Source organism: Lathyrus oleraceus, chromosome 6 (assembly GCF_024323335.1).
Source record: "Lathyrus oleraceus cultivar Zhongwan6 chromosome 6, CAAS_Psat_ZW6_1.0, whole genome shotgun sequence".
NCBI lineage: Eukaryota > Viridiplantae > Streptophyta > Magnoliopsida > Fabales > Fabaceae > Lathyrus > Lathyrus oleraceus.
This window is the reverse complement of record NC_066584.1, coordinates 434,374,951-434,447,039: the sequence shown is the minus strand read 5'-3', so window position 1 is coordinate 434,447,039 and position 72,089 is coordinate 434,374,951. Positions and strand designations below refer to the sequence as shown.

At 35.5% G+C, this 72,089-nt stretch overlaps 1 protein-coding gene across 1 annotated transcript; it reads right to left on the bottom strand.

Annotated features, from left to right (window-relative positions):
* Window positions 1-46,979: 46,979 nt before the first annotated feature.
* Window positions 46,980-47,330, bottom strand: LOC127096116 (uncharacterized). The gene has a single exon (XM_051034730.1). It carries the CDS (start codon window positions 47,328-47,330, stop codon window positions 46,980-46,982), a length of 351 nt encoding a protein of 116 aa, XP_050890687.1.
* Window positions 47,331-72,089: the final 24,759 nt, after the last annotated feature.

Below are 72,089 nucleotides of genomic sequence, written 5' to 3'. Positions count from 1 at the left end.
CTTTTAGAATTATGAAATTTTGTTCAACATAACATTTGAAGTAGACATCTCAAATTTTGCAATGCACTTGGTCCCACCTCAAAATAATTAAAAATGAGTGAGTTAGGTCCTTGCGAACTTGACCCAAAATTAGGGTTTCTGTCAAAACATGTGTATGTGAATTTTGCCAAAAGGGACCAACTTCAAGCCCTTATGTTTGAATGATAAAACCCTCAAATGACAAAACCTTCAACATAAAAGTTGTACATCTTTTCAAGACAATGAATTTGGACTAAAATTTTGCATCATTTGCAAAAAAATTTAGAATTTTAGTACCTTTCTCAAAAAAATTGCAAATGATGCAAAATTTTAGTCCAAATTCATTGTCTTGAAAAGATGTACAACTTTTATGTTGAAGGTTTTGTCATTTGAGGGTTTTATCATTCAAACAGAAGGGCTTGAAGTTGGTCCCTTTTGGCAAAATTCACATACACATGTTTTGACAGAAACCCTAATTTTGGGTCAAGTTCGCAAGGACCTAACTCACTCATTTTTAATTATTTTGAGGTGGGACCAAGTGCATTGCAAAACTTGAGATGTCTACTTCAAATGTTATGTTGAACAAAATTTCATAATTCTAAAATAAACACATGGGATAATGCAAAACATTATACGTCAGATAACAGTTGAAATGTCAAAGAGTCCAAGTTCAGGTGCCCATACCTTTCTCAAAAAAATGCAAATGATGCAAAATTTTAGTCCAAATTCTTTATCTTGAAAAGATATACAACTTTTATGTTGAAGGTTTTGTCATTTGAGCTTTTTATCATTCAAACAGAAGGGCTTGAAGTTGGTCCCTTTTGGCAAAATTCACATACACATGTTTTGACAGAAACCCTAATTTTGGGTCAAGTTCGCAAGGACCTAACTCATTCATTTTTAATTATTTTGAGGTGGGACCAAGTGCATTGGAAAATTTAAGATGTCTACTTCAGTTGTTATATTGGACAAAATTTCATAACTCTAACAGAAACACATGCGATAATACAAAACATTATAGGTCAGATAACAGTTGAAAAAATCAGAAGTCCAACTTCAACTGCCCATAACTTTCTCATAAAAAATCCAAATGATGCAAAATTTATGTCCAAATTCATTGTATTGAAAAGATCTACAACTTTCATGTTGAAGGTTTTTCCATTTGAGCCTTTTTTAAGGGTGTCGTCAATTGAATTGGCGACTCCTCTTAAAAATTACACATAGGCGCCAATTGGATTGGCTAGGGCACCTGCCCTAGCCAATCCAATTGGCGCCTCCTTGTAATTTTTAAGAGGAGTCGCCAATTCAATTGGAGACACCTCCTAAAAGTGGGGTAGATTGGGAATTTTGCTGAAAACTGGGTTATTTTGGGAATTTTTTCGAAAAACTGGGTTATCTCGGTAAAAAAACCTAAATATTGTGCCTTGATAATTTCTGATACATTTTTCTAACAAAAAATATTTGTACAATTGTAAAAAAAATATATTTGTTTTGGTATCATTTTTTTTACACATATTAAAGAAATTAATCGTTATTGTTACTTTTCAAACAATAATTTTTGTTTTATCTATAACATCCTTAATTATATATTACATTCATTTTACTTTTTCTCTTTCAGTAATAATTATCTGATTTTTTTACGAAAATAACTCAGTTTTTCAAAAAAAATCCTAAATTAATTTTGTTTAAAAAAAAATCTCAAAGTATCCCACTTTTAGGAGGAGGTGTCAATCAATTGACGTCTCCTCTTAAAAATAGAGTGCAGACGCCAATTGGATTGGCTAGGGCACATGGTGCAGTCAATCCAATTGGTGCTCATGTGTATCAGTTGAAAGGAGGCGCCAATTGGATTGACACCTCAGTGTATTTTGCAAATTTTTTTGTTAAACGGTCTACGTGATATATAATTCCGAAATAGGACCAATTGATATTAATATAAATTCCCGTTTACACAAAAAAGTCTAATGGTGACGACCGGGATCACCTAACCGACCTTCGGTCCCACATCCTCTAGTTACCCGAACCCGTGGCCCTAACCCGCGTTGATGATTCACCACTGGTGTTTGAGCATCTGAGGGGCCAAGAGCATCACTACCAACTACAAGAGAAGCCTTGTTGAGATAGTCAGACAAATCAGCATAGTCTTTAGTATGCATTGAAGGTGTACCGTCATAGGTGAGTTCATGACCCATGCCAGAGTAGTTGGGTTGTGTTTGACTCATTGGTGGGCGACTGGGACGGTTGAAGGGAGACATGGGTGTGAATGATGCGTCGAAGAAAGATTGGAAAGATTGTTGGGATGTTTGGTAGAGATATGGTTGTTGGAGGTTTCGGTTTTATGAGGTTTGGGCTTCTCGGCTATGGTAGGAGGACGGACGGTTAGTGTCGAATGATCGTTGAGTGTTCTGGCTAAGGCAGCTTTGGTAGGGTGATATGTTGGGTGCAAAGAGATGTTGGGTCTCTGGTTGATGATCAATTTGTTGGTGGTGGTATGGGGTATGCTCTTGGTATTAGGGTTGGGTGTATGGCATGTTTGGGTTGTATGTTTGTGTGTTTGTGAAACGGAAAGTTTGACGGACAAGGGGTTGTGTGTATCCGGTCTGACAATGTTGTTAGGGGTTAGATGTTGACGCGTCTGGTGTGTAAGTTTGTTGGTGTAGGTCGTACAGGTACATATCCTCGGCGATGAACTGAAAACCAACCGATCTGTACCAAGCCATATAAGTACGACTTGGTTTTTTTTCATTTGGCATCACTGCGTCAGTTAAGACATGGTCATGGCGGTGCTTCCATTTGCGGCACTTAGATCTTGCGAAGCTTTGCCATGGATTGAAGTTCCATTGGTCGTTAACTTTACGCAGATGCCATTCTCCTAGGCTTGCTAGGGGATCTGGGATGTGTTGAAGCATACCGAACTGCAACTTCACACGATCACTGTTGTGCATCTCCACAGTTGTGAATCTTATTATCGGTGTGCATGCAGTCCATACGGCTGCGTCTTCTTCGTTGACTTCATGGTCATGATCCAAATTTAGGTATGGACGCCAAATGAACTGAAATGTGAAAGTAACTTGGATTATAAACTTGGTAGAAGAAGTTAACAAATTATAACGAAATAATGAGGTTATTATCCATACGTCTGTCAGTCAAACGTTATCCAAGAGATTGCGGTACTGGGTAATACAGTGTCTAGGACATCTGTTATAACTCATACCACGTGCCGACCATCTGCACCAAAAAGGTAAAAATATTAGTTAGAGATAATAATCGTTAAAGTAAGTAAATATATATCAATTTAAACAACTTAATTTTGTGCATACGGGAATGTGAAAGGGTTGTTGTTTACGGGTGCTAGGGACAGTAGTCTTGACCAATCCCATGCTTGGAGCAAAACAGCACATCCAGAAAAGGTAGATGTGTCTTTGTGTGAATTTTTACACAAAGAGCTATAAAGATAGGCCAGACAAGCAGATCCCTAACTGTAACTTCCTATTCTATCTACATGTCTTAGTAAAGGTAAATACATAATATGCATACTAGAACCACTATCTTCGGGGGGAAAAAAGAACCAATTAAAAGCATAATATAACACCTAGTTTTTATTATTCGAGCCTCTTCGGTAGAATGCTCATCTAAATGTAAATTGTTATAATATGACTTAAGGCGTGAAAAGAGTATACCTTGACCTCTTAAGTTATCATCTAACAAATCAGTATCCAAGAGGTCCATGCAAATTGAATTCGCATAGTTGGTTTTACCATTTACAGTTTTACCTTCAATGGGCAGTCCCAAAAGCATGTAGACGTCTTCTAACGTCACGGTACACTCACCGGTTGGAAATCAGAATGTGTGTGTCTCGGGACGCCATCTATCAACATCCAACACTCAACACACATTCATCTGCAACAAGAAATTAATTTTCATCTGCACCAGAAATATTACAATGTCATCTTCACCGAAATATAGTGTCAATACTGCAATGGTGAGACATACGAGTCTGAGTTATACGGATTTTGTTTTCGAAACACCGATACCATTCGACTTACGATCAAGAGAAATGCAAACTTCTTGCATTTGAAAAAAAGAATACAATCTTGCATAGGATCGGATATTGTGTCAAAGATCACATATCAAAATCCAATATTTTTTTAGAACAGTCAATGCAAGTTTTTCCCGCTTAAGGTACGGGATGATGAAGATATTGAATACATGTTTGTTAGTCATGAACATTCAGGCTGCAATTGTATTGAGTTGTATATTACTCTTCAACCATGTATACCATCTCAACAATCTCAAATAACCAGTCAGGATGAATCTGGTGAATTTCATTCACAATGCTCAGATGACGTCGACCCAGAAGCAGAAGCAGAAGTCAATGTCGTTGATGAAGAAGAAGAGGAGACTGAGATACAGGTCAATCATATGTTGCACAACAACATTGAAGTTGATGATCAACCAGCGCCAATACCTCCTAATCATATCTACAATCCGCCTCAACATATGACAAACATGGATCTACATGACGATGAAACATCCAACAATGTTTTCTATAACCCGTATCCATGATCAAAAGGTGAGTTAAAGGTGGGAGACATGTTCCACACTAAAGAAGAATGTGTGGGAGCTATCAAAAAATTCCACATGAACAACTCTGCTGATTTTACAGTGAAACGCACTGATTCGAGAAGGTGTGTCATCAAATGTTGTAACATCCTTTGTAAGTTTCGGTTGGTTGCGTCTTACAAAAATAAAAACAACTCTTGGGAGATAGATTTAATAGACACACCTCACAGTTGCATTGCAACTAACATTGAACAAGATCACCGTAAATTAAGCGTTGCATTGATATGTCAAGACATTATGCCGCTGGTTAACAAAGACCCATCAGTGAAGGTGAGTATAATTATATCTCATATTAGAACAAGATATAATTATACTCCATCTTACAAAAAAGCCTGGATTATGAGGAAAAAGACTGTTGAACAAGTATTCGGCAACTGGGAGGATTCGTACAAAGAATTGCCACGGTTTTTATGGGCACTAAAAACATATGTCCTAGGAACTATGGCAATTATGGAGACATTGCCAGCAATGATGCCAGGTTGAACCTGTGTTACAGGTAATAGAATCTTTCACCGTCTCTTTTGGGAGTTTGACCCATGCATCAAAGGTTTTGCATTCTGCAAACCTATTATTCAAATTGATGGCACTTTGGTTATACGGCAAATACAAGGGTACTTTGCTTATGGTGGTTGCACAAGACGGCACAAAACTTCTACCCATGTCTATTGCATTAGACATATTGCACAAAATTTCATGTGTGCAATAAAAGATAAGAATCTTCGCAAGAAGGTGGTGAATGTTGGGTATGCTCTAACTCAGTCATCATTTCAATATTATCGTGATGAAATTAGACTGTCTAATGAAGACACAGGAAGATAGCTGAATAACATACCAATAAGGTAGTGGACAAGGGCATTTGACGGAGGTTGTCGATGGGGCCACATGACAACAAACCTTGTGGAATGCATGAACGGGGTATTCAAAGGAATTAGAAATCTACCAATAATCGCCTTGGTCAGATCGGCCTATTATAGGTTGGCTTCTATGTTCTCAACCAGAGGTGAAAGATGGAGTGCAGTGTTAATGTCTGGGAAAGTATTCAGTGAGTGTTGCATGAAAGTCATGAAAGAGGAGAGCATCAAAGCTAGCACACACGTTGTAACAGTCTTTGACCGTCATAGGCAAAATTTCAGTGTCCAGGAAACAATGGACCACAAGGAGGGGAGACCAAATTTAGCCTATGTTGTCAGACTAAATAGAAGTTGGTGCGACTGTGGAAAATTCCAGGCCTTCCGCATTCCTTGCTCCCATGTCATTGCATCATATGCATATACTCGCCAAGATGCTTACATCCATTTATCTGATGCGTACAAGGCTGTCACCGTCATGAATGTATATAATAAAAGCTTCTCGGTGCTACCAATGGAGGAATACTGGCCTCCATACGAAGGTGACATAGTTTGGCACAACGACGAGATGCGTAGAAAGAAAAAAGGAAGACCAAACATCACACGTATCAGGACAGAAATGGATACGACAGATAAAATGATAAGATTATATAGTATCTATCGTCAACCAGGACACAACAAGAACAACTGTCCCAATCGAGAAGCATCATCTAGGTCATAATCTTTTTGTAACATAGTATTTTTGTAACCTTCAATTTTTATATATCATTAAGTTTTTGTTACAACGAGGTTCACAACAAACATCACTACAACATAAGCAAACTGAAAATAAAATATTTCTAACTGATTACAACAATCACAGTGATGTCATCTCGTCCGAACATCATTTCCCTAGCATCCTTATTAGTTTTCATTCGCACCCAACCAAAGATATTGTCGAGTCTCTCAATACTTCTAATTTTTTCCCCTTCTGGTATTTTCCATCTAACCAACGAACCAACTCCCTCTTCAGTTGATCGAAAGTAGTGATGTTCTAAAAGAGAATCAGCATCTGAGGTTTGTCTCTAGCATAAATCACATTTTCATAGCGGCGACGAACACCAAACATGATTGCCAAATGATGAAATGAGATGTGGAAAAATGATTCACACAACACCTCTATTTATAACCAAAAAATTGCAAAATACAATGAGGTGTCAATCCAATTGGCGTCTCTTTTCAACTGATACACATGGGCGCCAATTGGATTGACTGCACCATGTGCCCTAGCCAATCCAATTGGCGTCTGCACTCTATTTTTAAGAGGAGTCGCCAATTGGATTGACGCCTCCTCCTAAAAGTGGGGTATTTTGAATTTTTTTTTTAAATAGGGTTATTTTGGAATTTTCTTGAAAAATTGGGTTATTTTGGTAAAAAATTCTAACTATCTAATGATAATTTTGACAAAATTATAATTAATATTCCCTTAAACTTTGCAAATGATAATTAAAAAGAAACCATTTAAAAAAAATAGATATTTAAAAAAAGAAACGGAGTATTGGAGAAAAGTCATGGATACTATTTATCTTAATTAAAATCTAATAAATCTAATATATACAATTATATTTGGAATTCCATGTTTCTGCATATACAAAATTTGTAAAATATATTAATTGAATATGCACTATATTTAATTAATATAGTGAGACGAAAAAAACTTCACATATGGATATAAATAAAATGATAAATCAAATGAGTGATTTTATTTTAAAATTGATCCTAAAAACTTTTACAAAATTCAACTTATAAAATAAAGACTATGTAATGATAATAAATGAGTGACTTTAGTTTTTAAAGAGATTTTTAGAGTTGTTGTTGAGTTTTACTCAACTTTTACAAAATCCAACTAATAAAATAAAGATTATTTCTATTATAAATATATGTTAGTGACATATATTGTTGAAACTCTTTCTAACTACTCCCATTTTTCACTTAAAGGTAACAACAGTTTTCTCAAAATAAAATAAAACAAATGTAACAACGTGATTCTCGATTAGACAGCTAGTGTCACGATGAACATATCTACAGTAGTCATTGACCTTATAAGATCATGAAAAAAAGTTTAGACAATATCTCCATTCCAACAGCTAGATCACAAAAGTTTTCTTTGTCGCCAAGTGTCCCATTGGAGACGAAGATACGTATTCGTCTGGAATAAAAGACAGATTAGTGTAAAAAAATAATATTAATATTGTTATACATTAAAAATCTAATACAGTTCATTAATTAATATAGGCTGGAATATCAATATTAAAAACAAAAATTAATATGAACTTAGTGAAAAATATTAGAGTCACACGTGACAAATAATGTTGGAATTTCAATTAAATGAGATATCTATCATTTTTATTTTTGTTTTCATATATGAGTACTCATGATCGAGAAAATCCATAAAAAGAGTAATTATTTAGGAAAGTTTGATGTTTGTTTAAGACAAGATGTCAACGTGTTGTTTTTCTAATTTTAATTAATGTATAATTCAATTTTAATTACATCTTGATTTATTAAGTAATTGAGATCAAATGATTAATAAATTAGGCCTAAAGGCAAATTGTTTAAGAGAACACGAGTTCCAAACCTGAGTGGAATAATTTTTAAACTATATTTTATTTAAATTTTATTGAATTTCAGATTTCTACTTTTTTTTTTCTTCAGGAAGTGGAGAGTTAACAAAGATGGAGCAAATTGTAATTTATGTAAAAAAAGTAAAAAAAGTAAAATTAAAATTGTCTTTATTGTTGAACTTAAAAATTAGACAAATTGACGATTATGGATTTCTATTAGAGATAAATTTAATAGCTTTTTATTAGTTTGTTAAGATTTGTTAGGATTTAATAATTTGGTATTAGTTTGTTAGGATTTGTTAGGGTTGATCATATATTTTAGAGTTTGTTAGGGTTGATCTTATTTTTAAGCATTTGAAAGATAGATCATATATAAAGGCATATCATGTATCACCGATATCAATTAGAATATAATATATTTTCAAGTTAATTTTCTATTATGGCGTCGGAACACGGTTCCGATTCGGAAGATATATTCAAGAAGAAAAATACCTCCAAACTTGAAACAAAGAACATACCAAAGAATACACAAGCCTATCATCTAAATAACTCTGATAATCCTAGAGCTCCCCTCGTGACAGCATTGTTGAATGGAGAAAATTATTGCACATGGGTAAGATCGATCAAGACGGCTTTGTGTGCGAAGACGAAACTGGGTTTCATTTATGGAAGCATCAAGAAACCATCAAGTCAATCTAAAGCGTACCATGACTGGGAGAAGGTAGATTCAATGGTGACAAATTGGTTGATCAATGCGAAAGAACCAAATCTACACAACAACATCTCACATGCTTCAACGACTCGAGATGTGTTGGTGGATCTTGAAGAACTTTTTGCTCAAACCAATGCACCGTGAATCCATCATTTGTGGAGAAACTTATGTTTAATGTAGAAACAATTAGAAACAAGTGTAACAAATTATTTCACTTAATTCAAAAGTCTTGTTGATGAATTGATTGAATTGCAAACTCTACCTGAATGCAGTTGCGGAGCTGCTAAAGTATTGACACAAAGGGAAGAAGAATAACGAGTCCATCTTAATATTGATCCACTGCCTTCTCTTGGGTGTGTCTTTAATCAAATGTAAAGAGAAGAATCTCGTTTTGCAATAGAGAAGGAAAGAGATTCCAAGGTGGAAAATACATTTGTGTTTTACTCAGATGCAAATAAGAAGAGAGGAAAGGAATACCACTCAAGATTAAAGTTTGATCACTGTGGGAAAACTGGACATGTCAAGGAAAAATGCTTTAAGATTATTGGATATCCAGCAAGTTGGGAGTGACGAAGAACTCAAAGGTAAGAACCTGATAAATTAAGAGGGAAACAAGTAAAAAATTTTGCTCAGGCCACTAATAATATCCAGAAGCACCAACATTAAGACACACCCTGCATGGAGTTCGTGCCAAAAATCATACAAACGCACATGAAAACATGACTGGTAAATTTGAATATTATTTCAATTGGATACTTGATAGTGGTGTTTCACACCACATGACTCCTTTGACCTAAATATTGAAGAAAATCAAAAAATCAGATAAACCTTTCTACATAACTACACCAACAGGGATTTCAACCTTAGTTGAAAATAGGAGATGTGAATTTATCAAGTTTCCTTACGCTGAAAGATGTGTTATTGGTTCCTGATTTTAAATGCGATTTGATTTCAATTTATAAACTAACGTATGATTTAAATTCTTGTATGATTTATAATCTAAACTCTTGCACAATACAGGACCAAGCCTCGAAGAGGAAGATTGGATCAGGTGACCTGCATGAAGGGGTTTACGTGCTCACAAAGCAACATCAATAAGGCTTCATGGGTGCAGCTAAGAAGGACATGATAACCTTATGGCATATCAGAATAGGACATTCGTCAAATCAAGTTCTTCAACATATTTCACATTTAGTCAAATGTAATTCTGATAGAGAAAACTGTTGTGATGTATGCCACAAGGAAAAGCAATATATAAACTCTTTCCCTTTAAGTATTAATAAAGCTGCAACACCTTTTAAGTTTATTCACTATGACTTATGGGGGAAATATCATACTGCCATAAATAATGGATAACATTACTTTCTAACCATTGTAGATGACTAAACTCGTGGCACATGGGGATATTTAATGAAACACATGACAAATGCTTTACAATATTTGATTAGTTTTAGCAATCTAATCAAAAGGAAGTTTAATATGAATGTCAAGAGGATTAGGAGACAATGGGACAAAGTTCACTAACTCTGATTTCAAATGCTTCACTAAAAACACAAGGGATCATGCATGAAACTTCTTATGTTGCCACACCTCAATATAATGGACGTGTGGAACGCAAGCATAGACAAATTTTGAACATAACATAGGCCTTGAGTTTTCAAACAAATCTCCCATTACATTTTTGGGGAGGTTGTGTATTGACATCAGTGTATCTAATCAATAGAACCCCTACAGTGGCAAATAAAGGAATCACTCCATACGAATTACTTTTTAAGAGAGCACCAAACTATGAGAACTTGAGAACTTTTGGCTTCTTGCGCTACAAGAAAAATTACTAAAAGGGAATGAGTAAATTTGATCCCATAGATGAAAGATGTGTTTTTATTAGTTATCCACAAGGACAAAAAGGATGGAAAGTTTACAATCCAAAGACTCGTGAGTGCTGCATATCGAGAGATATAGTGTTTTATGAGCATATATTTCCTTACCATGTGCAAGACAATAATGAGTCTACTAATTTTATAAATAAATCATCAAGTGACAAACTCAATGATGAGTCTTCATTCTATAATGATGCATAATTGGAAGTACAAAACCTTGAGAAAATCCTCATAATGACCAAACATCATGTCCTATAGAAAGTTTACCCATTAAGGAGCCTGAATACACAAGTCAAATTGAGAATGAGCCTATAGATCAAGAACATGTATCCATAGATAACGTGAATGAGGAAGTCACCAATGATTATAAAAAAAATCATCAAGTGAAAATGAAGGAAAAGTCTCAAATGAGGGGTAGCCTCAGAACATGTCATGCATATGACGACCTCCAAATTATATAAAATATTATGATTGTGGCAAATTAAACATAAACCCCAAGTGCATGGCATCAATTCCATAATCCTCTTAAGGTATCACATATCCCATCTCAAATTTTTTAAAATATGATAAGTTTTCACAAAAACATAAAGCTTACATTGTAGCAACCACTAGTGACGAAGAACCTCAATCATATACCCATGCAGTCAAGCACACAGTTTGGAGAGAGGCCATGGCTCAAGAAATCAAGGCTCTAGAAGACAATGAGACATGGGAATTAAATTAGTTGCTGCAAGGAAGAAAATTAATAGGATGTAGATGGGTGTACAAAATTAAACATAAAGCTACATCTGAGATTGAAAACTATAAGGACGGGTTAGTTACTAAAGCTTAAACACAAATAAAAGGTGAGAACTTCAATGAAACTTTTGAACCAGTGGCCAAAATGGCCACAGTCAAATGTTTGTTAACAGTTGCAGTGGAGAAAGGATGGAAATTATATCAAATGGATGTTAGCAATGTCTTCTTACATGGAGCATTGGAAGAAGAAGTATATATGATTCCTCCACAAGGATATAAATTTCTAAACAAAGATTTGGTATGCAGATTAAATAATTCATTGTATGGCTTGAAACAAGCATCTAGAAATTGGTATAGCAAGTTATCTCAATCTTTGATAAAATATGGTTTCCAAGACAGCCAATCTGATCATAGTCTATTTACTTATTCACATGGATACATTTTTCTTGTTGTTTTGATCTATGTTGATAACTTGATCATTCCTAGTAATGACCTTGAGGCCTGTGACCAGTTCAAGCAATGTCTCAGTCAATGTTTCCACATGAAGGATCTTGGTTCGCTTAAATACTTCCTAGGCCTGGAACTAGCACGAGGGTCATAAGGGATATTCCTTTGTCAAAGAAAATACACCTTAGACATTCTGCAAGAATATGTAATACTTGGTTGTAAGTCTTCTTTGTTTCTAATGGAACAAAATCACAAACTTGCCTTGGCCAAGGTACCTCCACTCTTAGAACCGTCAAGGTATAGAAGATTGGTTAGACGCCTAATTTACTTAACTATCACTAGGCCTAAATTAACCTACTCTATTCATATTCTAATTAAATTCATGCAAACTCCATTCCAATACCATTGGGATGTTGCTATGCGAGTCTTACGATATCTCAAATGTTATGTTGATCAAGGTATCATTCTTCCATAACATAATGATCTATAACTAGTTGGATATTGTGACTTAGATTGGGCATCATGTCGTATTACTAGAAAGTTCATCTCAGGTTATCTAATGAAACTTGGAAATGCTCCAATATCATGGAAAATAAAGAAACATGCCACGGTCTCTCGATCCTCAAGTGAAGCTAAATATCGTACAATAGCACATGTCACAAGTGAAATACTATGGCTACGTAATTTGTTAGAGACTCTGCAAGTTCCATGCATCAAACCCACAGTTATGCATTGTGACAATCAAGCAACTCTTCATTTAGCTGCAAACCGGTCTTCCATGAAACAAAGCACATTTAAATTGATTGTCATTTTATCAAGAAACATATGCAGTCAGGTTCCATAAGCATAACTTACATGCCTACCAAACAACAAAATGCTGACATTTTTACTAAGTCCTTAGGTGTGAAATTTTTTCAAGATCTCATGTTCAAGTTGGGTGTTCATAATCCTCACCCTCCAATTTGAGAGGGAGTATTGGAGATAAATTTAATAGTATGTTATTAGTTTGTTAGGTTTTTTAGGATTTAATAGTTTGTTATTAGTTTGTTAGAGTTGATTCTATTTTCTAGGATTTGTTAGGGTTAATCCTATTTTCAAGCCTTAGAAAGATAGACCATCAGCCTATATAAAGGTGTCTTATGTATCATCGATAACAATCAGAATACAACATATTTTCAAGTTAACTTTCTATTCATTTCTTTTGTTTAAAGTTATTATGCTAAATAAGAAATTATGTCCCTCAACTATGAATTAGTGTGGTACTTATAGGAAAACACAAATAGTCTTACAGACTAAAGCATTGCGACCTATACTATTTAACATCGCTCGGTATTATTTATGCAGACACTGTCTGATTCTTTCCATTGTTGATAGTATGTTGATGGGTTATTTGACAAGTATACCAAATTATTGCAAGTAATAAGACTGGGAGAATTTTTTTTTAAGTATCAATAACAAAGATTACAAATACTTTTTTTTATTGAATTTAACATGTTATCTTATGATATGACACTACAAGAATAACTTTGTGCAGTCACGTGATTTAGTGACGTGAAATGCACGTGGCAAAAAATGCCAATTACGACGTGAATTTCACGTGGCTAAAGGTAAAATATAATAAAAAAATGGAATGACAACTTTTCAGGTTGGGGGGAAATGAAAATAATTAAAATTTGGTAGTGACATGCAGATCACGTCGCTATTTTAAATTTAAAATTCAAATAATGTTTTGTGAAATGTAATTCACGTCGCAACTAGTGACGTGCTGATCACGTGGGTACATGTGGTGTAATTTAATTTCCGAAGTGACAATCACGTCGCAAATAGCGACGTGACAAGCATGTGGGTACTGGGTTCAGAGAGACGTTATAGATGACCGTTGAATGTTTTGTGGCGTGTAAATCACGTCGCAAATAGCGACGTGTTTACCACGTGGGAACCTTTCCTTTAACTTCCCTCTTCTCTCCCTCTTCCCTTCACCGTTTCATTCTTCTTCGTTTCCTCTTCAAGCTTCCACCAGACCCATTTTCCCTTCAAGTTCCTTCAACCCATTTCTCTCCTTCAAGCTTCAGATCCATTTTGAAATTGGAAATTTAAAGGTAAATACTTTTATTATTTCAACTTAAACCCATTTCTGTTTAATATATATGAATTTTATTTTAATTATTGTATTTTTTTTTAAGAAATAGCTAAGAGTGAATTATTCATTCAAGAATTTGGAGCAAACAGATTCAAAGTCTTCATCCAGGTATATTCAAAATTGTGAAATTTAATTTTTTTTTTATTATTTTCAGATTAGTTAAATGTATTGAGTTTGGACTGGATTATGTGTTGTGCTTATTATGTATTAAAACCGAATTTGTTTGGATTGGATTTTGTTTTTGTGCACATTATGTATTAAAATAGAATTTGTTTAGAAATTTAATGTATTATATATTTAGAATTTGTTTAGAATTTGTTTATAAAACATATACCCTAATGTATTATTAAAACAGAATTTGTTTAGAATTTGTTTAGAAATATAATATATAATAGTTTTAAAAAAACAGAATATTTAATGTATTATATATTTAATGTATTATACAAAAAAAACAGAATATTTTATGTATTAAATTTTTATAGTTTAGAAATAGATTTTATATAATATACTATTAATACCAATACTATCCTCTCTATTAATACCCTATTTATAAAATCATTTTTAATTATTTCTAGAGAAATTATAAATTTCAAAAGAAAATCATGTCAAGCTTGGAAATATTAAAACTTTGATATTACTTTGTTTAGAAACTATTTAATGCCTTTATATATGTGCACATTATATTTTTTAGAAATATAATATATAATTTTTTTTAAACAAAATATTAAAACAGAATAATATTTATAAAAAAAAACGAAATATTTTGTTTATTAGAAAAAGTAATATGAATCATGTCTAAAAATAGAAGTTGTATTATTATTTAGATAATATGGTTAGTTTAAAAAATATAATAGATTAGTGTTTTGAGTAAAAATTGATAAGTGTGTATATATATTATTTAGATAACTAAATAAATAGAAGTTGTATTATTAATATTATGTTTAAAATAATGTATAAAAAAACAAAACATTAATTTCATATATATTTTTATATTAAAAATATGTTTATAAAAAAAATTAGTATGAATAATATGTATGTCTAAAATGTTTTTTTTTTAAATAACACATATTAGGGTATATGTTTTATAAATATATGTTTAGTTTAAACAATAAAGTATATAATAGTTATATTATATATTTATTAATAGTATAATATATTTTTTTAAATTGTACGTAATAATTAGTTGGATGTACGATAGAACGATTTTTAAATTGGACGATAGAGGAATATCACTTTTGAAATTAAAATAGTAACGATTTTGTAAATGTGCAGTATGGAATATTTTCATTACTATCGTAGTTGGATGTACGATAGAACGTATCCAGGAAGACGTGGACTTAAACCGAACTTTGAGGAAGGAGTTAAAGGGTTTATCACATGGGCTTTCGCTCAAGAATGTTGTCTAAGCGAAGGAGGAGTAAGATGTCCTTGTCTAAAATGTGAATGTAGACCTATAATTAGTGACCCGGAGGAAGTAGAACGTCATTTGAAGAGAAGGGGTTTCATTAAAAATTACTGGGTTTGGACATATAATGGAGAACAGTTGCCGAGTAATGTACAAAGGACTACGACTACACATGCTTCTAGCAGTCGATCACATATGGAACACCGGGAAGAATTTAGTTTGATCAGTGACATGGTTGGCGATGCTTTTGGGGTTAACGTGACCTATGAAGAATTTAGTGTAATATTTATTTAGTTTTAAATATTAATTTTTGTATAAATAATTACTTTGCTATTTTTATAATACATTTTCATATGTGTAATTTTAATTTAAAAATATTTCACTTAATTATTAATTATTCTATATTTTATTATTTATTAATTATTTTATCTTTTATTAATAATATAATTTAATAATAACAATATATTTTATCTTTTATTTTAATTTTGTTTTTAAGTTGTGAAGTGTAAATCACGTGGTATTCATGTGGCAAAGTTGTGTCATGAATATCACGTGGCAAAGTTTAAGCGCAGAAGCAAGTTAATTCACAATGTTGCGACGTGATTTGCCTTTGGCAAATTAGCGACGTGTTTATCACGTCACAAAAAGTTGCCACACGCGTTCCAGCGACGTGAATCAACACGTCGCTATTTTTGACTAGTGAAGTGATTTTCACCTTTGCCACGTGATAATCATGTGGCAGGGGGGAGTTTTTCTTGTAGTGTGAGTTCAATAAAAAGATTTTAGATTTGTTTAAGTGAGAAAATAGTAAAATAAAAACTTATAAAATTTAATAATAAAATACATCAAGGATGAGTTTAATTTTGGACTTATCACTATTACAAATAATACATTTCATGACAAAACTTTCACCTCATCCAACCAAAAATCGAGGTAAAATGTCAAGGCACGCCATGCCTTTTTCATTCAGGACATGCTTTGAATCCCAAGAACATCAGTTTATGTTTTTATTTCTTTAAAAGTGGTGTATTTTTTATTTTTATTTTTTTAAATTAATGATTTATGACTTCGGTTATATTTAATAACCAATGGATTATATTATCATATTTTACTATAAAAAGCTCTCGTTAGTAAGATTTTATCTTAAACCTAACTTATAGTTAACCGCTTCAAACTTGTACATATTATTCTTTGGGACGGATTGTAAAACAAAAAAAAAATCTTTAATGTTCTTCTATCTTGAACAAAACATTTTTCTAGTCTTACAATCCATCCCAACATAATGGCATTGATGTTGTTGTTGTATTTTTGGAATAACTTCATATGTTGTCAATCAAAGAAAACATTGAGAAATTTATTGTTTTCCTCGGCTGACAACATTGAGAAATGTATTCCTAAACATGAGTATTTTATTCTCTTTCATGTGAAAGCATTTTCCATGAAAATATTTGCTAAAGATAATGAAATCCCTCTTGGATGTATTGTAATTACAGAAAAAAAATTCTCTAGGTTGGAACAAATATCTTATCATAAAGTTGAAAAGATTTGTTGTTCTCCAAGAATCCATTGTCAAAATCTGGATTTGTTTAAACAAATTATTTTAATATTATGCGTAAACAATGTAATTTAAAAAAAATAGATTTTTCTCGTCGATTTTTTTTATAGAAACCGAGAGGTATGTGGCGTTTTGGATGAAACATATTGTAATTTTTATCTAAAAGAAACATATTTTACCTCAATTTTAAGTAATAACCAATGTAAAATATAAACGTGTTTATTCAGTTACTTCACTGTTCTTAAACAAATATTTGTCGTCCATTTAATAAGTATTAACGCTCAACACACTGCCATTAGTGATCCGCGTGAAACCTAAAACCCTCATTATAAAAGCATTATGAATATTAAAGTTTGTATTTTTAAATTATCATATAATTGAATATTTATTTTATTTATCTAACTTTTTGTTTTTGTTTTATATCAGACATTTGAGAAGAAAAGAAACCCTTGAAAGTGAAATGGGGAAAAGAGAAATTAGGATTTTGGGAGAAAAGAAAGAAGATGAATCAAATTCTGCAGAGTTTCTCTCTATGTTTATTCTAACTAACTTTCTTTTATTATGTACTTACAATGATATGGTATCTCACTATTTATAAAAGAGATTACTTGCACATCAAGTAATCTCTAACTAACTAACTATCAAATGCTAAATTTTAACTTTGTCAAGGTTAACTCATTCAACAATAATAACAATGACATACTTCGACAAGTTGTATTTGACTTTCTACCAAATATAATTAATACAGATTTTGTTCGACTCTGTCGAACACACGTTATTTCAACTATGTCGAAGACACTTATACTTAACATAAATAATTACATGTTTAACCATAACTCTCAATTCTGATTTCTTTTTTCTTCAAATCCTTACGGTTAGGAAGAAGTTTTGTCCCTCTACTATATATTTCTTAACTCCTCCAAAGACTCTTAATTAAGAAGTTGAATATTTTTTGAGTTATTAAACAAATGCATTAATATAAATTGAAAAAGAAAAATAAATGAAATAAAATGCATAAATATCTTTTGATTGATTGTCTGTGTTTTGAAAATTGTATGGTATTAGACAAAGACCAGTCCTACAGGCCAAAAACTCTACTATCTATATAATTTAGCATTGTTCGACTATTTGCATGGGAAATATGTTCGACTTTTTCAACAAATATTTTATTTATTTTTAAGAGTGAACATTTTTTGACAGGCTATATAACATCACAACCCAATCTTAAAATTTATTAAAAGTGGTTAATTAGTCAAATGCTACGATTGTTGGAGAGGATTTTTAATTATATTATTGATGCAATAACTGACTTAAGGATTTCAGGGGCCCGAAAGTAGTTGATTCTATAATTAAAATACAATAGCAAACATGAACATAAAATAAATAAATAGGTGATATGTTGATAGACATGTCACATGTGCATTGATTATGAGTCTGTCATTAAGTGTGAACTGTAAGAGTATTTGTCTACCTAATTAATTTGTTTATCTAATACTCTAATATACGTAGTAATTTATTTTTTGAAAATTCATATTCTAATATTGAATAGAAGAAATGTCCAAATGCAAAAATTTTGGGCTTTAAAGTCTTTGGCAAATGGTTGAATACATCAAAGGTTTTTTTTATTTGTTACTCAATCCTCACGACAATTTGTCTTGCTGTCACGGCAACGGAAACAAACAAGTCAAACGACAAATATGACTGATTTTTTTGGGATCAAATGAACTTGTTTGGATTTATTAAACGCTTTTGTTATAAACGCGCTTTTTCTTAAAAGAATATAAAATTAAATTATAAAATGTTATAGATTGCTTACAATTTTTTTGAAAGGGAAAGAAATTTTATTAATATTGGCATGAGCTATGCCAAGGAAAACAGATGCAAATGTTTAAAGCTCCAACTGACCAAGCAACACAGCAAAGTAAAACTAGCTTCAAGATAACAGGAAGCTAAAACTATAAATATTACACCACATCAAAAAATACAGTATACCAAAATACTAATGGCATCCAATCAAGGATAACAAAAAAAATTCCAATAGACCAAACATCACATCAGGAAACTCCAAACCAGCAGTATGCTGAAATTAAGGGTTGGTTTGGTTTGACTTTTTCTTAAAATGATTTTTATAGTGTAATATAGGGTCCGTTTGTTAAAAAAAAATTATAAAATTTTTTTTCATAAAAATTTCAAATAAAAATTTGGTTTGAATAGTTATTCTTAAAATATTATTTTAGATATTTCATCATTTTATAGATTTTTTTTTAGATATCAAAATTTAACAAAATCACTTAATTTTAAAGTTATTTCAAATATCTGTTCATAAAAATCATTTTTGAAATATAACTTTTTGAAACAACTGTGATTTTGACTATACTTTGATCTTTAATAATGTAAGTTTATGTTATAATATATCAAAATTAATCTTTTAATCTATAAATTTTTTTTAGAAAAACTTGTAATATTTTTGTAAAATTCATTTTTAAAAATATAAAGAAAAAATCCATTTTTTTAAAATTAAAATAAACGGACCCTAAATGCTCAAAACAGAATCTCAAACTGCAAAGAGAAAACACCAATAAAACTCCAAAATGCAAGTTTAGACAAATGAGAAAAATAATGAACCGCTCCCTTAGCGAACCGAACAAAAGCCAGTCGGTATCGAAAACTAACACATCTAAAGCAACCGAAAACACCACAAGGAATCACATTGATCTAATCCTGGTAATCTTGGTTGCAGCAGACAAATAGCCAAGGCGCACCAACGAAGGTCCGCTCAACAGAAATAGATGCGGACCAAGAAATATGAGGCTCCAAGAAATGTCAAAAGCTAAGCAGATACAAACACATTAGGCTTAATGGCACTCCTAAGGATTTATAATCCATTGACTCAAGGAATAAATGAAGCTTTTAAACTTAAACTTAATCCACTTACAAGCTAGCACTTGGATTTTATCAAAGAAAGTGTCCACTACCTAACAGACTGACACATTGCGCTAAGTGAGTTATGGAAGACTTACACATAACAACTGATATGTTCAACGACAAAAGAAATTTCTGCCACAAAATGGAATATAGCTGGAAATCAAAAAATCTGTACGATGCACTTTCAATCGAGCCACAATCTGCAGAACATCCAAGGTGAGACTCGGTCAGAATGCCTTATTTAAATAGAGATTCTGAAAAAGCCTCCAAGCCAAGACTGACACTTTAGATTATTCCAAGCAACAACAATAGGTCTATTGGATTCAAAATTTACTCCTTCTATGATGGAATCATAAGTCTATTTAATCGAGTATTTATTTCTACACAAAATCCAAACAACTTTGTCATTCCTAATTTGTGAATTAAGGCTCCTAGAGAACCAATTAGCACTAAAGCCCTATAATCCTTTTTCAATCTTTTGAAGATCTTTCCACCATATTGAGGAAGACCTACCCTCCATGATGATATCACCATTACAAACTTCATATTTACTCTCTAACATACTTTATCAGAGGCTATTCTTTTTTGTGCGCAACCTCCATTCCTATTTCCCTAATAGAGCTAAATTGAAAGTCTTTATATTTTTAATCCCAAGACCCCATCTTCCTTTTTACGACATATTTTCTCCCATTGGACCCAATTGATTTTCGTAACCTCTGAGCCACCACCTCATACACATTTTTTAAATAAAAATTCTAGTTTAGAGATTCTACTTTATGAGATTTGAAAAAGGAAATAAAATAGACTGGCAGAGCGAGCATGACAAACTTTAATAGGACAATTCTTCCTCCACTTGATATATAATTGTGGTTCCACCCGAACATCTTACTTCTGAATATGTTTGTAACCAGTTTCTAGAAACCTTCCTTACGCGGGTCTCCACCAATCGGCAACCCCTAGTATTTGAAAGGAAAGGCTCCAATTCTACAGTGCAGAACCGATGATGCTTCCTCTATCTAGAATTGAGAAATATTAATGCCAACAAGGAGGCTCTTATGTAAGTTAGCCCGTACTGCATTACAAAAAGTTGCAGCACTACTTTAATGGCCCAAATATTTTTCCAACTTTTTACGCAAACAATGATTGTGTCATCCGCATACTGTAAATGTGAGACTAACGTTCCTTCAATTCCAAATTGATAGCCATCAAATAAATTTCGCTGGACAACTTTTGACATTAATGTATTAAGACCTTATGTCGCCACTAGGAAGAGGAAAGAGATAGAGGGTCACCTTGTCTGAGACCTCTTTCCTTTCTAAATTCTTGTGTTGGACTTTCGTTCACCAACACCAACATACTTGAGCTTGAGAGACATGCATTGATCCATAACCTCCATTTTCTATGAAACCCCCATATTCTCCGATACATGGTCAAGATACTTCCGGTCTATTGAGTTGAACTCCTTCTCGAAGTCAACTTTGAATAAAAGAGTTTCTCTTTTTTTTTTTTTTTATTCTTCTACAAGTTCATTTGCTATTAGGATGTCGTCTACCATTTATCTATCTTCCAGGAAGGCACTTTGTGGTGATGATATAACCTTATGTAACACTTATTTCATTCTTTTAGCCAAAATCTTGGTCAACACCTTCATCATACAACCAATTAATGAAATTGGCCAAAAATCATCCATTCCAGTCAGGCTACCATGTTTCGAGACTAACTCTATCCGATGTGGGACTCTTAACACACCCCCTCATGCCCAAGACTGGACATCTGGAGCATGGAAATAAATGGTGGGTGGCCCGATAGCGGAAACCATAGTAGGTGGTCCACCGGATCTTAAACCAGGCTCTGATACCATGTTAAGAAGTGTGGTTGGGCCTAACTCGACCCTACAAAACCGGTTGGTAGAGTGAGGGTTGCCCCCACTTATAAAGTCATGTTCAGGCCATATATTATCCGATGTGGGACTCTTAACAAAGTCAAATCTTACATCTTTCATACCTGGGCTATTCGAATTCTCACAATCCCATACCTTTTTTTTTATTTCTTCCTCTGAAAATTCTGCAATCAGCCTATTATTGTCATCTTCACCGATTTGGTTGAAATCAGCAAGATGGAAGAGTGGCCTTGAAGTGTTAACAAATTTGAACCTATCTCTGAAGTGCTCAAATATATCAGTTTTGATCTCTTCTACCCAAGTTAATTTTACACCATTAGCTTCGATGCACCTTATTTCACTCACCGACCTCCTGTTGAGCATACAACGATGGGAAATTTTAAAGTTAGCGTCCCCTTCCCTAATCCATTTCTGTCGGGATTTTTGGTGCAAAATACTACAATTCAACTTAAAGAGGCTGAACAGTTGGGAGGTAGCCTCTCTTTTATGAAGAACTTCAGATTCTGAGAAAATATTGAATTTTGTTGGTCAAACTTTCTTTTTCTCCTCTTGCCTTGACTTTCTCCTTGCTTTCCTTTTGTATGCAGGGTAGAGCTTCTTGTCTTTTGTCTTTCTTTATACCCTAAGATTGATTGGACGAATGAATTGTCACTTTATGCCTTTGTTTTCCTCTTGTTGCCTTTGATGAGTCTGCCTCTGATGGTTGTTCATGATCAATTGCCATTGGTATTTCCGTCGGTGTTGATATGATATATATGTTAGCAGGTTCACGACCAATTTCCCTCACTACTTTGTTAGCATTCTTTTCTGCTTGAAAAATAGTCGGTTTCAGATTGTCTCGCTCTTCCAAGGGCCCAATTTTAATGTTGGGCAAAGCTGGAGAATCCTGAGCATTTTGATGTCGGTAAGTTTTTATATATCAATAGAAACATTATACTAAAAGTTATATTATTTTATCTGATGCATAAACATATAAAAAAAAGTAGAGTAAAAAATCTAATTCGTCATTTTTTTTTCTCTTACTCATAATTTTATATTTTAATTCATAAATATTAATATTTTGTATATCAATAAACTATATTATGTCAAAAGTTATATTATTTTTTTTGGATGCATAAACATATCAAATAAAATTGAGTAAAAATTGTTCAATACATTGATCTTCCAAATTTATCTTGTACTATTATATACTGTCTAGTACTGTTGTATCCCGAACTTTCTGTTATACGAATCAAACACATCCATAATGTTGTACATCACTTGTTTTAGTTTTTACAGATTTTGTGGACCATTTTAGGCATGATTCAATTTTATGAAGTTTCATTCCTTTTTTTGTTATTTACTATACTTTATTTCTCACAATTTTCAGAAATAATCTACGAAGTAAAATTTTACACAAAGAGCCAAAAGATAAAAAGACATTACAAAATAGATCGATCCTCCAGTGAACCTTATGACACGTCTAGATTCAGAAGTGCAGAATATGAGCAAAGACACAAGCAACTAAAGAAAAAGAAGATTGTGTGTAAAAAAGGATTTTTCTGCTCTAAAGGGGAAGATAAATTCAAAAGGAGAAACGGGGGGATACCTAGCTGACCCTGAGAGAAACATATAAGTATGACATAGTGAAGAAGTTACATTCTAATGTGTATCCAGCTGCATATGAACAAATAGATATTATTTAATAGATTAGAGATTGTCAAATCAATTTTGACATAGAAACAATCAAATTATTCATGGGAATCCTTTTTGTATTTCTAAATGATGATATGGGTGAATATGGAACTACGATATACAGGTTATTTGTCAAACTATTTTTTAAGAAGACAAGCATATAAGTTGAATAACGAAGAAAGATATATATATATATATATATATATATATATATATATATATATATATATATATATATATATATATAATATATATATTATATATATATATATATATATATATATATATATATATATATATATATATATATATATATATATATATATATATATATATATATATATATATATATATATATATATATATATATGATTTCTTATATTAGATATGACCAATATGATATATGTTTTCCAACTTCTCGTCCTCCATAACATGAAGTTGAAAAACCTCGTCGAAGGTTTTAAAATGCGGTTGTAGTCCCAGATGCAGTTGTGAGTGTTATGATTGCAGTCATTGTGGTTGATGCGATGCATATTGGGTCTATTGTAGTGTAAACCCTGTGTTTCCTTAAATACTCAAATTCATATCATTTTAGATCAACTGAGTTCCTATGTGCTTTGAAAATTGTCAATTGAGACAATTAGAGTAACTAGTGAGCTCAGATTGACTTAATTAGTATTCATTAATACTGACCTTTTATTAATTGGTACAAGAAGGGAAATTTTGATAACATTAATAATAGGTCAATTGCTCTGGTAGAGAAAATATTATAAAGTATTGCTACTTAAAAATATCTTCTACTACCATTATTCAATTCTAGCCACACAAAGTTCTCTTTTTGTAACCATATATTTTCTTCTATTTTCCTCATGTCTCTATGTATCATTATCCCAACATATCAGTAACAAAAAAATGGAAAGGAAAAAAGGAAACTTGAGAAGAAAACCTTGAAAAGAAGAGAAGAAGAAACTTGGAGGAACAAGGAGCTTGGATTTATCTCATCTCAAATCTCTCTCCATCTTCGTCTAAGGTGGGTTCTAGTTAGGACCTTCATGGAATAGAAACTAGGGTTTGAGTTGAAATCATAGGATAATTGATAGTGATTCATGATAGTGTGATAAGTGTTTTATTTTAATCATGAAAGTTGCCATGAATGTATGGATAACTTATGATTACTATGACTGTTGTGGGTTCTCATGTTGATAAATGTGTTGTTGTTTATGCTTCTATATGTTATCCCATGATCCTTACATGTTAAATTGGTGTTTTCCCCATCCAAATGTGCCATGGTAGTGTTTTAACAATGTCATGTTCACTACAGTTTGCTAAGCGAAGTCACGGGAAGTCTGCCACTGACTTGGTTCACCAGAAGTTTGCTCAATGAAGTTTGTTCGCTACTAGTTCACTAGAGCCCGCTAAGCGAACTTGACAACACTGAAAAAAATACTTTGGTTCTTATTTTCATCATAACTCGAGAACCGTAACTCCGATTAACGTGCGGTCGAATGTGTTGGAAATCTTGTTTAAAACTTTATATGATCATGATATTTGATAATACCTTATAGCATATTGTTTGTGATGAATGGAATATGCTCTCTTTTCTTATGTGTGTCTTATGACATATGTTGTAATATGTATGCATTAAATTAGCAATAATTTAGAGAAATATATAATGAATAATGTGAGTTAACCTAGAGCTCTAATTAGGTTAGGAAGATTAGAACATGACTTAGATTACATGAATAACTTAGACGATAATGCTTGTACACCATGATACCTTGGTGTGTATCCTGGGTGAGTATTTTTTCAATTAGAATTGATAGGAATTATGTGGAACATGTGTTTATGATGTGAGTTTTGGTGAATGATGTCACCTAGTGGTTGACGAATTCAATCATGTTTTGTGAAACTAATCACGTATTCAAATGGTTTTACCTTTGATGGTGCGCATCCCCTTTTATGATGCTTATGTAAAGTAGGAAATGGGATGTGACTCCAATGATTCGTGCCTCAATTGGGTTTGAGTTCCAACCATGGCGGACATGGGGGAAAGGTGGATACATAAGTGGGTTAGAGTCCCATATGGTGAAAGATACTCTAAGTGGGTTCGAGTCCCACACGGGTGACAGACGCTTGAACTAAGTTTGAGTATCATAGAGGACCCGATATCCACCACGAAAGTATAATCATACGAGCATGCGTGAATTGGGCTTGGCCTAGACGTAGGTCCGCTCGGGGATTGATGTTTCGTGAATCTGAATAGTGATTTATTTGAGTTATGAGAACTCAGGTAACATGTTTCCATACATTGCAAGAATTACCCATTTCTTAAGTCTTCTTCCCCTTTTTGACTTAAGTTAGAAATTTATTAGAAACTTTGTAGAGCCGAGTGTACCCATAAGATAGGAAACACACTAGGATTATTATCTCACCCCCATATTTGTTATTTCTTTTTAGGAAGTTCTCTACAGGTGAAGGATAAGGACAATGTGATTTGATGTCCTTGACTATTTGGTATTTTGGATGGTGTTCTCTGTGTAGATATCTGTTTTGAGATCATTAGAGAATGACCTAGCTCTTAGTTATATTTTAGGCACCCTTGTATATATTGTGTCATGGTTGTTGTGTTTCCTTTTGGGCATGTAAATATGTACAATGTTGCCAATAGGCGCTTATGTATTTCAATACCAGTATTACACTATGTATAATATGTATTTCTAAACATGTATTATATATGGGTGTTACATGCAGTGTGAATTTGAGTGAGATGTGTTTGAAATACAATGTTGAAAAACAATTAATGTTAAGATTTTTTAGTACATCTGAATTAAGTTGAGTTTTAGGGATATGAAATTTTGAGATTTGATGAAAATACTTCAAAAAACATGGGTAAAATTGTCTAATGTGATTTATAATTCGATCGGACGCGTGATCTTAAAATCACACCACAATTGAGGTTTGATGCTCTTGTAGAGGCTACTCCATATGCAATATTGTGACTGCAATTGCACTTACGGACTGAAATTTAAAACAGTGAGGGCACCTCTTCTATGACTTTTGACGTCTGTTATCTACTTTGATGAATTATCACCAAAAGAGAAGTGGATGTAGTTTGACGTATGGTATTCTTAAAATGATAAGAAAAATGACGTGTTTTCAATAAAATACCAAATTGCTGGTGCTGGGATTCAAACCCATTAGCAGTAAAACTTATCCATCCGTGCATCCAAAATCGAGGGGGGAAATGGAAATTTTTTATGATGCTCTTCGTTACATCGCATATGAAACCGAGGTAAAACACCATTTTCAATTGAGGTACGATATTCTTTTCGTAGTACTCTCTCTCTCTCTAGTTTCATAAATATTAATATTATATATATATATATATATATATATATATATATATATATATATATATATATATATATATATATATATATAATATTATTTCAAAAGTTATATTATTTTTTCGGGTGCATAAACATATCAAATATAATTGAGTAAAAATTTGTTCAATACATTGATCATAAAAAATTGTCTTGTACTATTCTACATTGTCTAGTATTGTTGTGTCCTGAACTTTCTATAATGCGAATCAAACACATCCATAATGTTGTACATCACTTGTTTTAGTTTTAACGGATTTTGTGCACCAATTTAGGCATGATTCAATTTTATGAAGTATGATTCCATTTTTGTTATTTAATATACCTTATTTATCACAATTTTCAAAAAATGACCTACGAAGTAAAATTCTATGAAATGAGCCAAAAGATAAAAAGACATTACAAAATAGATTGATCCTCTAAGGAAACTTATGACACATCTAGATTCAAAAGTGCAGAATATGCGTAATTACACAAGCAACTAAAGAAAAAGAAGATCGTGTGTAAAAAAGGATTTTTCTACTCTAAAGGGGCAAATAAATTCAAAAAGAGAAACAGGGGATGCATAACTGACCCTGAGAGAAACTTAAACTATGACATACCGAGGAAGTTATATTCTAATGTGTATAAAGTTACATATGAACAAATAGAGATTATTTTATGGGTTAAAGATCGTCCAATAAATTTTGACGTAGAAACAATCAACCTATTCATGGGAATCCTTTTTGTAATTCTAAATGATGATATTGGTGCATATGGAAGGCAAGTGGCTAAAGGTAACTAGGATATATAGGTTGTTTCTCAAACTATTGTTTAAGAAGACAAGCATATCAGTTGAATAACAAAGAAATATATATATATATATATATATATATATATATATAATATATATATATATATATATATATATATATATATATATATATATATATATATATATGGCTTCTTATTTAAGATATGACCAATATGACCTATCTTTTCCTCGTCCTCCATAACATGAAGTTGAAAAACCTCGTCGAAGGTTTAAAGTTATGCAGTTGCAGGTGTTGTGATTGCAGTCATTGCGGTTGCTGCAATGCACATTGCACCTATTGCAGTGTGAATTTTGAGTGAGATGTGTTTGAAATACAATGTTGAAAAACACTTAATGTTAAAATTTTCCAGTACATCTGAATTAAATTGAGTTTTAGGGTTATGAAATTTTGAGATTTGATGAAAATACTTGAAAAAATATGGGTAAAATGGTCTGATGTGATTTCTAATTTGATCGAACGCGCATCTTAAAATCACACTGCAATTGAGGTCTTTTGCGCTTGTAGAGGATACCGCATATGCAATATTACGACTGCGATTGTCGTTGCAGACTGAAATTTAAGACCATGAGCGCATCTCTTTTATAACTTTTAACGTCTGTTATCTACTTTGGTAAATTATCACTCGAAGAGAAATGGGTGTACCTTGGGTTATTTCAAACAATATGAGAGATATTGTGTTATCTTAAGAGAATCCAAGATCAGATGTCAAGAAGCCTTTGGTATTTCCAAGGTTAATTATGAGACTTTTTCGAGTGACAATAATACCCATTTCATTAGTAGTTAGTTTAGGATCTTTGGGAGCATCGATGAAGAGTGATAATTAATTTTTTTAAATATTTATCTAATAAAATATTAGTTTTTATCTTAACCGGCACTAACTTCACTTAAAAATAAAGGATAATGCTAACTTGTATTCTTGTGCTCTAAGGGTACAAGTTAAGAGATAAATAAAGTAAAACAAAATCTTAAAAATTGTGCGGTGAATTTAATACAAATTCATAATTAATAATTTTATTATTTTTTTCAATAAAAAAATTTGATTTCTAATTTTTTTTATCTTATATCCTTATGGTGCAAGTTAACATTACCCAAAAATAAATTATAATTACTTTATTTATTTATTAAAATTTAGGCATCTCTCTTAACCGATCGACGCTACTATATTCCCCAAAAAAATCAACATTCCATAAATTCTTTTTATTTCCCCTCACTAATTTTCGTTTCCCTCTAATTTTTTTTTTAAAAAATAAAACAAAATTGTAAAACTAAAATCTTTTTATTCTCCCCAGTTTCGTTTTCGTTTCCCAACACAAAACAACCTATCACCACCATGCATACCTTGAATCTAACCTTTGATCAAAAGGGTGGCAGGATCCTGCAGCTAAATCCCCCACTGATTTTGGCGTTGTTCAAATTCATGAATTAAGGCTTATTGACGAAATTAAGAAAATAGGGTTGGTGAAGTACATATGTTTGGATATGCTTGATTTATCTGAACAACCAGTTAATGAGAGGGAGAAGTTGAGAAAATTGAGGATTTCTAAAGCCAATAAAGGTAATACGCCATTTTCAAATCAGTTGATCTTTGGTCATTCTTTATGTATTTTCCTAAAAAAAAGTGTGGGAAAATGTTATAAGCCTTATTATCATAGCTAAAATTTAATTAATCTAATATACATACAATAACTTGATTTTTATCATGGTTTCTTGCAAATCAGGTCAATAAGTATCTGTATTAAAATTATGAAAAATCACTTAAATTAAGTACTTATCAACTCTTTCCGAATTAACACTTTTTTCCCTCAAATGAAATTCCTACCAAAATTTTAAATATGGTTTAAAAATTAAAACATGTGTTGTTTTACATTCAAGGTTTGAAAGTAATCAAGAACTTTGGAAAAAACTCTTTAACCTAAGATACATAAAAGTGTAAATTCAAAATCACACATGAATCAAAGCAGGAATATGAATTGATTGATCACTCAAATTATAATTTCAAATATTCACATCAAAAACCAATCCTTTAGAATCACAATCTTCACAAATGCATTACACTCAAACAGGTGATATTTCACTTAATCAAACCAATAAAAATACAAACAAACAAAAATCTAAACATTATCACAAAATATGCAATCAATTATCTGGATCGCTCAGTATTTATCAGAGTTGTAATATGCTTAGGCTGCAAAAAAATATTTTATTTTCTTTAGATTCAAAAGACCTTAAAAAAATTGAGAGCATTTATTTATTATGCACAAATATATACCTCTAAACCTTTTTACCACTTCATAATTTCTTATAGCAAATATTTTGTCTGTGTTTTACTTGATAAAAAAAACTTATCTTTCTTCTTCTTTCATTCATTTTCAATTTCTATGCTTTTGAATGGTGCGATCAAGATAGCTTTCAAAACAATTCTTTTTCTTTTCATTTTCATCTTCAATTTGCAAAATATTTGATTTTTAATTTATTTTATATTTTTTTTAACGTAATCCACTCTCTCTAACTTGTAGATCATAAACCATCCAACAACATTGCCTACGGGTTTGCATTCTTTGTAGCAAAGTGAGTATGAATGATTACTTAGACTAAGCACATCTGCTAATTTCCTTTCTTTTACATTTTTATTTTATTTTTATTTTGCACATTTAGTTCCTTTGTATGTATGTATAGTATCACTTTAATTCTTGTATTGAATGAAATCTATCATTTTTAATCTCTTGAATTTATTTATAATTAATTTCTTTCTGAATTTTTAAGTAAATATCCGGTTAATTGATGTAAAAAACTTGAACAAAGTGAAAAGGAAGAACACCAACAACCCCAATTTGTTTTTTTATATAAAATACAATGTGTTTATTATTACTATGTGTTGAATAATGATCCTCATTATCGGCTTATAAATTTGAATTGACATTTGACACCTATTTTAGGTTATAAATAGGTGTTGAATATTAATATTTAACACCGGTTTTTAATAAAAATATGTATTAATTTTTATTTCATAGTGCAAAAATAACATATTACACTTATATTTATACATTTAATACCATATCAAAATATGTATAAAATGGATTGATCATACTAATTTTAAAATCGATTTGCCTTTACAATACCGATAATCAGATTCGTCTTTGAGGGTGGATAAGACGGACTAAAAATAAATGAAGAGGTGCCAGTATGTGTGGCGCCTGCATGGCCCTCCAAGAGGAGGCGCCCATGCATCTGGCGCCTGTGTGTGTTGCTTGTGAAAAGAAAACTTAATTTTGCAACCAACAAAAATTGAACACACAAACTTCTGATCAGCAGTCAAACACATTACCATTGGACCACAGACCCTTCATGTTAATTTATTTCATCATATATTTAATATACCGTGTATAATTACAGTAGATTAATAAATTACTTAAACTTAGTTGAAATTTTTTTCACTTAGTTTTAAAATAAATTATAATTACAGTAGATTAATTTGTTTCATCTCTATATATTTGTATTAATTATTTTCACTTAGAACTTTTATACCTATTTTAAAATTTTAAATTAACTAAATATATATTTAATTTAATTTTATCATTAAAATATATAAGTTAAGAATATTATTTAATATTTGCATTTTAATTTCTTAAGAGTATAATCGCAATTTTATATTATAACATTAAATATAAAATATAGATAATATACATTCGACATATCAAATATGACCGTAGATAGTTAAAATATTTATGTTTATTTAAAATTGATTATAATAAAATTAAATAAAATATATATTTTTTATTTTATAAAAAGAATTGTTTAATAAAAAAAAGTATTGTATAAAAGAATATTTTAATTTTATAAAAATAAACATTAAATAAAATAATGGATGAAACATAATCAGTGACAAAATTAAAGACCAATTCTAAATAAGCTATTATGTACGGTGATATATTTAGTGACAAACTCATTGACGTGATGGATTTTAATATGATTTTTCATTTTATGTAAGGGACTTGACAACTAAACTAACATCTCTATATATTAAATTAACATGAAGGAAATCAGGAAGAAATTAATTAAGGATTTACATGCATTCTTTCGACAATCGACATCAGGTGTTTGTGTGTGATCTTTCAGTAGTCGACTTGACTTTGTTTTTCCCTTTGATGAAGCTCACTCTAGAGGAATTTAGAGGCTTGGTCTCGGGGTCGGTAGGGCGACAATATTTATTTCATGATTGACATTCTCTTTCCATATTAAACTGTTGTGTTCAACTTCAAAAGATTTTCGTATCTAGGATTTTCTTGAAACCATAATCCAAAATTTCTTTAGATTTATACCTCTTTCAGATGTCGAAGTGGATCTGGATTCCTTTTTGATCCAATGGCATATATATCTCCATCCTGTTGTTGACACATTGTATTGATAGTTCGATTTAACTAGTGGTTATTTCACTGTTCCTTTCCGGGTGTGCTTCTCCTAGAGAACCTGAGTACTATTTACTTGCCATATATAGTAGAAACAAATTCGGAAGAAATGCCTTCCTTCATAGAAGGTCGACGAATTCTATAGATGCATTAGATTTTCCCTTCTCATTCCCCATCAGCTTGCATGCTGAGAATCTACCTTCATCTTCTTCTCGAGTAACATTTGCAACGGTCAAGCTCCCACTACAACTTAAGCCTTCTAAAGTGGTATGACTTTTCGCGATCATAAGGACAAATTTCAAATTCGCGTCGGAGATTCGTTTACTCTATCATGATAGCATAGGTTCACAAATTCTTTCGGTTTATCTTTTCGATAAGGTGAGACCTGGTGGTAGAAGGTCATTATTGTTGTAGTAATTTCTTCCTGATTTCCTTAATTACAGTAATCATAATGACGGTATATTAAATATATGATGAAACAAATTAACATGAAGGGTCCGTGGTGCAATGGTAACGTATTTGACTACTGATCCTTCATTGCACCAAAATTAACTTGAAGGGTTTGTGGTGCAATGGTAACGTATTTGACTACGTTACCATTGCACCACAGACTCTTCATGTTAATTTGTTTCATCATATATTTAATTGGTAGATGAGAAGGGGGAGATAATGATAGGTTAAAAGTCTTATTAAAAAAAAATTACTAAAATAAATCAAAATGAAATTTTCAATTTATTAAAAATAGAATAAGAAAAAAAATTTCAACTAAGAATATTTTATTTGAAATTTTTTTTAATTGACCAAAATTAGAAGGGGGACAAATTGTTTTTATTTTATTTGTCTTCCTATTATTTAATTGACCAAAATTTCATTTGTCTTCCTATTATTTTAAAATTTATGCCATAAATCGTATACATAGTAATATGAGCGTAATAAAGATGTTAAATAATATTAAATAATATTAAAATGCAAACATTAAATAATATTCTTAACTTATATATTTTAAAACAATGATAAAATTAAATTAAATATATATTTAGTTAATTTAAAATTTTAAAATAAGTATAAAAGTTCTAAGTGAAAATAATTAATACAAATATATAGAGATGAAACAAATTAATCTACTGTAATTATACATTATTTTAAAACTAAGTGAAAAAAATTTCAACTAAGTTTAAGTAATTTATTAATCTACTGTAATTATACACGGTATATTAAATATATCATGAAACAAATTAACATGAAGGGTTTTTGGTGCAATGGTAATGTGTTTGACTGCTGATCAGAAGGTTGTGTGTTTGATTCTTGTTGGCTGCAAAGCATCAGATGCATTGGCGCCTCCTCTTGGAGGGCCATGCAGGCGCCAGATGCATACAAAGTAGGTTATTTTGTTATTTATTTTGAAAATTTGGTTATTTTCGTATTTTATTTGAAAAAGTTGGTTATTTTGAAAAAAAAATCGTGAGTAATGTTTCATAATATATTATTTGAAAGTCATAATCGATAATGCTTTAGTAAAAATTGGTCTTTGAATTTTTTCTAAAGAAGTTTTTAAAAGAGGTGAAATTTGAAAGAATTTTTAAGTAAATGTGTGTATAATTTTATTACTTTGAGAGCATCACACTAATTTTACATGATGATCATAAGAAAGTATTAAAAAGTTGCGTTTCATATAAGAGACGTGTTTTGAACAATCATGTATGTTTCTTAATGAAGTTCATTATTGTTTGATCTTGTAACTTCATTCATCAAAACATTTATTTTCATATTTATTTTTTTATTTTAAGTAAATTCTTTGACGTTTCATTAGATTTGCATTATTATCAAATCTTGTATTTATATAGAACCATAATCTCTCTCTTTTTAACTATGCAAAAACATATCTTAAAGAGGTGTCTTAAACATATGGGTTAAGATGAAGAACAGTAGATTTTTAACTACCCTAACAAAATTATAAGATACTCCCCCACTCCCCGTGAAATTATACTTCTCTCATTTGGCATTAATAAAAACTAAAAAATAAAAAAGATAGAAAATAGGATATACACATAGAATATAAAAATAAGATAATATAAAATAATCAACTAAATTAGGAGAAATACCCATATTGACAAGCAAAAGAGTTACATATTCAAAAGAATAGAAAGCATGACAAAAACTTAAAAACATAAAATGGAAAACACAATAAGAAAAATAGGAAACTTTAGAACACTAATGCTCTACACCGTCATTATTATCATCCCTCATCTAAGCATCTTGAACCAATATTGAGGTGGAACAGAGATCCCTATGAAAGAGAGATGGTCAACAATGTTGGTTCTAAGTGTTGGCAGTAATTTTGGTAAAACAAAGAGTGTTCACAAGATGTTATGTGTGATGTCTTAACATAAGATATCTTGTGTACCTGGTGGAGTTCAAATGGAAAACATAATTATGCAGGATTGTTTCAGAATGTCATACACCAATGTCATGGCATCTGATATTATGTACCTGCTGGAATTTAAGAAACATAATTATGCAGGATTGTTTCAGGATGTCATACACAATGTCATGGCATCTAATATGGTTGTACCTGCTGGAAATTATAAATGGAATTATGGAATTATGCAGGATTGTTCCAGGATGTCAGACCCGATGTCATGACATCCTGTACACAGAACATTCAGTATGAATATCTAGTGTTTTGTGATTGCGCATTCAATGGAAATCTATGTATGATTGAAGATCTGATTTGCAGGCGCATTCAATCATTGATTACAACCTGATTTACTTATTTTCCAAAGAGATCTAACCAGTTGTCATGAGAAGATTTAATTGGAAAATAGATTTAGGGTTTTCAAGATGTCCAAGCCCAGCTGAATGCTTCTATAAATAGGACATGGAAAACCTGATTTGATACACAACCAATACTGAGCGAAATATTGAGAGAGAGCTAGGGTTAGTGTCTTGTTTAGTCGTGAGACTTGTAAGCCATTCAAGTCATCCATAGATGATTGAATTGGTCTGATTTATGGTTGTAATTTGTCACTCAAAGCTTGTAAGCAAGAGTGTGTGTCTACTTGATCAAAGCTGTTAAGCAAGATCAAGTGTGTGTCTTCTTGATCAAAGTTGTTAAGCAAGATCAAGAGTGTGTCTACTTGATTAAAACTGTGAAGTAAAATCAAGTGTGTGTTATTGAAAAGTGTTTTCTTTTCACAAGGGATTGTTGTTTAAAATCACAGGTGTGATTGTAGGGAAGTGAGTAGGTTCTCATATCTAAGAGTGCTTAGGTAGAAATTGTACGGGTAGAGATTAGGTGAGAAAAACTGTAACTTGTTGAAGTGTACGGAGAGTCTGTGAGCTGATTCTATTTTAGTGAATTTCCTTCCTGGCTTGGTAGCCCCCAAATGTAGGTGAGTTGGACCGAACTGGGTTAACAATTGCTTGTGTCTTTTACATTATTATTCTCTATCTTTATTCTGTTTGCATTACTCAGATATTAGTGTCGTGACATTACCTTCGACATCTCATATCTGATACCAAAATTTCAATTGGTATCAGAGCAGGCATCCTGCTCTGGTTCTGGGTGAGATCTAGGGACAATACTTTCTGGTACAATGGAGAGAGATGGAGGATCTGTTCATAGGCCACCAATTTTGGATGGATCTAACTATGACTATTGGAAACCTCGAATGGTTGCTTTCCTAAAATCTCTTGATAACAAGGCTTGGAAGGCTGTTTTAACAGGCTGGGTACATCCTGTAATTACTAAAGAAGGAGAGGCCATAACTGATAAGAAACCTGAAGAACAATGGTCCAAGGAGGAGGATGATCTAGCCCTTGGAATTTCTAAAGTATTGAATGCAATATTCAATGGAGTAGACAAGAATATTTTCAAGTTGGTAAACAACTGTGAAGTGGCTAAAGATGCTTGGGACATTCTCAAGACCACTCATGAAGGTACCTCTAGAGTATAGATGTCTAGACTACAGCTGCTCACCTCCAAGTTTGAAAATTTAAGGATGAAGGAAGATGAAAATATTCATGAATTTCATATGAGTATCCTTGAAATTGCTAATGCCTCAGGAGCCCTGGGAGAGAAGATGTCAGATGAAAAATTGGTGAGAAAAATACTCAGGTCACTCCCTAAGAGATTTTCTATGAAGGTGATTGCCATTGAAGAGTCTCAAGACATCTCCAACATGAGGGTTTATGAGCTAATTGGTTCCCTCCAAACATTGGAGATGGGATTGAATGATGGTTCTGAAAAGAAAACCAAAAGCATGGCCTTCATGTCAAACACAGAAGAGGAAAATAGTTAGGATGGTGATGAAGATTTGGCCAATGAAGTAGCAATGCTGGGAAGCCAATTCAACAGACTATTGAAAAAGATGGATGTAAGATCTAAGGCTAATGTCAAGAATATCTCATCTGACATCAGTAAGTCCAACAATGCTGGAAGAAGAGCTAGGTCAGATGAGAAGCCCAAAGAAGGAAAAGAAGTTCAGTGCTATGAATGTGATGGGTATGGACACATTAGGACTGAATGTGGAACCTACCTCAAAAAGCAGAAGATGAGTCTTGCTGCCACTTGGTCTGATGAGAGTGAAACAGAAGAATCTGCAAATCTAGTAACTGCCTTGACTGGAAGATGGGGCTCTGATGAAGACTCAAGTGATGATGAAGTAACCTTTGAAGAGTTGGCCACTACCTACAGAAAGCTGTGTCACAAAAGTGTAGAGTTGTGTAAACAAGTTGAAAGCCAGAAGAAGGAAATAACTCAACTTGAGAATGAAAAGGTAGAACACTTGGAAATCATCTCCAAATTGAAAACAGAAGCAGTGGTTCTGAAGGCCAAGATAGATGAAAGTCAACAAGTTGAAAGCCAAAAGATAGTACAGCTGGAGAATGAGAAGGCAGACCATGTGGAAATCATCTCCAAGTTAAAAACTGAAGCTATGTTCTTGAATTCTAAACTAGAAGAGATGACCAAGTATGTAAGGATGTTAAACAATAGATCTGACTCCCTAGACAAGATTCTCCAAACTGGACAAATAACAAGAGACAAATTTGGCATTGGGTATAATGAATTTAAGCCTGAGTGCAGTTACACTGGTTGCAAATCTTAAGCCAAACCAAAATGCAGCCATAGTAAAAGCAAACCTGTGATGTCACATCATATGTCACAACATCAGAAGAGAAGACAGCAGAAAGGAAAATACCAAAGATGGAGATGCCATTACTGTGGGAAATTTGGTCACCTGAAGCCCTTCTGCTATAAGCTGTATGGTTATCCTAGCCCTATTCATCATCAAACTCACTATCAACCCAGACCCAAACAGCACAGGCCTGTCAGCAAGAAGCAATGGATTCCTAAGACTAATGTTACAAGTTTGATAGCTCACATTCCCCTCAGAGTCTCATCCAAAGAAGAGTGGTATTTTGATAGTGGATGTTTCAGACACATGACTGGAAACAAAGACCTGATAACTGGACTTCATCCTCATGTCATAAGCTATGTAACCTTTGGTGATGGAGCAAATGGTGAAATCAAGGGGAATACAACCATAGTAAAAGCAAACCTGTGATGTCACATCATATGTCACAACATCAGAAGAGAAGACAACAGAAAGGGAAATACCAAAGATGGAGATGCCATTACTGTGGGAAATTTGGTCACCTGAAGCCCTTCTGCTATAAGCTGTATGGTTATCCTAGCCCTGTTCATCATCAAACTCACTATCAACCCAAACCCAAACATTACATGCCTGTCAACAAGAAGCAATGGATTCCTAAGACTAATGTTACAAGTCCGATAGCTCACATTCCCCTCAGAGTCTCAGCCAAAGAAGAGTGGTATTTTGATAGTGGATGTTTCAGACACATGACTGGAAACAAAGACCTGATAACTGGTCTTTCATCCTCATGCCATAAGCTATGTAACCTTTGGTGATGGAGCAAAGGGTGAAATCAAGGGGATAGGCCAACTTGATTATCCTGGAGTGCCTAAACTTGACCAGGTCCTACTGGTTAAGGGTTTGACTGTAAATCTAATAAGCATCAGTCAACTATGTGATCAAGGTCTGAATGTTAACTTCACCAAAACTGAATGTCTGATTACTAACAAAGACAATGAAGTGATCATGAAAGGAATCAGGACCAAAGACAACTGTTACATATGGAAGTCTCAAATTGATTATTCCTCAAAGTGTACCTATGTCAAAGGAATAAAGATGAGTGTATCTGCTAGAGGGACTCTCAAGAGTGATAAAAGACAAGTCTGTGGGAAATGTCAGACAAGGATGTTACACCAGGAGCTCAGCATCACTTTCAAAGAAGAAAAGCTCGTGATGGTTCAAATAGATAGGAGGTTGGATCAGATGGGTTATCATGTTACTAGTCATATGCAGTCTGAAGTTGGAAAGAGCTTTGTTAGACTTGGGCTACAAGTCAAGCAGATAAAAGGGCATATGTATCTATCTCAAAACAAAAGTGCCAAGAGCAATGTTGAGAAGATTGAAATGGAGAGTGAAAGGACACTTGGTCCTACACAGTTGAGAGATGAAAATGGAATTTATGCTGAAAATATAGCAGATTGTAGCAGCTGTTCTCAACAGAGTTGGTTGAAACTACTAATGATTGCATACAATGTCACACACGATGTCATGACATTGTACTATGACAACTTGAATGCTACAACTATGTCCAAAAATTCTATTCAGCATAGTTGGACCAAGCACATTATTTGTTATCATCACTCCATTAGAAAATGTGTGGAAGACAAATTCATAGCTCTAAAGCATGAAATGCAATTAGCTGACAAGTTTGCAGGGGATTTGAATGATATTAAATTTGAATATATAAGAGGGAAGTTAGGGATTTGGATTCTTGAGAAATTATGGCAATTAATGTGGAGTGGAAAAGGTAATAAAAATATTGTCTACCCAATTAAAAGAAAGAGCCACATTAATGATGAATCATTACCTAGTATTGGAACTAGTATCTATGTCATTTCCACACGCTACCTAAACACAACCATTTCCATCTTCATCCAACTTCTCAGCAAACCTCTGCTAGGGAAAAGATATTTTTCTCAAAAGTTCAACAACATGTCTCAACATCCCTCATCCTCTAGTTCAAAACCCACTCATCATGCAAGGACTCCCTCCATGGAGTTTCTAGATGAAGACGTGTTGGATGTTACTCCTCTCTGTGTGATACCAAGTGACGCCCCAGGTCCTTCTTCCACTGTTGGAAGTAAGCAAGGTAATATTCCTGATAAACCTCCTCATCAAAATGACATGCACTATGTTGATCGTGCCATTAGGAACCTAGTTACTAGGATTCTGAATGAAGGGCATTCAGTCAAGGGTGTTTCTACCCCTCTATCCAGAATGGACCCCTCTCCTGAGGTAGAACCCCAAGCTGATGATGACTCATCTAGATCAGAAAAGGAAGTGGTTGTTGAAGGATTATGTTCTCTAGGTAAAAACATACCTAGTAAGAAACCAGTAGATAATTCTCATGAGCCTGCTGAGAATGTTGTTAATCTGGAGGAAGAGAGTTCAGAGGAAGAGGATGACACCTTGGTTCATCATGTAAAACCAAGTGCTGCTAAAAAATTGAAGACCAGAAAAGGGAAGAAGTGGATGAAATGCTAACAGCCAGGACTAGGAAGAAGACTACTGGTGTAGGACCCTCCAAATCATGGAGCAAAGTAGAGGCTAGGAAGAGGAAAGTCAGAGATAGTTCTGACTCTGAAGAGGATGTCAAAGACGATGTCCCAGACATCACCCCTGCTAAAAAGCAGGTTGTTAAGAAGTCTCCAGGCAAAGCTGTAACTGTGCACTTAGATAACATCTCTTTTCACTTAGAAGATGGTGTTGTCAAATGGAAGTTTGTCATTCAGAGGAGAGTAGCTGTTGAAAGAGAGCTGGGAAAAGAGGCTGTTGAGGTGAAGGAAGTCATGGAATTGATTAAAGTTGCTGGACTAATGAAGACAATTGTTAGTTTACCCCAATGTTATGAGGGGTTGGTAAAAGAATTTGTTGTGAATATCCCTGAGGATATTTCTGAAAGGAGCAGCAGGGAATTCTGCAAGGTGTTTGTAAGAGGTAGATGTGTGAGATTCTCCCCTACCATAATCAACAAGTTCCTAGGGAGAGGAACTGATGGAGGAGTGGATTTAGAGACTACAGACAATGAGGTCTGTAGAACTATTATAGCTGGCCAAGTTAAGGAATGGCCTAGTAGGAATCACCTATCAGTTGGCAAGCTAACTATCAAGTATGCCATCTTACACAAGATTGGTTCAACCAACTGGGTGCCTACTAATCATATCTCTACCATCTCCATTAGTCTTGGAAGAATCATTTATGCTATTGGAACCAGGATAAACTTTGACTTTGGAAGGTTTATGTTTGGTCAAATTGTCAGACATGCCTCAACAAATGTAGTAAAGCTGCTCATTGCCTTCTCATCCATCATTTGTGGCATTATCTTGAGCCAACAACCAGGCATTCTTAATACAAGTGGCATTCCAAGCAGAAGAAAGCCCCCACTATCAATTCACTACAAGCTGTTTGAGGGAAGTCATGTCAATGATGTTGTCATAACATCTGCCAGAAAGGAGCCTGCATCTCAAGATAGTTTGATTGATCAATTAAAGGAAACCTGCAAGGAACTGGATAATGGAATAAGGGTTGCCAAGGCAAGAAAAGAGGCTTTGGAGGTTATTATCAGTAGCCTAGAGAAGTAAGAGATGGAGAAGGCTGGTGAGACCAAGGATTCAGATGCCAATACCTCAAGTGAGAGGTCAAATGCTCAATCTAGTGGCAGCTCAGAAGGCTCTGAAGGTGAAGATGATACTTCTTCCTCTGATTAGATGATTATTGGTTCCCCCTTTGTGTTGAAGACTGGTATGAAGACTGTGCTTTGGTGAAGACTGTGATGTGTGTGCTGTTTTGGAAGTTGTTCCCCCTCTCCCCTGCTGTTTGGATGCTGAAGAAATTATTGTTTTTTTTAAATATGTGTAATTTATGGCAGTCCTTACTGATGCCTTTATGTAATTTTTTGGGCTCTTAAATGAGTTCCATGGATTTGTTCATTATCTCAGCTATCACAGTTGTGTATGATGCTGGTTTGTATCTCCTAACAATTATGTTTTAACATTTTTAATGTTATAACATCTGATCTGGCATTCTCTGCTAGGCTAATTGACATTTATTTTGTCTAATTGGTCACCTTTGGTCAATTTTGACTAAAAAGGGGGAAAAGTGTTTATGTGGAGCTGGTGCTGTGAGGAGATGTATGTAGCTGAACAAATGAACAACTATTATTGGAGGAGATGTGTTTGGTGTAAAACAGAATGTTGTTCTGTTTATAGATGTCAAAGGGGATGTCTTATGTGGTGCACAAGTGATATTATGTGGTGCACAGGTGAGGATTGTTACAGGTGTTGTGATTACATGTGCTGTTATTATTAAAGGAGTTGTATGTGGTGCACAGATTTTGGGGGAGAAGAAGTACCCTACCCTTGTGCATTTGTGTGTCTTACTAGTTGCATCTATAACTAGTAATTCTGTTTGTGTTGCACAGATTTAGGGGGAGGAGAAGTACCCTTGTGCATGTGTGTACTACTAGTAGCTATAACTAGTAATTGTATTTGCTTCTACTGCTGTTTAAACTGTTGTTTAACTGCTAATAGTTTTCTTGTGAACAAAAAGGACAGATATATGTTTTAGCCAAAATTTGCCAAAGGGGGAGTTTGTTGGTTCTAAGTGTTGGCAACAATTTTAGTAAAACAAAGAGTGTTCACAAGATGTTATGTGTGATGTCTTAACATAAGATATCATGTGTACCTGCTGGAGTTCAAATGGAAAACATAATTATGCAGAATTGTTTCAGAATGTCATACACCAATGTCATGGCATCTGATATTATGTACTTGCTGGAATTTAAGAAACATAATTATGCAGGATTGTTTCAGGATGTCATACACAATGTCATGGCATCTGATATGGTCGTACCTGCTGGAAATTATAAATGGAATTATGGAATTATGCAGGATTGTTCCAGGATGTCAGACCCGATGTAATGACATCCTGTACACAGAACATTCAGTATGAATGTCTGGTGTTTTGTGATTGTGCATTTAATGGAAATCTATGTATGATTGAAGATCTGATTTGCAGGCGCATTCAATCATTGAATACAACCTGATTTACTTATTTTCCAAAGAGATCTAACCAGTTGTCATGAGAAGATTTAATTGGAAAATAGATTTAGGGTTTTCAAGATGTCCAAGCCCAACTGAATGCTTCTATAAATAGGACATGGAAAACCTGATTTGATACACAACCAATACTGAGCGAAATATTGAGAGAGAGCTAGGGTTTGTGTCTTGTTTAGTCGTGAGACTTGTAAGCCATTCAAGTCATCCATAGATGATTGAATTGGTCTGATTTGTGGTTGTAATTTGTCCCTCAAAGCTTGTAAGCAAGAGTGTGTGTCTACTTGATCAAAGCTGTTAAGCAAGATCAAGTGTGTGTCTTCTTGATCAAAGCTGTTAAGCAAGATCAAGAATGTGTCTACTTGATTAAAACCGTGAAGTAAAATCAAGTGTGTGTTATTGAAAAGTGTTTTCTTTTCACAAGGGATTGTTGTTTAAAATCACAGGTTTGATTGTAGGGAAGTGAGTGGGTTCTCATATCTAAGAGTGCTTAGGTAGAAATTGCACGGGTAGAGATTAGGTGAGAAAGACTGTAACTTGTTGAAGTGTACGGAGAGTCTTTGAACTGATTCTATTTTAGTGAATTTCCTTCCTGACTTGGTAGCCCCCAGATGTAGGTGAGTTGGACCGAACTGGGTTAACAATTGCTTGTGTCTTTTGCATTATTATTCTCTATCTTTATTCTGTTTACATTACTCAGATATTAGTGTCGTGACATTACCTTCGACATCTCATATCTGATACCAGAAATTCAAACAATATTATTGACCCTGGTGAACAGGTGGATGAGAAACTGGAGTGATTGTATAACATCTTGGAGTGATCATGAAGCAATATATTATCCTCCCAAGTTCCTGCTAACATGGGTTGGAGAAAATCATCAAAAGGATGAAGTGGAAGAAGATCAAAATCAAATTCCTCTAAGTTTGTTTCATCTAGTTCCTAAGGAGTTAAAGGAGTTTGAGCAACAGGAAGTTGATTAGTAGAATTCTTCAGAATGTCAGAACAAAATACCATTATTTTTCATTATATTTATTTGATTTAAATCTGACTTACTAATCCTTGATTTTCTTTAATTGCATGTTAACACAGAAAAATGGTTTTGTTCTGCATTACTTATTAGAAACTCAAAGGGCCAAGTTTATAGACTTAGCAATACAACTGACTACCTAGAAAATAGGAAACTACCTCACACACTAACAGCATATCTTAAGTGTGTGCAAGACTTAGCAATACAACTTACTACCTAAAAAATAGGAAACTACCTCACACACTAACATAATATTCTAAGTGTGAGAGAAAATAGGAATTGAAAGCAACAAACAATTAATTAAAAACAAACAATAGAAATAATTCTAAAAACCAAACAAACTTATTCAACAATTCCTCCCTTAAACTGTATGCTCCTTGCAACAGTTTATCTCAGACTCATCAAGCATTCCTAGAGAACTTAACATATGTTGGAATTCTTCAACTTTAAGTGGCTTTGTCATGATGTCTGTTAACTGATCTCTTGTATTGCAATAATTCAGCTCAATAACACCATAATTACATAAATTTCTCAAAAAATGAAACCGAACATCAATATGTTTACTTCTTCCATGTAAAATTGAATTTTTGGATAATTTAATTGTTGATACATTATCACAAAACACCACAATAGCTCCTTCTTGAAAATGACTTAGATGTTCCAAAATTCTTCTCAGCCAAACACATTGACAAGCACATAACGCGGCTGCTATAAACTCTGCTTCTATTGTGGATAAGCTAACAACCGGCTGCTTCTTCGACATCCAAGAAATAACACCTCCTCCCAGCAAGAAAGCATAGCCCGAAGTGCTCTTCCTATCATCAAGGTCTCCTGCATAATCACTATCGGTATAAGCAATTAATTCTTCATTTCCTCCAGCCTTATAGAAAATTCCCAGATTTTGGGCGCCTTGTAGATATCTTAAAATTCGCTTTGCTGCCAAGTAATGACTCTCCTTTGGCTCTTCCATAAAGCGACTTATCAAACTGACAGAATATGCAATATCTGCTCTTGTAGTTGTGAGGTACATAAGACTTCCCGCAAGTTGTTTAAATAGAGTCGTATCAACCTTCACTCCTTTGTCTTCTTTTAGTAACTTGCTTCCTGGAACTATAGGACTCTTCACGGGATTATAATTAGACATGTTAAATTTATTTAACATATCCTTAATATATTTCTTTTGCTCAACGAAGATACCATTGCAACCTTGCAAAACTTCAATACCCAAAAAATATCTCATCTTGCCTAAGCCAGTCATTGCAAATTCTTTCATCATCATAGTTTTGAACTCTTGAAACATCGACATATCATTACCGGTATATATAAGATCATCTACATAAACACACACAATTAAAATTTCACCTTTCTCTTTCTTCTTCATAAATAAAGTGTGTTCCTGTGGACATTTCAAAAAATCATTTGCTGCAAGATAGGATTCCAACTTGTTGTACCAGGCTCTAGGAGCCTGCTTAAGGCCATACAAGGCCTTCTTAAGCTTGTGTACTTGATGCTCACATCCTCGAAATCCATAACCTGGTGGCTGCTATAGCTAGACATTTTCTTTGATTGTTCCATGTAAGAAAGTTGATTTAATATCAAGTTGATGAATACCCCACCTTTTTGTAGCTGCCAATGCAACAACAGTTCTGATGGTTTCAAGACGAGCGACCGACGCAAAGATCTCACTGTAATTTATGCCTTCCTCTTGAGTGTAGCCTTTTGCTACGAGTCTATCCTTGAATTTGTCAATCTCCCATGCCTCCTTCAGCTTGGTTTTGAAAATCCACTTGACTCCTACAACTTTGCAATTTGGTGGTGGATCAATTAGCTCCCATGTATCATTCCTTTGAATTGCTTGAATTTCAGCATCCATTGCATCCCTCCAATGCTGAATTTTTTATGCTTGTTTATATGTTACTAGATCTGAACCTGCAAACATGGCAAAATTCATTGCATCTTCCTCAGTTAAATCATCACCACTGACATAATCTCTCATCGATATTGGTGGTCTTCTAGTCCTCCCTTGAGCTGAATTTTCTAAAGCTTTTAAAATGTTGGAATCCAGCATATTTGAAGTTGAGTTTGGAGCTGCATCACTTGTAGTTGTTGTTGTATCATTAGAATTTTGGATTATCTCATCATCTTCTTGACTAGATTCTTCCAAAGGATTCAACTGATTTGTATCACGTGTTATGCTTGTTTTTGCTTTACCCCAATCCCAGGCAGCATCCTCCTGGAATTTAACATCTCTACTGATCCAAATTTTCTTCTTGATTGGATCATAAAGTTTGTAGGCCTTAGACTCCTCACTTACACCTAACAACACACATTTGATACTTTTATCATCAAGTTTGCTCCTTTTCTGATCAGGTACATTAACGTATCCAATGCTGCCAAAGATTCTAAAATATGAAACAGACGACTTAATTCAACTCCATGCTTCCTCTGGTGCGACGTTCTTGACAGAAAGAGTCGGGCTTCTGTTTAAAATATGAATCACCCATTTTACAGCTTCTAGCCAAAAAGATCTTGGAACTCCCTTTTCCACCAAAACACTGCGAACCATATTTATAATCGTTTGATTTTTTCTCTCAGCTACGCCATTTTGTTGTGTCGTGTATGAAGCAGTGAGTTGCCTTTCAATACCATGTTTACTGCAAAATTCAGCAAACTCTTTAGAAAGACACTCTCCCCCTCTATCGGTACGTAATATTTGAATGGGAGCGCCAACTTGTTTTTCAACTAATGCTTTAAACTCTTTAAATGCACCAAAAGTTTCACTTTTCTCTGTAAGAAAATATACCCACACTTTCATACTTAAGTCATCAATGAAAGTGAGTATGTACCTTTTATTTCCATTGGATGTAGGATTGATAGGACCACAAATATCTGAGTGAATTAACTGCAACAACTGAGATGCCCGCCAATTACTTTGTCGTGGAAAAGGGTCTCGTTGATGTTTCCATTTGAGGCAATGTTCACAAAGTTGAGATGTTGGTTTAAAGGAGGGCAACCCTTTCACCATGTCATGCTCCATTAAAGTTTTCAGTCCATTGTAGCTCAAGTGACCATAACGAGAGTGCCATACTTGAGCTGGTGGCACAGAACTGACCTGAAAGCAGGATTGGGAGACTCCGGATTTTACATAAATAGCAAACATACGATTAGTAGTCATGAAAGTTTCAAAAATAAGGCCATTTTCTTTAAACACTCTACACTTGTTTTGCTTCATTTCAACTGTTAACCCTCTTTCAAGAAGTTGCCTCACACTAAATAAATTATTTTTCAGCTCAGACACATAAAATACATCATTTAGAAAATGCACAACTCTGTTTATCAAAAGTTTAACCATGACTTTTCCACAGACCTTTAGAGCATAATTATTCCCTAATTTCACTTCATCTGAAAAACTTTCATCAATGGAGGAGAACCAATCCTTTCTTCCTGTCATGTGGTTGCTGTAGCCTGAATCGATGAACCACATATCTTGTGTGTTTGATTTTCCCTCTGATGAAAGTTGTTCCATGAGTAACACTGCTTCCTCATTGGTCTCAACATAATTTGCAATGCTGTCCCGTGGTTTCTTTGGGCATTCATATTGAAAATGTCCAAACTCATGACAGTAATAACATTCCACTGCTGCCTTGTCTACTCGTTGTCTGCCTCATCTGCCTCTTCCTCGAGCAAATCCACTCCGAAAGCCACCTCTTTCACGGCCACGACCAGTATTTGTCTCATCTCGAGTTACTTTCAACACTTGCTCTTCATGTGAATTGTGCCCATTCATTCGTTGTTCGTGTACCAACAAACTGCTTTGGAGTTCATCTACAGTCATGGAATCCAAAACATGAGATTCTTCGATAGAACACACTACATAATCATACCTGGAGGTCATTGAGCGAAGAATCTTTTCGACAACAGTAAGATCCGACATTTGTTCACCGTACATTCGCATCTTATTTACAATAGGGAGAGTTCGAGCAAAATAGTCATTAATTGATTCTCCATTCTTCATCTGCAAAATCTCCCACTCACGTCGTAGGGCTTGAAGCTGTGCTCGCTTCACTCTAGCAGTGCCTGGGTATTTCTGTTTTAAGGAGTCTCATATCTCTTTTGATGTCTCCTTCTTTAAAACTGTATTAACGGAGAATGAGAAGAAAACGGTGGACGAGCTTAAGCTAAAAGATTTGAAGGTAAAGAATTAACTCTTTCAAGCACAGATCGATCGATTGCTTGAAAGAGGTAATTCTTTACCTTCAAATCTTTTAGCTTAAGCTCGTTCACCGTTTTCTTCTTGTTCTCCGTTAATACATTACCATCAGCATGTTGAGGAATCCCTGGATCTATAAGATTCCAATACTCCTTTGACCTTAAAAAATTATCCATAAGCATTACCCAATGATCATAATGCTCACTCAATTTTGGAATTGCAGGTTGCACGAAGTTGCCATCCGTGGTTGTAGCCATGATTGAAGTATGTTGCTTCTCTTTACTTGCTATACACCTAGCTCTGATACTAGATGTTAACATAGAAAAATGGTTTTATTCTGCGTTACTTATTAGAAACTCAAAGGGCCAAGTTTATAGACTTAGCAGTACAACTGACTACCTAGAAAATAGGAAACTACCTCACACACTAACAACATATCTTAAGTGTGTGCAAGACTTAGCAATACAACTTACTACCTAGAAAATAGGAAACTACCTCACACGCTATCAGCAAATCCTAAGTGTGAGAGAAAATAGGAATTGAAAGCAACAAACAATTAATTAAAAACAAACAATAGAAATAATTCTAAAAATCAAACTGACTTATTCAACATTGCATTCGTCACCTTCAACTTTTATCTCAAAATGTAACTGAAGTTTTGTAACTAGATCACAATAGGGAAACAAAGAGTAATTCTTTAAGCAATTTGTCATTTGTTATATCACACAATCAACCTAATTTATTTGAACATTTTTTCAGCAACATAATCTAATAACGTCTAATTTTATAATTTTAATAGATTGATTTGGTGGGATAGATGATTGTTATTAGATTTTCTATTTTGTTTTCAATAGAGGAAGTAGTCTTATGATATGGAAATAATATTTTCTAATCAACTTGATTCATCTCACAATTCTTTAAATCAGGTAAGTACTTACTAGAGGTAGTTTGTCACAATCTATTTCAATAAATAGTAATTAAATTACATTAGTCGGAAAAAATGGAATTAAATTATATTAATTAATAAAAAGTGACATAAGTGTAATTATAAGTGAGTGAAATTCAATGGTATTTTTGTAATTAATTATAGAAACACATAACAAGTCTCATTTAAATCAAAAATAATTTTTCGTTATTCCTTTCCTTCTTCCTTTTCACTTTTTCACTTGAACTCTTATATCCTCCATTGTCAAAATTCTTAAATTTTAAATATTAAATAAAAACCACGATTCAAAGTATGAAACAAAACTTGATTTATTACCGGGAAGAACTTAGGGTTTATGAGTGTTTTTATAGTAAAACATAATTATCAAACCCATTAATTATTTAAAAAATCAAAGAAAAAGATAATTTAATTTACATAAATAAAAACATAAACGGTAATTGTTGGGATTAAAAACATATCCTGGATTAATTTTTCCTTCGATTAACTTAGAAATTAAGGAAATAGATGGTATTTTATTTTAAAATAAAATAAAATACGATGGTTCTGGAGTTATTATACCTCGATTTTTTTATGAGATGAACGTTTTATTATAAAATATATTATTTATAATAGTGCATTTTGATTGTAAAAAAATAGTTATTTTGATGATCGAAAAAGAAATTAAAAAAAAAAGGAACTCTTTAAATTAATCAACTCATCAAAGGTTGTTTAATGGAAGTTTATTCCATATTTATAGGATTACATGTAAATAGAAAAAAAAACTCAACATCAAAATATAATCACACACAAATATTTTCTAAAAATCATATTTCAAAAACTATATTAAAATAAATATTTTTTAAGTGGGAGAAAAAGGTTTAAATATATGTTTAATTTGATTATTGAAGTTAAATAATTTATTAGGAGTGCGAAATCCTCTTTTATATCTTTAAACACACTTCATGATCAAATTTATCATAAAATATTCGATTATAGTTCATATTTTAGCTAAATAATTAAGCTTTGTGTTAGGTCTATGTTTCCTAAGATATTTTAAATAATAGATTATGGATCCTATTATGAACTATAATATTAAATAATATTTATTTGGTTTATCTTGTCACATCAGTTATAAAAAAGGAAACCTTTTAAATCACAAATCATAACATTGAAAAATTCAATCTTATCTCATTCATTCTCTCTCAAATACTCTAATTTAAATATTTTTCTCAGACTAAATACATTTTAGAGTCTTTCTGCTATTTATTTATGTTTATTTGTTGCCTTTTGAGTTTCAATTTGTTTCATTTAAACTTACGATGTGATATTTTGTAATATCTTGTCATGTTTTTGAGTGTGGTCCCTTTGTAAAATGAGAGTTAGTGATCTTGTCATATTTTTTAGTGCGGTCCCTTTGTAAAACGAGAGTTTGTGATATCACTTGAAATTAAACTCTTGTTTAAAGAGTTTTCAGACATATGGACACGTATACCCCTACCAAGAAGTCGCACACGGAAACTAGAAACCGCACTCATCTCAAGGGTTGAGTATATTCATCCTATATCATACGTGAAATTTACTAAAAGCGGTTCTAACCGTCGTCGTTTATATATAAGTGTGACTTCACATAAAACTAAGGTACAATTCATTATACATTCGTAGGTTTCTCCTCTCTAATTTCACTTACTTGGACATTGTAGTACTAATTTCGTGGGTACACCCCCTCTTAATTTGCTGGAGACTTTCACCTCCTACCAGAAACCTATTACGATAGACTTCTGTATTGGTCAAAAAGTAAATGTGTATGGTATCTTTACAAGGGCAGAGGATCCTCAGAGGTCTTAGTAGGTTTATAACAATTTGGGATGGTGGGTATTTTCCCACAACGGCGAGAAGCCTTGTATGGTGGTTATAGAGGTTATGTTCATGTGAGGTGAGGGGTTCAGTCTGTTAGTGTGCTGCTTTTAGTATTGTGTGCAAGTTATGATCAGCCTTACTCCAGTTAGGGGGGGAGTACTTAGAGGATTTAGGCCTAGAGTTACTTGGGAAGTATTGTCGTCCACCCAGTCAATGGTGGACCGTTTAGTCCCTATTTTCTAGGAAGACGTGGACCAGGTACTGGTCCTGACTTCTCTCTTCTTATGGAACGTCATTTCCCATGTTTTCCCATATTTAGGCGAGAGAGGGTACTTGGGACGAGGCGATATCTTCTTGGGGAGACATATGAACGTCGTTCTTCCTAGGGGTTTCACCGCTCCCGCCCTCTCTAGGTATTTTACAAGTATAATACTACACAATACCTCAATTACGAGTGCTTTGATAAAGGGCAGAGTGTTATTAGACCATAGGACATGGGAGTTTCCCGAGGCCCTAATTTTTCCTAATGACACGTGTGATTAACCAAAATGATTAGGCTTTGGGTTCTTTAGAGAGACCGCGTTGAGCCCGTCTGACTAAACTATAGGTCCCTCAGGAAAAAATTATATGTTTTGTCCTGCCCGAGAAAACTCTAGGTTTCTCAGGCAGGGATTTCAGATAGACTGGGATATCTTTGTCATTAGGAAAAATTATATGAATCATGGATGAAGAGATTGGAAGTCCCTCGGGCGAGGCATTAGACCTCTCGGGCAAGACTTCTATCAAACCGTCAAACAAGACTTAAGGTTGAGTCTCTAAGGCTAGACTTCAGTCGCTCCCCTTGGATGAGATTTATATGTCCGGTCCCGCCCGAGAAAACTATAAGTCTCTCAGGCGAGGAATTTAGATAGTTTGAGAGATCTTGGTCCCTTAGGTGAAATTATATGGAGCCTGGTTTACGAGGCTACAAGTCCCTCAGGCAAGGTGTTAGACCTCTCGGGAGGAACTTGTATCAAACCCTCAGACAAGACTTAAGGCTTATTCTCTTAGGCTATACTTCAGTCCCACCCCTTGGAAGAGATTTATATGTGTATTCCTGCCCGAAAAAATTCTAAGTCTTTTAGGAGGGAACTTAGATAGCCTGGGAGATCTTATATAGACCTAAGTCAAACCCCTTAGGTGGGATTTATATGTTCGGTCCCGCCGAGAAAACTCTAGTCTCTCAAGAGGGGAATTTAGATAGCCTATTCGTATTGCCCTGAATGGCAGTAAGGATCTTCTATGGGAAGTCCAGGACACAAAATATTACCTTAAAAGGCGACAAAGATCTTCTCCAGAAAGTCCAACATACAAAATATTTCCTTAAGAGGCAGTAATGATCTTTTCCATGAAGTCCAACATACAAAAATATTTCCTTAATATGCAGTAAGGATCTTCTCCATGAAGTCCAACATACAAAATATTTTCTTAAGAGGCAGAAAGGATCTTCCTCATGAAGTCTAGCATACGCAATTTTACATTAAGAGGCGACAAGGATCTTTGCCATGAAATCTAGCATGAAAAATATTTCCTTAAGAAGCGACAAGGTTCTTTGCCATGAAGTCCAGTATACAAAATATTTCCTTAAGAGGCTGCAAGGATTTTCTCCGTGAAGTCCAGCATATAAACTATTGTCTTAAGAAGTTGAAAAGATCTTTACCATGCAGCCTAGCATACCGAATATTGGTTTAAGAGGCAGAAAGGATCTTCTCCAGGAAGTCCATCTTACAAAATATTGCCTTAAAAGGATAGAAAGACCTTCTCCAGGAAGTCCACTATAAAATATTAAGGAAATGTTCCAGTTGGTCATAAACATTCATGAGATTGTTCGCAACTACATAATTATGATGTTTCTTAGGAAGTTACAATTCTATTTATGGAGGACTGATGGATAATTTTTTGTACGTGCAAGTATACACAACCAAATTAGTAGCAAGTGATAATAAAAAGTATTGATCTCACAGAGATTGTATTAAGCATAATGATTTTCATACAAGAAGTTGTACAGTAAACATGAGTAAAGGTAATAAAATAATTGTGTGTCACGTAGTTAAGAAAGTGAAAAAAATAGTTAAGATAATTAAGGTTAACAAAGAGTGAAATAATATGTTGGACAGTGTTCCATTTAATGAATTCATCTCATGTATGCTTCTGATGTGTTCTGTCATGACATATGAGGTCAAAATATGATCTTAAGTTGTATCTCTACAAGATCATAAACATATACATCAAAGTAAGGGGACAAATCTCTAAGTCTCACTTGTAAACTTGGTGCATGTTTGGGTTCATTCTGAAGTTCCCCTATGAGTGTATCTCTTTATCTCTAAAATAGATAATCTAGTGAATATCTCTATCCTACTATTTTTAACCATATTTACTTATGAGTTCCACCTGTTAAAGGACCCCTCAACATTAACAAGTTGTTATTTACTCCCAAGATGGCCAGACAAAGGAATAAATATATGGCATAAATTTACATGAGTAAAATATATCAAAACAACTCATTCATAACATTCAAAAGATAACTAACTCATTTAACTTCACGTTATCCAACAGAGCAACTTTAGTTCATAATGAGTAAAGTAAGAACAACATAGAGAGATCTTAAGCTACACATTCCTAAGCAAGAAGATATGAATGATAAACCTAAGGATGACACCTTAATCACTTGTAATTTGTTAAATAGCAGGTGATGACTTCTGTCATGCCTCCCCTCACCTCTTTGTCTTTTTCTTCCTTTATTTTACTTCTGCAAAATTTTCCAAAGTTTCAGAACCTCCTTCTTCATTGCATTACAACTCTATTTATAGAGATTTTCCAGTTGTATAATGTCTCTCTCTTTGGTTCTTTTACCTTTACAATGATCCATTTACTTAAGCACAAAGAATAAAGCATATTCCTTTGTGTTGTACTATGATAGTACACTGCACATGGGAGACAACATGACACTGTGGTAGTATTGCAGCAACAACAGTAGTGCAAGAGCAGCAACAATACATCATAAGCAGGCCTTGACAACTTTTTCAGAGTTTTGTATTATAGTGTTTCATTCTTATCCATTCATTTTCTCTTTTGTCTTGTAGATTTCATCCTTATCCATTCATTTTCTCCAACTCCGCCCTATTTTCTTCTCAAATCTCTGACATCAGCATTAACACTAAAGTTGAGAACTCATTCCAGCATCTTCTGGCTCAAGGCCTTCTGGATGGTGTTCACGGATTCCTTGTGTGACAGTACTTGACATCTGGGGTAATTCTTCACAAGCACAAAACACATAAATTTGACAAAAGAAAGCACCTAGCGTGCTCTATCCTAAACTAATTAAAGTAGCACAAATCATAAATAAATGATATTACTCAAGATATAAAATACCCTAAAATTCAAGTATAAGAGGATTAAATATCTCACATAAAGTGAGTTATCAAGGACGTTCCATGTTTTGGGTAGGAGTTGTCCATATAATTCCTACAACTTGTATGTCCCATGGGGAAGCTTTTGGAATATGCGATATGGTTCCTCCCAATTGGGTTGTAGTATTCCCTATTGTACATGCATAACTATCTACTTTAAGACCAAGTCTCCTTCTCGCATGTCCCTTGGCTTGACTCTGGAATCATACCTCTAGCGGCTCTGTGTTTGGTAGTGAATTATTGGAATCGTACCTTTTTTAGTCCCTTCAAAATCACCATGTTTTCTGGTTCTGCTTTCCTATTGGACCAAGGATGTATAACATATACGAACTTTGTCTGCACTCTTAAATCTCAAAAAAAAAATTAGTGACAATAGCACTTGCAAGCTAGGTTCCGTTGCCATAGACAATGGCTTCGGGAAGCCAAAACCTGCACATTATTTTCTTCTATTAGAAATGGAAAAATCTTTTGGGTGTGATTTTAGAAACAAATTCTGCTTCTATCCACTTGGTGAAGTAATCAACTTCTATTATGAAGAATTTTAGTTGGCCCGACGGCAGGGGAGCGAACCCAAGATGTCCATGATCCACTAGTAAAAAGGCCAGGGTGAAGTCATTGAATGAAGAATTTCGGTTGATGCGTGATGAAGGTCAGAGTTCTGGCACATGTCAGACTTCTTGACAAAAGTGGTGTTATCCTTCATCAGGGTAGGCCAATAGTATCTCGCCCTAAGAATTTTGGGGCGAAGCCTTTCTTCCAATATGGCTGCCACATGCTCTTTTTGAACTTTTGCTAGCACTAGGGAGATTTCATGTTCTCTCATGCACCGTAATATCCGAATCAATCTCCCCATTATGTAATGTTTTTCCAAGAGAAGGTTGTATATAGAAGCTTTCTTTCAGATTCTCCTTTCAACCCCCTCGTCCACCGGGAGTTTACTCGCCTGTAGATAACGCAGTATGGGAGACATCAAGCTAGAATTAGTATAAACTTATAAGGAGTAGATTTTACCCGCCTAGATACTAGGGGAGGTGAGAGTCTCTTGAATCATTGTTTTGTTAAACCATACTATCTTCGAGCTCATAAGTTAGGACAACAAGTCCGCACTGATGTTTTGTTCGCAGGGAATACATTATATTTCAAAATAAGTAATGTGAGAGGATAAACTTTGTACCTTTTTTTAGATATCTTATCATCCGCGATTCTTTAGCCTTATATTATCCAGATACTTGGTTGGTGTTGTTCCTTTTTGGATTGACTACATTATGTAAACCAACATGGTACAGACACATGTTGAACATGATATTCTAGCTGGTGTGGCACATCTGGCCCCAAATGCTTTTGTGAAGAAAGACACATGTGGGAACTGATGTCCCAACATGTGGCCCTTGCCTACAAGACAATGTTATTGTTGTATGCACTTGTTTTCCAACTGTCTATAACACATTTTTGTTACTTGTGCAACAAGGTTTGTTGTTATCTTTTAGCAATCTGATTTGTCTGATTAATTAATTAAATTAAATTTAAATCAAGAAAATTTAAATTTGAATTCAAATCAAATCAAATCATTTGTTGTAGACTTTTGTTGAGCAAATCAAATCCAACTGAATCTCCACCATATCTGGACGAGATCACTGCCAAAATTCAAGGACAAAAGCCTAGATATAGATTGTTATATATAGAAACTCTTTCCATGCCTTGAAGATGCCGAGCTTGAGTGATATTTTATGTTTTTAGGCTGAGTCTTTTGTTTGTGTTTCTTGTACACCATGATATTGCTTCATTCATATCACAAGGCATAATATATGGTTTGTTTATTGGAGTTGTGTATTCAACATTGAATCATTCTGATTATTGTTAATAATCACTAGGGTTATTGATTGAGAGAAAGTGAGAGGGGGTTATCATATTTAGGGAGAGACCTAAATAGAAATAAACTGAGGGTAGAATTAAGAAGAGGGGCATTAAACAAAGGGTTTGTTCATCTAAGACACTTTGTACTAATTTTATTAAAGAGTGGGTTTCCTTTCTTGGGTAGAGTGCTCCTCAGATGTAGGTGTTGTTTGCACTGAATTGGGTTAACAAACCTTTTGTGTTCTTTATTACTTTTTCCTTTAATCATTGTTATTGTCATATTATGTGATATTTGGTTTAACAAGTTGGACAAGTTGTCCATGACATATGGTCCAACATCTGTCCCATGAGGAACTTAATTTCAGTTGGCAACCAACTGAGAATCACTTTTGGTTTTTGGTAGATAGGCTCCTATTTCCAGGGAGAGGACCATGCCAACGATGAAAGCTTCATAATCTGCTTGGTTGTTGTTGTCCTTATACTCAAACTTGAATGCATGCTCGATAAGTAAGTCGCCAAGTGCTTCCATAATTATTCCTGCGTCGCTACCTTTTACATTAGGAGATGTCTGTTATGGGGTCATCTTCTTGTCTATGGGCGAGCTAAATTCTACAACAAAATCAGCCAAAAAATAAGGACGCATCTTTCTCACTGTGACAACAACAATCAATCCCAACTTCTCAATCTTTTGATATCATGCTTTGGTCCCTTTGAACACCTTGCTTGCGTATTACGCATTCCTTTTAGCTTTATATGCTTCCTTTATGAGTAGTGAGATCATTTCCTGATCTGTGACAGGAGTAATGGTGATCCCTCTCTTAGGTGAGTAGGAATGAGAGGCGGCATGATGAATTTTTTTACCCTCTGGAAATCCTCCTTACATTCAACTGTCCACCTGAATCTTTCCTTTTTTATTCAAGGCGTCAAAGAAAAGGAAAGTCTTGTCGCCTGCATATGAGAAGAAGCGAGATAGGGAGGCGAGTCAACCTATGAGCTACAACACTTACATTAGTGGGGCTTCTCATGGCGATGATTTCCAGACATTTATCCAGATTAGCTTCAACGCCTCTTTTCGTCAGTACGAACCCTGAGAGTTTTCTAGCTTGGGATCTGAAGGAGCACTTGGCGGGATTCAAGCGCATATTGTATTTCCTGACTGATTGAAGGACAACCTCCAAATCTTCAGCATGGTTGTGACCTTCAATAGTCTTCATTATTATTTCGTCAATATAGACTTCCATATCCAGTCCAATTTAGTGGGAGAATACGACATTCATGATTCGCTGGTAGGTGGCACCATCATTCTTGAGGTTAAAAGGCATGACATTGTAGTAGTTGTGGTCATGATTCGACATCAAGGTGGTTTTTGGGGCGTCAAGGGGATCCATCTAAATCTGTTTATACCTTGAATATGCATCCATAAAGCTCAAGGTACGGTAACCTGAGGACCCGTTGATAAGGCAATCAATATCTTGTAGTGGATATATATCCTTAGGAAAGATGACGTTAAGTTCGGTGAAGTCGACACACATGTGTCATCTGTTGTTTGCTTTCCTTACCAACACCATCTTTTCCATCCAGGTAGGGTATTTTGTTTTTGTAATTGTAATACCCCAAAATTTACCCTTCAGTTTTCCTGAAAAAAAATGAAAAAAAAAAAAACGAAAAAAGAAAAAAAATTAATTAATTAATTAATTAATTAATTAAATAAATAAAATATAACAAATTATTTTGGACTTGGTCTCCCTCATTTGAGCCCACTACCCACGAAAATCAGTCTATAAATACTGAAGTTTCAGTAGAGGAAAACACACTTGGAGTTACACTGGGAGATTCACTGGAAAAAGATAGTGAGAGAAAGAAGACAGAACAAAGGGGGATTTTGAGGAGAAACAAAACACTCTGAGGTTTCCTTGGAACAAAACCCTGAGGAAAAAGATAGTGAGAGAAGACCTGACAGAGAACTCAGAGCAGCCTCCAAACCCTGAAGGGAACTCAACTTGTAAACCTCACGGGTGCAACTCAATTCCAATCAAGCTCTCCAATCAGGTTTGCCCTATATCCATCATCTTTATCTTTATGCCTTTAATTTGAATGCTCTAAATGTATGAGGTATTATGGGTGAATTTGATACCTTTTTTGTGAGCCTTTTGTGAATTTTGATGGAATTATTCATGTGGTTACATTTTGATTTAGGGGCAACTCTGGGTTACCCTATTTTGTTTCTCTAACCTGTCTTTGTGTTGCCATGGCATTGTTTTCCCTGGATTTCACGTTGTTTGTCTAACCTTTCTGTTGAGTTTTCGTGAGGGCTCACATACTCTTGCAGGGATACCATCCGAAGGTTTATCCTGATTAATCGTATTGACTGATTTTCTTTGATGGTATAGCTGGAGAGATCTCAGGGTTGCTAATCCTTTAATTGCTGTAACTTCGGATCTTTATCCGTGTGGTAATTTTTTCCTTTTCTCGTACTTTATCGCTTTCTTAGCTGGAAGACCTCGATAGGAGGCAATGTTTGGGCCCCTTGGTGGCATTTTACTTTGAGATACATGTTTTGTGTTTTGTATTCATATCCCCACATGTAGCGCGGTTCCTTCGTCAAGGACTGCCTGTTTGCCCTCGAGCATCCCAAACCCTAAAACCCAAAGCAACACGTTTACTCCTTCTACTACAGGCGAGTAAGTCTCCAAAGATCGAGCATCCGGTAGATTGCGTAGTGACGTCGTTCGTCCAAAAACCAATCCATAACCCCGTAGTTAGCCGAACTACGTTTTGCTCTGATTCTCAGGTCAGATGAGATACGTAGGCATAAGACGCGATGTCTTAGCGAGCACACATCCCCCAACCCATAGGTCAGCCGAGCTACGAAGACTCTGATTCTCATATTCAGATGAGATACGTATGCAGTGGATGCAACATCCGCGCGAGTCATTTTCATTTAACCCTTTTTTTGTTTTTTTTTTTGGTAAACAACACAAGATAAACCCACACCCTTTAGACAAGAACTACAAAAGTGGATCCCGTAGAGTACTACGGATGCGTAGGGGTGCTAATACCTTCCCTTCGCATAACCGACTCCCGAACCCAAGATTTGGTTGCGAGACCCCGTCTTGTCCTTTCCTTTTTCAGGTTTACTTCGAGCGTTTCCTTTCCCTCCCTTGGGATAAATAACGCACGGTGGCGACTCTTCTGTCATTTTCTTTCGCCGGTTGTTTTTTCGCACACTGTATTTTTCAGGTTGCGACAACTGGCGACTCTGCTGGGGACCATGAGAAGTTGACCTCTTGCTGGTCCATCTTCCCTAAGCGAGTCCCTCCTAGCTTTTGTAGTTTGTTTGTTTATTGGGTGTTCATGCTTTTGTACAGTTATTTATTTACCTGCTTTACCTTATTGTATTGTGTACATATCATTGTTGTATCTGTTGGCTGGCTATGGCTGCTTGGTGATCTTTGTGAGATGAGTTCTATACCCGAACTCGAGTGCACTTAGGATAGGAGAATGGCATAGTCCTGTCAACTTGTGTGGAGTTATTCCTTAGCGAGTTGACTTGCAAGCCCATTCACTTGGTGGAGGTCATGTTGAGATCAATAATGTCACATAAGTAAGTTGTGGTTAGACATTACTTGTTCCAATATAGACCTAAGAAGCCGAGGACCTTAGTTTACCAAACCCATCTTGGCCTATTCGTAGGACGTAGTGCGAAAGTCGTTCAAGTGTAAGATTTGATACGATTGTTACGCGATACTACACTCATAAGAGTCTCTCTTGAGAATATTGTTGGAATACGAGTAGTCGTTCCTCTGATAATATCCGAAAGATGGGATTATGACTATGGGAACCTTTTGTAGAACATGTTTGGAAGGTTTAAACCTTAGTACACTCCTTTTGGGTGGTTCTTAACCTAAACTCCATGCTCGTGGCTTGCGACAAACCCTTGATTCATGGTTGATCTGATCAGGTATCCTTAATATCAATGAAACTCGGGTATTGATAAGGTGTAAACCATAATCCGCCAAAATGGGTGGTTGATATTAAGGATAACATGATCCATCCCATGACCTTTGTTTGGTGTACTCTTAATTTCTCTCCAGACAGTGCAACCTGACAAATGTTCAAGCAGATACAGCAATCCTGATTAACATGCCACTGCATTGCATTCACATCGTTGCATCACATCATTTGCATTCATATCATTTAACACATGTTTATCCATTTCTGTGGGGTTTATATCTTCTACTTGATTCTAGTCGAAATTTTCTTGGTTCTCATCAACGGCTTAGTCTTTTTCTTACACTGTTTATCAAATGTGAGACTGGAATCAAGGGGGTAGAATACTTTTGGAATTGATAAACATGTCATTGCATTTGCATAGTCATCCGCATGTCTTGCATAACAGGTACCGCCACCGTGTTCTCAGTTTGTTTGGTGTCCCACTAGCAGGATAGCTGACTCAGGCATTCACCGATACGGTACCCGGAGGAACCAACAGAGAGTAATGGAAAGCCTACAGGCAGAGCTCGCCGAGATGAAGATTCGCATGAATCAATTCATGGATTTGGTTCAAGGGGTGGCTCAAGGACAGTAGGAGCTTAGATTGTTGGTACAGAGGGATCCCCCTATTACTCAACCGGAGACGTTGGCTGATCCTCCAGCTGGAGAGGCTAATGGACCCAATGGACCGGGGCCTATCCCAATCCTACATGTCACCTCCGGTCTACAACCCATTCAGGATGGTCAGGATGATCAGTTCCCCTTGCTTCAGGAAGACTTTGGCATGGACCCCATGTTTAGGAGATTGGAAGAAAGGTTGAAGGCAGTGGAAGGACAGAATCCTCTAGGAGTAGATGTTGCTGACTTGGGGCTGGTCCCAGGTGTGAGAGTGCCACCGAAATTCAAGGTCCCGATATTTGACAAATACAATGGCAGCTCTTGCCCCAAAACTCACGTGCAAGCCTATTTCCGTAAAATGGTTGCATACTCTGATGACGAGAAGCTACTTATGTACTTCTTCCAGGATAGCCTAGCTGGGGCATCCTTGGAATGGTATATGAGGCTGGACAGAGCCCACATCCGTTGCTAGAGGGATTTGGCAGAAGCTTTCGTGAAGCAGTATCAGTATAATGCAGACATGGCTCCGGACAGAACACAACTTCAGAATCTGTCTCTTAAAAGCAATGAGTGCTTCAAGGAATACGCTCAACGCTGGAGGGATACAGCTTCCCGTGTTCAGCCTCCTATGTTGGAAAAGGAAATGGCCAACATGTTCATGAATACGCTGCATGAACCTTACTTGGAGCGTCTGGTAGGTTGCAATGCTTCCAACTTTGCTGATGTGGTCTCTACTGGAGAAAGGGTGGAGAATTACCTAAAGACATACAAGATCCAGAGTGGAGGTGGATCCTCATCAGGGGTGAAGAAGCCGTTCATTCAGGGACAGAAGAGAAGAGAAGGGGATGCAAATGCCATATCTTCTTATCAAAACAGGGATAACCGGAGGAATAATTTTCAGAATTATCATCAGCAACCGTATGTTGCGGCTGTGACCATTCCAGCTGCAGCACCACTACAACAACAACAATCACAACGTCAACCAGCTCAGTATCAACAGCAGCAGCCGGGTAACAGACCCGCTTATCAACAGAGGCAAAGGATGATAGACCGGCGTTTCGACACCCTTCCAATGTCATACGCCCAGTTACTTTCTAGTCTTCAACAACTACAACTTATGCAATTGCGCACTCTGGCTCCTCCTGTTGGTAGACTTCCGGTGGGTTACGACGCCAACGCTAGGTGTAGCTTCCACTCTGGGGCACCTGGCCACAACATTGAGAACTGCAAAGCTTTTAAGCACGTAGTTCAGGACCTCATAGATTCAAAGGGCATCGACCTTGCACCAGCTCCGAATGTCGTCAACAATCCCATACCCCAGCATGGTGGTGCGAACGTTAATTTGGTAGAGGGAGAAGCCAAGTCCATTAAGGATGTGTTGAAGTTGAAGACTCCATTGTTGGATATCAAAGGATGCTTGCTGAAGGCCAATGTCTTCCCTGGTTGTGGGAAGGGTTGTTTGGATTGTGCCACTCAGAGTGGAGGTTGTTTGAAACTACAGCAGGGTATTCAGGCCTTGCTCGACAAAGGTATCCTCCAGGTTGAGGGTCTGTCTGTCCAAGAGTCTGCGGAAGGGGTTGAGGAAGAAGGGTTTGAAGATGCTACTAATGAATTCGCAGATGTTGTTCCTACTGATTCTGTAATCCATGATGTAACTGAAATGGATTCCGATGTTTCGGATGTGTGTACTTCAACGCCTCAGACTCATCAGGGGCCGATTACTTTCTCCAGCACTGGCATCATTCAGTATGGTCAAGTCTCTGCAGTCAACGAAGAAGATGGGGATAGTGATTGTGACATTGACAACTGGGTGCGTCCGAGGATCCCGGGCGAAGTCATCAATAATTGGTCTTCTGAAGAGATTATCCAAGTCACTCTTCTTTAAGAGTAATTTTCTTTGTTTATTCATGCATATCCAAGTCTTACGTTCCGCCCAGGGCGTAATGACTCATTGTAGGGCCCGTCTATGTGACACTTGCATTTTTATCATAAATAAAGGACGTATTTTTGCATTCAAATATTTCGTTCCCTGTCTTTCTATTTTTGCAGTTTTTCAAAATAAAAAAATGGCAATGTTTTGTTTAGTTTTCACTTCTTGTTCACACTCATAAGCACATACCATCACTCATGCAGATGCACAACACCGGATCCTATTGATAACGGTTCTGCTATGGCTCGCTTCGACTTTGAAAATCCAATCTTTCAAGCTGAAGAAGAGGGTGATGAAGACTGTGAACTCCCTGAAGAACTTACCAGGTTATTAAAACAGGAAGAAAGGGTCATTCAACCGCATCAAGAGTCTGTTGAAGTGATTAATCTCGGCACCGAGGACGCCAAGAGAGAAATCAAGATAGGGGCTGCTTTGGGAGATGATGTGAAGAAAGGGCTGATTGAATTGCTGCAAGAATACGTTGACATCTTCGCCTGGTCTTATCAGGACATGCCTGGGCTGGACACAAACATCGTGGTGCACCGCTTGCCTCTCAAAGAAGGTTGTCCTCCGGTCAAACAGAAGCTCAGAAGAACAAGACCAGAGATGGCTGTCAAGATAAAGGAAGAAGTGCAAAAGCAGTTGGATGCAGGATTTCTAGCAGTCACCAATTATCCGCCATGGGTTGCAAACATCGTCCCAGTACCTAAGAAGGATGGAAAGGTACGGATGTGTGTCGACTACCGGGATCTGAACAGAGCTAGCCCTAAAGATGATTTCCCATTACCTCACATCGACGTTTTGGTGGATAATACAGCTCAGTTCTCGGTATTCTCCTTCATGGATGGCTTTTCTGGCTATAACCAAATCAAGATGGCACCAGAAGACATGGAAAAGACAACTTTCATAACCCCATGGGGCACCTTCTGCTACAAGGTGATGCCGTTTGGTCTGAAAAATGCTGGAGCAACATATCAACGAGCTATGGTGACTCTGTTCCATGATATGATTCATCATGAAATCGAGATTTATGTGGACGATATGATTGCCAAATCTCAGACAGAAGAAGAACATTTGGTGAATTTGCAGAAACTGTTTGAGCGTTTGAGGAAATTCAAACTGAGACTTAATCCGAACAAGTTCACTTTCGGGGTGAGATCGGGAAAATTGTTGGGTTTTATTGTTAGCGGAAAAGGGATTGAGGTGGATCCTGACAAAGTGAAAGCAATACAGGAAATGCCTGAGCCAAGAACAGAGAAGCAAGTCCGTAGTTTCTTAGGGAGGTTGAACTACATTGCAAGGTTCATCTCTCACCTAACAACCACGTGTGAGCCAATTTTCAAATTGCTGAGGAAAGATCAGGCTATCAGGTGGAATGAAGATTGTCAAAGGGCTTTCGAGAAGATAAAAGAGTATCTACAGAAACCTCCGATCCTTATACCTCCAGTTCCTGGGAGACCTCTGATAATGTACCTATCAGTGACTGAGAACTCGATGGGGTGTGTATTGGGACAGCATGACGAGTCTGGTCGAAAAGAGCATGCCATATACTACCTTAGCAAAAAGTTTACCGACTGTGAAGTCAAATATTCGCAGCTTGAGAAAACTTGCTGTGCTTTGGCCTGGGCTGCTCGCCGACTGAGGCAGTATATGTTGAACCATACTACCTTGTTGATTTCTAAGATGGATCCAGTGAAATACATATTCGAGAAGCCAACTCTCACCGGAAGGGTCGCTCGTTGGCAGATGATTTTAACAGAGTATGATATCCAGTATACGTCACAGAAGGCCATCAAAGGGAGTATTCTGTCAGACTACCTTGCCGAGCAACCGATTGATGATTATGAGCCGATGAAGTTTGAATTCCCTGATGAAGACATCATGTTCCTCAAGATGAAAGACTGTGAAGAGCCAGTTGTGGAGGAGGGACCTGATCCAAACGAAAAGTGGACTTTGTTGTTTGATGGGGCTGTCAATGCTAGAGGAAGTGGAATTGGTGCTGTCATTACAACTCCGAAGGGTGCCCACATGCCTTTCACCACTCGTTTGACTTTTGAGTGCACAAATAATGAAGCTGAGTACGAGGCCTGTATCTTGGGTATTGAGCAAGCCATTGATCTGAGAATCAAGACTTTGGACATCTTCGGAGATTCAGCTCTGGTGATCAATCAAGTGAATGGTGATTGGAATACTCTCCAGCCCACTCTGGTCCCCTACAGAGATTACACGAGAAGACTGTTGACTTTCTTCACAACAGTAAAATTGTATCATATACCTCGTGATGAGAACCAGATGGCAGACGCACTTCCTACTCTATCCTCCATGATCAAGGTAATTTGTTGGAACCATGCTCCCAGGATCGATGTGATGCGCCTTGACAGGGCCGCGTATGTGTTTGCTGCTGAACTGGCAGTCGATGACAAGCCCTGGTATCACGATATCAAGTGCTTTCTGAAGAATCAAGAGTACCCTGCAGGGGCATCCAACAATGACAGAAAGACTTTGAGAAGATTGGCAGGAAGTTTCTTCTTGAACAAAGACGATGTGTTGTATAAGAGGAACTTCGACATGGTTTTGCTCAGATGTGTGGACAGACACGAGGCGGACATATTAATACAGGAAGTTCATGAAGGTTCCTTCGGTACTCATGCCGGTGGACATGCAATGGCTAAGAAATTGTTGAGAGCGGGTTATTATTGGATGACCATGGAATCAGATTGTTTCAAGTATGCTCGGAAGTGTCATAAATGCCAAATTTATGCTGATAAGGTGCATGTACCGCCGAATCCTCTGAATGTGATGTCTTCGCCGTGGCCGTTTGCCATGTGGGGCATTGACATGATTGGAAAGATTGAGCCGACTGCTTCCAATGGGCATCACTTCATCCTTGTTGCCATCGACTATTTCACCAAGTGGGTCGAGGCAGCGTCGTTCGCGAATGTCACCAGACATGTGGTTGCCCGTTTCATCAAGAAAGAAATCATTTGTCGCTATGGGATTCCCGAAAGAATCATTACTGATAATGGTTCTAATCTCAACAACAAAATGATGAAGGAGTTATGTCACAACTTCAACATTCAGCATCACAATTCTTCCCCTTACCGCCCTAAGATGAACGGCGCTGTTGAGGCGGCAAATAAGAACATAAAGAAGATTGTGTAGAAGATGGTCGTCACGTACAGAGATTGGCATGAGATGCTACCTTTCGCCTTGCATGGGTACCGCACTTCAGTACGTACATCAACCGGGGCAACCCCTTACTCCTTTGTGTATGGTATGGAAGCAGTCCTACCTGTTGAAGTGGAGATTCCTTCCCTAAGAGTCTTGTTGGATGTCAAGTTAGATGAAGCTGAATGGATTCGGACAAGGTTCAATGAGTTGAGTCTTATCGAAGAGAAGCGAATGGCAGCCATTTGTCATGGGCAGTTGTATCAGAGTCGGATGAAGAGAGCTTTTGATCAGAAGGTGCGTCCTCGTTGTTTCCAAGTCGGAGATTTAGTGTTGAAAAGGATCCTTCCTCCTCAGACAGATCACAGGGGCAAGTGGACTCCTAACTATGATGGACCGTATATTGTCACCAAGGTTTTTGATGGTGGGGCTTTAATGCTTGCAACTATGGATGGTGAAAACTTCACTTCCGCTGTGAACTCAGACGCAGTTAAAAAATACTTCGCATAAAATAGACCCGCTGGACAGTAAAAAAGAGTAGTCCAGGCAAAAATGGGCGTCCCGGCGAACCAAGAAAATGAAAGGGTTCGGGCAAAAATTAGGGACAAAAATAAAAAAAGATTGTACACCCGGTAAGTTGAAAACCTGAAAAGGCAACTTAGGCAAAAATGGGTATCCCGGTGGATCGAAAACCCGAAAAGGGCGATCCAGGCAAAAGTTAGGGATTAAGCGAATGACTGCGTTCTGAGTCGTTCTGAATCTCATCTCGTGCCAATGATTGGAAATTTTTGAAGGATAGGAAACAGTCCAATCACTCTTTCAGAAAGCTGATCATCTGGAGGATCTTGAAGACGGGCAAGTCATAGCAGAATTGGAACCCAATAGAAATCCATTTCACATTGCCATTAGATTAATTTCTGTTTTTATCTATTGTGCGATTACCTCTTTCCAGGGATTGCTTCTTAATGTAAATGCCTATTCAGAGGCCATTCAATCAATAAAATCATGTTATTCAGTATATCTCTGTTTTCATTTTCATTTTACTGTTTTGTTTGCAAAAATGACGTCCGAATTTTTGATAAACATTGCATCATGACACATAAGGGCTTTACAGGTACATGCTTAATAAACATTTAAAATTGCTGTAAATTTTAAGTGCTTTGGATCGTCTATTCAGAACAAGTGCCCTCGGGGCATTTCCTTAAAATCCCCTGTAGATGATCGTGAATATCTTCCCCAGTGAAGTCACCAACAGACGAATTCGGTGTCTTATCCCTGCAGAGCTGATCAGAGCGTTGGATTCTTCAATCCCCAACAGTTTCTCACCACCGTACTTCCCCAAGCGGTTGTTTCAGGACATACACTCCCCAGTAGAGTTGACAGTACCAGACTACATATCCCCAACGGGGTTGACAGTGCCAGACTTTATCTTCCCAGCAGAAGTGGCTGCTCCTTAGAGTTTGATGCCAGATCGATAATCCCAATGCCAGATCCATGGTTTCTTTCCTTGAAGCAGAACCTCGGTACCGTATCAGTGTTTGCTCCCCCTGCTGAGTCATCTCTCGCAAACCGTGGTTGCCAGAATCATTGTAGCTTTCCTCAGCAGCAGGCTTCCAATGCCATTCTTTCCCCGATCAGAGTCTCGGTATGGCCAGAACACCGCATGGCTAGTCATCTCCCCACAGAGTTCATTGTGGTGTGTATCTCCAGCAGCCTGGCCAGAGCCCAGAGGATGGTAATCATTTCCCCAGCAGATCCCCTTGCCTCGGCTTGGCATTCTACCCAGCATTTCGCATCCCTGCATGTAGAATCATATTGCATTACATCCTTCCAAATCGCGTAGCATTTCCATTTTCATGGAGCATTACGCCATTGAAAAATTCAAACATACGCATGTAAGCATAAAATATTCTCGGTATCCCAAGTGATAAGCTAGAAGTCGTTTCCAGTACTCAGACTGAAGATTGTTCATGACTTACCTTTGTTATCCCCAGCAAGTGTCATTGGCCCATGCGCCGCCTCTATTATCATTCCCTATTTCTGCCAATGCTGACAGGCATGAAGTTTTCGACGTTAAGGTCAATGCAACTTGTGGCATTCAGGCCAGTTTTCCGGTATCCAGACCGAAGTGGCATTCAGGCCAGTTTTCCGGTATCCAGACCGAAGTGGCATTCAGGCCAGTTTTCCGGTATCCAGACCGAAGTGGCATTCAAGCCAGTTTTCCGGTATCCAGACCGAAGTGGCATTCAGGCCAGTTTTCCGGTATCCAGACCGAAGTGGCATTCAGGCCAGTGTTCTGATGTTCAGATCGAAGAAGTTTCCGACGTTCAGGTCGATGCAGCTTGTGGCATTCAGGCCAATTTTCCGATATTCAGATCGAAGTGGCATTCAGGCCAAGTCTTTCCGATGTTCAGATCGAAGAAGTTTCCGACGTTCAGGTCGATGCAACTTGTGGCATTCAGGCCAATTTTCCGATGTTCAGATCGAAATCCTTTCCAGTATTCAGACTGATGAGCGGCATTCAGGCCATGGTTATTTCTGTGTTACCATTTATTTTGGTATCCAGTTTAACATTCTTTTTCGATATTCAGACTGACTTTCACCGTACCAGACGGATTCTTCTTTCAAGACCACCTCTTTGCCGATTCTGACAGGTATTGTTACTTCACTTCACTTCAGTGCAAATTTTTGGGTTTTTATTGTATTCAATCCCTTGATACCTTGAAAGCACGAAAGCAGTTGCCATCTTCTTTCCGGGTCTCCAGTTGATTGAATAGGGGCAGCTGTAATACCCCAAAATTTACCCTTCATTTTTCTTGAAAAAAAAAAAAGCGAAAAAAAGAAAACGAAAAAAAAAAAACGAAAATAATAATAATTAATTAATTAATTAATTAATTAATTAAATAAAATAAATCAATAAATAAATAAAATATAACAAATTATTTTGGACTTGGTCTCCCTCATTTGAGCCCACTACCCACGAAAATCAGTCTATAAATACTGAAGTTTCAGTAGAGGAAAACACACTTGGAGTTACACTGGGAGATTCACTGGAAAAAGATAGTGAGAGAAAGAAGACAGAACAAAGGGGGATTTTGAGGAGAAACAAAACACTCTGAGGTTTCCTTGGAACAAAACCCTGAGGAAAAAGATAGTGAGAGAAGACCTGACAGAGAACTCAGAGCAGCCTCCAAACCCTGAAGGGAACTCAACTTGTAAACCTCACGGATGCAACTCAATTCCAATCAAGCTCTCCAATCAGGTTTGCCCTATATCCATCATCTTTATCTTTATGCCTTTAATTTGAATGCTCTAAATGTATGAGGTATTATGGGTGAATTTGATACCTTTTTTGTGAGCCTTTTGTGAATTTTGATGGAATTATTCATGTGGTTACATTTTGATTTAGGGGCAACTCTGGGTTACCCTATTTTGTTTCTCTAACCTGTCTTTGTGTTGCCATGGCATTGTTTTCCCTGGATTTCACCTTGTTTGTCTAACCTTTCTGTTGAGTTTTCGTGAGGGCTCACATACTCTTGCAGGGATACCATCCGGAGGTTTATCCTGATTAATCGTATTGACTGATTTTCTTTGATGGTATAGCTGGAGAGATCTCAGGGTTGCTAATCCTTTAATTGCTATAACTTCGGATCTTTATCCGTGTGGTAATTTTTTCCTTTTCTCGTACTTTATCGCTTTCTTAGCTGGAAGACCTCGATAGGAGGCAATGTTTGGGCCCCTTGGTGGCATTTTACTTTGAGATACATGTTTTGTGTTTTGTATTCATATCCCCACATGTAGCGCGGTTCCTTCATCAAGGACTGCCTGTTTGCCCTCGAGCATCCCAAACCCTAAAACCCAAAGCAACACGTTTACTCCTTCTACTACAGGCGAGTAAGTCTCCAAAGGTCGAGCATCTGGTAGATTGCGTAGTGACGACGTTCGTCCAAAACCCAATCCATAACCCCGTAGTTAGCCGAACTACGTTTTGCTCTGATTCTCAGGCCAGATGAGATACGTAGGCATAAGACGCGATGTCTTAGCGAGCACACATCCCCCAACCCATAGGTCAGCCGAGCTACAAAGACTCTGATTCTCATATTCAGATGAGATACGTATGCAGTGGATGCAACATCCGCGCGAGTCATTTTCATTTAACCTTTTTTTGTTTTTTTTTTGTAAACAGCACAAGATAAACCCACACCCTTTAGACAAGAACTACAAAAGTGGATCCCGTAGAGTACTACGGATGCGTAGGGGTGCTAATACCTTCCCTTCGCATAACCGACTCCCGAACCCAAGATTTGGTTGCGAGACCCCGTCTTGTCCTTTCCTTTTTCAGGTTTACTTCGAGCGTTTCCTTTCCCTCCCTTGGGATAAATAACGCACGGTGGCGACTCTTCTGTCATTTTCTTTCGCCGGTTGTTTTTTCGCACACTGTATTTTTCAGGTTGCGACAGTAATGAACCCAATATTGGATAACTTTCCTACCTCCTCTTCATTGGCAGCTCTTTTCTCCTTGCCAACTTTCCACTTCCTCTGAGCCATTGGCATGGCAGAAGGGTCAATGGTGAGGCGACGACTCACTACTCTTGTGTTTATCATAGGCATATCATGGGGCCCCCAGGAAAATAAGTCGACATTTCTAGTGAGTCGGACAACTAGTTTGTGTTATTTTTCCTTGGTAAGTGAGGTACCTATCTTCGTTACTTGATATGGCGAGGGACCTCTTATGACTTCCTCAGTAAGCATACTTAAATTTCTCTATCGTCTGCATTTTCGTCACATGTTGTCTCTAAGGTCACATGGACCCTTACTTGTACTTGTTCACCCGATGATCCTAATAACTAGTCTATGAATACTTTGACTTCACTATGATTGAGCTTAAGTTTCTGAAACGCAACCCTGAAATAGACGTCACCAGAACTCCCAAATTCTATTAAGATTCGCTTGATATCCCAGTTTCCATATTATACGGTGATGACCATATGGTCATTATCATGAGTGTTGGTTCCATTGGCATCACTGCCGGAGAAGGTGATGTTAACCCATGTTTCCCCTCGTTCACCTTTAGGGAACCTATGAGATATCACATTTGCAGCAAGCACCTGCCTTGCGTATTTCCTTGGAGAGGAGCTGATAACTACCTCCACTAGAGAAACATTCGACTATGGTGTTTTTATTGGAGAAAAGAGTTTTATCGACCATCTTCTGAAGGAAGATGGAATGAATGAGAATGAAAGACATGTGGGCCACATTAGTTTTATCTGGGCCCTATGGTGGGCGACACTGTACTAGTCAAAAAGTACATGTGTGCATGGTATCCCTGCAAGAGCAGGGGATACTAAGAGGCCATAGTAGGTTTATAACAATTTGAGATGGTGAATATTTGGCCACGGCGGCGAGAAGTCCAGTACGGTGGTGTTACGGTGGTTATTAAGGTCCTATTCACGTTAGGTGATAGGCTATGTATGTTAGCGTGTTGCTTTTAATGTTGTGTGTAAGTTATGATCTATCTTTCTCTCGTTAGGGGAGGAGAATTTATTGAGGCCTGGGGCTTAAGGTTGCTTGCAAAGGATTGTCACCCAATCAGTCAATGGAGGATTGTTAAATCCCTATTTCGTAGGGAGATGTGAACCAGCTATTGACCTTAACTTCTCGCTGCCCAACGAGCGTTATTTCCTACGTTTTCCATATCTGAGAGAAATGAGGTACTTGGGATGAGGCGATACCTCCTTGGGAGTGGCATATGTTCGACGCCCTTCCCAGGGGCTGCACAACTCCCACCCTCGCTTGGTCTTTTACTAATATGACACTACAATTTCATTAACTCGTCACCAATTTGCTAATATAGGGTCGGGATCAAATGACACCAAGATATCAAACTTAGTAACATGACACATTCAATAACTCTTTACCGCATATCCGAATAACAAAATTCATCGTTATATTGAAAGATATTATCATATAGATCATCACTAAAGTTTAACATCAATCAAAAATCATTTGATATGTTAAAGAGAATGATAAAAATTAACGTTTTGTTAAAGTTTTATAAGACATTAATTTTTATGCATTTCGTTGACATGTCAAATTTTCGATTGATGTTAAATTTTGTAGACATGATCTATATGATATTATGATATTAGCTTTCAATCCAACAATAGATTTTGTCATATATGTATTTGTGGTGAAAAGTTACCAGAGATGCCGTGTTATTAAATTTGACATCATAGTGTCTTTTGATCCTAATCCATATATATATATATATATATATATATATATATATATATATATATTCGGACTAATAACATTCGAAGAACACTTCTTAACAAAACACGGAGAAGAATTAGAATAAAAAAGCAGAAGATACTAGAATTTTTTATGAATATTTGTCTATTAATTAAGTTTTATTTTAAAAAGATTGATTTTTTTCTTATAAATTATCATTTACTTTGTTAATACAAAATGAAAATATTAAATCCATATAAGAATTGAATATTTTATATTTTAATATTATTTAATTATTATGTTTTAATAATTATTATGTGCTATATATCTATTAATTCTATTATAATTTAAAATGTTAATTGGTTAAGTGAACAAATATAATTTAAAATGTTAATTAAAGTTTTATTTAATAGTCACTTAATTAATTAAGCATTAATTTAAATAGGAGTGAATTTTAAAATAATTTATTATAAAATAATGAGATTCTTAACTGATCATCGTTCCATATATAGATTAAGTAAGCAAATAAATTATCTATT

Bases quoted from the DNA above. Each gene is read 5' to 3' on its own strand.
- LOC127096116 (XM_051034730.1), bottom strand. From the start codon at position 47,330: ATGAAGAATGGAGAATCAATTAATGACTATTTTGCTCGAACTCTCCCT.